This window comes from Saccoglossus kowalevskii, chromosome 5 (genome assembly GCF_978046115.1).
Source record: "Saccoglossus kowalevskii chromosome 5, keSacKowa6.1, whole genome shotgun sequence".
NCBI lineage: Eukaryota > Metazoa > Hemichordata > Enteropneusta > Harrimaniidae > Saccoglossus > Saccoglossus kowalevskii.
In genome coordinates, this window is record NC_140645.1 from 12,863,022 (window position 1) to 12,935,110 (window position 72,089).

The following is a 72,089-nucleotide window of genomic DNA, read 5'->3' on the forward strand; positions in this document are numbered from 1 at the left end:
ATGCAAACTTTGGGGGACACAGCAGGTTTGGATAACCGAACATTTCGGATAATCGACGTTCGGATAATCGACGTTCTACTGTACTTGAAATATCAGCAGGAAAGCCAAAAATTTACTAATTATGCAAATAAGGTAATTAATATGCAGGGATAACCCAAAACTTGACAACCATGTACCAAGTTTTATTTTAATGAGCTGATTAGTAGCGATATCAGTGGAAAAGCAGACAATTGACTAATTATTATGCAAATTAGGTAATTAATATGCATAATATGCACATTAGCCCAGAGCATCTATGCATCAAGTTTTATCAAAAACCAAAATATGCTTCTTGACATATCAACGGAACAGTCATGCAGACACACTAACTGCAAAGACCATTGTGTGCTCTGCATACGGTCAAAATGGAAAAAATTTTAATAGTAGGCCATACCACATGCATTATCTACCTAAACATGCCAGCATGTTTCTAAGCATGTACACATAACATATGCCAATTACCACCTAATATAATGTAATAACATATAATATCTCTTACCCTGATTAAGTATTCTATACCCATGCGATATTTCCCAGTCTATAATTTTACTTTTCAATCGAAACTGCATCATCGTTGAAAATAAATGACAAAGTAAATTCAGTTTGTTTTCTTTAATGTAGTTACGTTCATGTAAGTAGTTGAATACACTTTCAGCTGTTGTCAATCTGGCCATATGTCTCTTAGCGATGTAATCACCCACTAATAGGTTTTTCATCTCTTCAACTTCATCTGGACTGAGTGCATGGGCTAGAGTAGAAAATAATTGCTTTATAGGTGAGATGCATAGTTCTATATCGGTTCTGGTTACTTCTGGTTGTATGTTAGTATATCCTAAGATAGATCTTGGACATAAACGTTCCAGGCAGTCCAAACAGGCTCCCATCACTGGTCATCTGTGTCATAGAAATAGAAGGAAACATAGTTGAACTCTGGTGACTTTGCCCTTTGTTATATATTATATTATAGCATTATCAATACCAGTGGATTTTATGACATCATTGCAGCAGATTATTCGCGATAATGTATTACATTATTGAGCATCAAGGCCCTGTCCCATGGATATTAATACAATGTTGTTTTCGAAAACGAATAAACAAGAAACTATTAAAAAAGAAGAGAAATTCTTAGATAACAAGTATTTAATACCAAAATCGTCATCAAATAAAATGGTCCATAACCAATAACAGCGGATTTCAATATCAAAATCAGACAATATTTTGAGGGCATCATCGTCTGCTCTGTACGCTAACGCGCGTTCGGTCGGTCGAAGCGTTCCATCTAGTACGCGCGCTTCTAGATTCCACGACTTATGCCGCTGTCCCGGTGGCCTCCTGATTAGTTCACCCTATCGTGTTGATGAAGTGAGGTTAACTGAGGATAATTTATCCAAGCAAATGCGATATTAAAACGAAATGGGGTACAATGTATGTCTACGAGTAGAGAGATGAATTTGTTCAGTTTTTGTAGTGAGTAGTACAGTTTTGTGAAACGAGATCGACGATGACCGACATGACTTGCATTTCCTCGGCGTTGACTCCTGGTAAATGTAACAGTCTGGGCACAGTTTGCATAAATAAATGAAAATATCTGTGTTCTCAGGTGTGTATCTGTTTGTTTATACAGTGAGATTAAAATCACTGTTGGTTCTCCTTCTAGGATGGCTAACACCCACTAGCTTTCCGGTCATGTTCGTTTGCCCGCTACGCCTGTAAGTTTCGTTTGGCTTCTTAGTATTCGTCAAATCCCCGCCCTCCCGTGGAATTTAAAATAACTATTACACAGACAAAACAGTTGCCAATAATATCTACTTACACACAGTCAATCCAGCTGGACCACGGCGGCGATCTAGCGTAGTGTAGTGCAAGCTAGGCCGCGGTGGACACCAATACGGCGTACCAGTCACGGTGTGCCGTTCGCTCAGGCGATCACTATTATGCTACTCCACACCACACAACAGTCACTCATTGACCCGCAATGTAAATTAGTCCAATACAATAATATCTGATGGATTAAAACTAGTTTCTTTCTTAGTTTGCCATATGAGATTGTGGAAACAATTTCCAGAAAAAACATTTTAAATTATTCAGATTCACGGGCCAGACTCTGTGAAACTATTTCGTCCACTGTGGATTTTTCTCCAATTTTTTTCGCTTTTTAGAGGCACCATATCCCCTGGTATTGACAACGCTTCAAAATAATAACAATTCACGCCTCGTACATACATGTCGCACAAAGTGAGCTTTCGCCCATTATGGGTTGTCGGGTCGTTCATTATTGTTTAAATAATAATCCCCATTATCATAGTTTGTTTCAATATGAATATGCATTGTCATAATTAATTTTAAATACTAACAGGTTTTAAGGTTTAGACAACAGTGGGAAAGCAGTTTATCGAATGTCTTTGATAGATGTAAATATCTTACAAAAACATTGGTGCCTAATTTGTTTAATTATTTTAAGGGACATAATTTCAAGCTGTATTCAAAGTAATTCAGATTTTTTATTATAAAAAGAAATGCTGCAGCTCAGAAAAAAAGAGCTGCATTTAAACGTGAATAGATTTATATATCATGCAAGATACCAGAAAATCTTAGCTGGATTTTGCCCAAGTATCTTGTACAGGTGTCTGTCAAAAATTAATCACTGAGAAAAATATGAACTGCTTTATTATATTCATTGTGTGACTACTGTATTATTTGAAAAGTAAAAAAACACCCTCTATGAATAGCTATCATGTTGCAAGCTCTGCTTTGTATTAATGCAAATCTACTTTTATAGTTAGTTGGTGTCCAGTGGAGAGAAGTCAACAGTACTGTTGCCTCCTGAAAATCTGAGAATCTTCAAACACTGCAATCTTTGAAGTGCGTTTTTAAACCAGTATTATAAAAACTCTATCATTCTGTTCTAATAGTTGAAACAAATTTCTGTGAATTTTCATTTGTCGAATGAACTGTTTGTCAAATACAGAATACCGTAAAATCTGTATTAGAAGTCGCATCTCTAATAAAAGTCGCATTCATTCTTTTTGAATAATTGAGAATCAAAAATTCATCATTTCTCATATGTGTAGATGCTCTAATAGAAGCTACATCCCCACTGTTGCATTGTACCATTTTAATAGAAGCCGCGGCTACTAATACAGATTTTACAGTACCTATTTTTGAGTACGATTTTCTTTTCAAAATGTGGATGAAACATTTTGATTTTTATGTACTTTTTATTTATTGTTTTCGATTTAATAACTTTGGTCTAAACAGATTTTCTATTAGCTTCAGATCTTGATCAAAGTTTGGCACACAATTCATAAGAGTGCTTATATTGATTTTCTGAAATCTTGTTTTCTGTAAAGATTTTAGGTTTGCAAATCAGCCTGTGCAAAAACTCTCTCCATGAGTTGGTTTTGAAACCCAGTCTAGTATTCCCATGGGATTTGGAAGATACATTACCAAGGATATTATTACAAGATAAATGATTTGCTTCATTGAACACGGTCATCAATGCACATTTCCACTGAGATCAGTGACCTTTGAATGTGTATCACCAGTGATGAGTCAAGTAGAAACAGTCAAAATATTTTTTTTTAGATTATCTCAATTTGTGCATGATATTTTCAAACAGGAAATCTGTCATTCATACTCAGGAAAAACTTTATACTGATGAATAAGATGACCAAGTTATTATGCACACAATAATAACAATTATTAACGACGACAACGACGGACAACAATTTTTCCCTTAATATACCTTTCCCTTCCATCTTTGATGTTACAGGCAAGGTAAAACACAATATGACATTATTTCCAGATATACATGACTGTTCTTGGCTACCAAATTATATTTAATATTATAAACATTTTGGCAAAAACGACTGTGACCAAGATTGTTTTGATAAAAGTGTATTATACCTTGTTCAGGGGGTATTCAACACATTTTGGCAAATGATATGTTTAATTAAGTAAGGTATCTGAAATTTTAATATTATAACAGCCTACCAACTATATTGGGTACATGCATTCTTATTTTTTTTAGGCTGAAATAGCTGTGCAAAATTATAAACGTGGTTAGAGCCACAATATAAACTTACAAACATGAAACGCATAACACACCGCCCCCCCAAATACAGCTTGAAATAGGCTGTCGTGAATGCATGTCAATAGTGACTAGATGGACATAAGCAAGTTAAATCTTTATAAACCATATACATTTCATAAACAAGCAGACTCTCGGCTGAAATAGCTCCGCATTTCCATCAAAGAACTGAAGATATCATTAGAAAATGAACAAATCTGAGAAGGATTTACCCATGTATATGATATCAAAGCAACCAGACTTGCAGTTTTCAACAATAAGTCGAAAATATCACTTTTACCAACAATATTCATCAAAATTATAGAATTAAAAATACCATCACAAAAAGAACAAATCTAAGAGAGGACAAAAAAAATTGTAGTCTACAAGAAGATGTTGAAAATGTAAAGAGTTGACACGGACGACGCCGACGGACAATCACTAATATGACAAGTTCCGCTCAACAAAGTCGACAGCGAAGCTAAAAATAAAATAAACTAATATTTGTCTGCTTATTTGAGATGTACAACATGAAAACAATGTGATCCACATTATTGAAATTTATAATCCCCAAACTAATTAAATTGTTGCGTTGTATTGCATTAGATTATTTATGCATCAAGATTCATTGAAATAATATATCAAGAGCAAATGTCTGTAAGGATCAAACAATGGTGGCAGGTGTCAAAAAATAGATTTGGCTTATATTTTGCACAGTGATAGTACTTGGTCCACAACCCCTCAAAATAGCTTTCTTTTAGATCAAAATTCCTTGTTGGCATGGTAACGGACAAACAAAGTTTTCTGGACATTTTCCCCAATTTCCGCATCTCAAAAACACAGAATTTAGCTTATTTTAGGGCACTGTCTCGGCGACACCTTTAACCTATCATAAAAACAAAACAAGATCTGAATAGACCAACATTTTGACTTTTTCAAAAATTTTGTGAAATTTCTAAAGACGTACATTTCAGTTCTTGGGCGGCCTGAAAACAATTAGATGTTTCAAGCTTCAAAAAAATTAACTTTTGTCCCAAATTTGTAATATCTATATTTGAATATCTATCAAATGAATTGTTGTATTGTTTGGTTGTCACGTGACTGTCCCTTAAAGTAGGTCACATTTTGTGTTTGGCGAAAATTGTGAACTTTAGCCATGTTCAAAGTACGCTACATGACAAAGTAAAATATATTTTTAATTCAACTTATTATCAGAGGTGAACATATGTATTGTCTATCAAATAGATACTTCTAGAGTTTCGGGTCATGACGTTCGGTCACGTAGTTGTCCTTGAAATTAAGCCATTTTTTGCATTTGTTGAACATACGCTACGTGATGAAGTGAACAATAATTCTTATTCAACTTCCGGTCAAATGTAAATCTATGTATTGTCTATCAAATAAATGCTTGCAGAGTTTCGGGTCATGACGTTCAGTCACTTGGTTGTCCCTGAAAGTAGGCCATTTTTTGCATTTGACGAAAATTGTGAATTTTAGCTTTGTTGAACTTACGCTACGTGACGAAGTGAACAATAATTCTTATTAAACTTCCGGTCAAATGTACATCTATGTATTGTCTATCAAATAAATGCTTGTAGAGTTTCGGGTCATGACGTTCAGTCACTTGGTTTTCCCTGAAAACAGGTCACTTTTTGTGCTTGACGAAAATTGTGAATTTTAGCCATGTTCAAAGTATGCTACTGTACCTGACAAATCAGGATTCTAACTCAACTTCTTGAGGCAGTCATCTATGTGTTGCCTATCAAGTAAATGCTCGTAGAGTTTTAGGGAGTGACGTTTAGTCCCTAGAAGTCTCTGAAAATATACCATATTTAGACATTGTGTATCAACTGAATGTTAGGAACTTTTGTCCCCGTGTTAGTGTTCCTTTTGATATGCATTATAGAACATAGCTGAATTTTAAACAATATCTTAGTTTCTTTATTACAAATTGATATTTACACTTAACTAAACTTTAAGTTAAGTTTAAGTTAACACTGTAAGTGCATTATCAGTCATTGTAATACCAATATAATATACATTGGACATTTACAATGTTAAAAGAAACAAACTGTTCAAGAGGCATCTTCTCCAAAGTAACGGAACATCCTAACAGCATTTATCTAACAAAGCCTACATAAGAACACCTAAAGTACAGTCTATATAGATCTTTAAAAACTAAATGAATAATGTTATCTACTTAAGGACTAAAGCATGTAAACATTTGAAAACGTGCTTATTAAAAGATACACACACAACGCCGCTACGGGACACCGATTATTTGTGGCAAACATTTTTGCCTGTGACTAAGTTTTTTGCATTTTTTTTTTCCTTCAATCCCTCTATCTCATCACAACACAGAGAACACAGCGTTCTGGCGATCGTTTAGGCACCGTCCCTCACAGTGGTTTAGGTTTAGGTGGCGAATAACGATCACCCGAAGACCGATGCTCACAACTTGAATCCCGCCATTAACAAAGAACAATATTATGGTTATATAATTTTTCAGATGTTTTAATTTGGTATTATTTCCAAGGTTTTTTCCAAAATTCAACCACTATATTTCTCTAAAAATCAAATAAAACCAGTTTTATGTATTTCCGCATTAAGGTAGCGAGAAGGGTTTTGTAACGTTTTCGAATAAAACATTCCCTGTCTGTTGTCTCATTCAGAACAGTAATTTAGCTTATATATTTCAAAAGACTAAGTATAGAGGTACAAGTTCGCACAAACTGGACAGTCATTGTTTACATAGTGATCACGTGACATCAAAAATGGCGAACCTTGTAAAAATGACTAAGTCCGCCATTGCGAGAGCACACTGCGGAATTTCCTGGTGAAATTTACATCATGCATTGTCCGTAATCAAGTCCATTGAAATGTGTCCTCGGTAATAAAAAGACCTATTATTCCGATTTCTATGCAGGTTTGTTTTTTTGTCCCCAAATTATTTCATACTTGACACCTTTAACAGACTATTATTCTGTGACAACGCATTTTCTTTAAAAACCCAGACATATTTCGCACCATCATTATCTTTTGAACGATAACTGCGAGTTTGAATGTCCTAGTCCGAACGCACTTGATTTGGCGGCGGTCCTAATGAGTCGTACTCAAAACTTCAACTCGTAAAAAACGCGAAAACAGTTTTGGTTAATAAAACATTGTACATTTGCTGTATTGATATACACTAAAAATAGCCAAACATATTAACCACTGATATCATAGTACTCATACAGAGTGTCAGATAATGAATAATTTCAAGCTCGAGCGTGAAAAAGAAAACTGCTGGCATTTGAGTCCGTACTCCAGGACGTTCGGGTTTCCATTGTTATGCGAACGAACAACGATGAATAATCCTCTGACAAACATTACTGTCCCACTGTACACGCTGACAGTTTACAAACAAGCTAATCCTTCAAGTGTATCTGATAAGAGATCTAATAAAACGGTTTTCATGGTGAAACAAAATGGCCGATGTTTGAGTGCGACACTGAGTGGCAGATTTTTCTTTCCCTCGTCTGTCAACGCCTTCTTTTCTTTGCCATTGTGTTAGAAAAAGTGATACTAGTAAAATAGAATATTGACTTGGGAAATAAAACGAGTTAAAAGAAAGTTGTGCAAAGTTACAGTACTTATTTCGCACAACATCCCGTCCGCTTCCGCTTTCCAATCACCTTTTCTCCCGCTTTTGCGACCGCTTGTAGAATTCGACTGGACAATTTCCGCTTTAATTTCGAACACGCAAACCCCGAAATATCAACGCCCGCCCGCCCGCCCGCCCGCCCGCCCACTTGCTCGCGCGCATTTAAAATTCAGACTAATAGAAAAATTTCCGAGGTTCACATTGTCTTATAATTGTTAACTGGTTTTTTATGAATGTTGAACAGCTGACAAAAGGTCAAATACTTTTTGTTTTAACTATCTATAATTATATGCACGCAATCTGACCCTTTGACCTCGATTTGACTTGGACTGAATATTTTATTTTAAACAATATTCTGACATGAAATACAAAATGTATTTCAACACAAGTACGACATGGTTGTCTCGGTTTTCTTTTCTGATTGTCGAGTCTTCGCGATGTGTTTTGTATAATTATTGTTGTTTTTCCCCGAGGCAAAGACAAGCTGAAGGACCATGAAGCTGAATGACAGTTCATGGGCTGAGTGAAAGGAAATATTTCTCAGCCTAAAATAAAACCTAATATTACACTTCTTTGTTTATTTGTTATTTTTACATATGTTTTTCATGACAGTATGTCTGTAAATATCTAGAAAAATCTCGTCTTTCGTTTATAATTTTGATTGTTTGGAATGTCTGTTAACCGTGTCCCAATAATTTGTTTGGAATGTCGATCCCAGTTGGTTTCTCCTTACTGAGTTTAGGAAGGGCGACGATCAACACAATCAGTCGAGACATGACAAACATTGACCCTAATTATTCATGGGGACCATGTCCGTAATTTGTGGGCTGAAACCCCAAATAATTAAACAAGTATTATTATTATAATATATATTTTATTTAACATCGCAAAACTACAACAGAGCTAGAGTTGTTCGCGGTCAAACAGCCGCATTGAAGACGGTGCAACTTCAACTAGCCATTTCTTACCTTGAAATAAAAATTCGACGAAGAGCATCAGGGAAAATATTAATAATCATTCTTATCAATGCTTTATTTTATTTAAATCTATGAAATTCACGAGTTTTTAGACATTTGTTGGCAACTTCCGCGCTAAAAAAGATTGAAAATGTGGGTGTGGTTCTTTGCGAGGTCCTGTTGATAATACGGACAAATATGGTTCTGTGACCCAGGTCGTGCTCCGATCATGTGACTTTCAGCCAATAAATGATGTTGTAACAAAGCATATTTGACGCTAATTGAAGGGTCTTCGTACCATCATCCAATTTCCGGCGTCGATTCACATAGTGTTTTTGTGCTGTGGGAGGCTTCAAAATTATTCGCTGAAAAACATCAATATATTTTGACAAACGGGGGGAATTTGACCATACCAGGTTTAGATACATTAAAGTCCACGGCGAATCAGTTTTCTCTACAAGTTGGGAAATAAAGTAAACCAGAGTAGGGTCGATGATTGTCAGCCCTGAAGGACTTCCGTGTGAATCCTGAGTTTCGAATTTTTCATCGACTGGCCACCAAATAGTTATGGCTATAACTAAATCTGACACGTTTTTTAAAGCCCAATAAATTATTCATACATGTCAAGCTCGATTTTTTCAGGGCATGTGGCCGTTTTTAGTCGAAAATATTTTTTTGTGGGAACACTTTCACGGTACTATACGGTATAGACTGAACTCATTCAATGATTATGACTTATTTTTAAAAATTGAATGTCAAATTTTACCAGATTATTTTGGGAAATCATTAATCATTAACATTTCCTCGTTTCTCTGCTCTGTCAAAATGAGTTACCCATGCTTTTTTCACGTAACTGTCTCATTAAAATAATAAAAAATATTACATCTAGAACAAGCACCCAAAACACGTAAGAGGTTCCAGTTCAGTTGCTTTCACGATACAAGTGTCATACAACTATTAGATTTGTGTCGTTCAGAATTTAATAACAGTTAATACTAGTTGTATGTTCACACTTTACTATCAAAACCACTATTTCCACCACTCATGTGCCAGTGATCATGAATGTTTGGGCGAGGGTCGGTGTTTCCAATGAGCGAGCGAGCGAGCGAAAAAAACGCGATTAAAAGGCGGTCGGTTTCAGGTCGGACAAGACCGCATGGTTGGAAATTAAGAAGGGGAGGCAAGGGGGGTAGCTGGTACGGTTTTACGGGAAATAAAAAGGGTTTTTTACAATTTACAAGGAAAAAAGATGTTTTTACAGTTTACAGTGTTAAAAAATGGAACATTGAATGGTCCGAAGAGCTTTCCGACTCAAATTCTCCGCCATTGCTGCGCCGTGTGTAGAACCGCATGCGCATATTACCCTCGTAATGCTCTTCATTCGGTTAGAGTGCCTTTTACGTCTTGACATTCAATTTTGTAGTGAATTGTGCCATCTAGTCATTTTACAGTTTCTAAAATGTAATTTCCCTGGAATATTTTTTACGATTTTTTTATTTGGATGTAAATTCTTTTACGTACCGAGAAAAATGACACATTTTTACAGTGTACGAAAAAAATATTTGATTGGTTACGTTGTACGTCTAGCCTGTGATTACAGAATTACGGAATTTTTTTTTTATTTACGTTGTACGAACAAACAAATATTGCAATTACGTTGAACGAAAATAACCCTTGCCCCCCCCCCCCCTCATTAAGCGATAAGCGGTCAATGTAAAAGCGAAAGGTTGGGCGAAATGAGTACTGTATGCCCGGACTGTATGACCATGTTTCTCAGACGAAGTCTTAACTGACATTAATGCTGATAATGGACGTTAGATAAACATGCACTGTTTGCGACGGGAAGCTTATCATCCGTTATATCAGAATCGTCAACAACAGAGTATACAGATAAGATGTTATCATTTAATCCCTTCCAAAGATAAACATTATGTAAATACCCATGAAACGGCAGTTGTAGTCTTTTCTGCTAGTGTTTTAAAACACTAATTTAAGCAACGTTAATTCGCAATTTCGATCTTTTGTAAATCTGGGATGATGTATCAAGGTCTAAAGTAACAGTTTCATTAATTTTTGAAAAATCAAGAAAAAAGTGAAAATTTCTCATTCTCGCTACCCTAAACCTGTAGTCCATTCATGTTCCAGGGCCACTTTGTTTAGCTGTGCATTATCAGCCAATATACCATTAATTGCATATGCAATAAACATTTTGTGTTTGGACCAATCAAATTGACGAATTAACACCATCAATATACTGGTATAATATAATAAATAAACAAGTAACATTTGAATATAATCAGTCAAAACATGTCAGAGATAAGGCCTTAGAACAGCATTCATTAAAACAAAATGGCCGCCAGTCAGCCATTATGAAAAACAAAACAACATGCATTAGGGACCAATAATGACTTATGTATGTACCAAGTTTGAACACAATCCATCCATAAATGGTTGAGATCTGCTTTCAGAATGGCACAAAATGTTTGATTTTTGACTATTTTTTTATCACAAAAATGGCCACCAATCAACCATTTTGAATCAGATAGTCAAACCAATAAATCTGTATATCTACGACATGATGTATAATGAATATATAAAATTTGAACATACTCAGTCAAAGCATGTCACATATGACACGAGTACCGCATTCATTATAACAATGGCTGCCAGTCGGCCAATTTTGTATTCAATCTGAAAAAAATAAAATGATGTGCATCAATGTCCCATAATGTCTAATGTATGCAGCAAGTTTGAACAAAATCCATCCATAAACGACCAAGATGAGGTTCCGGAATGCAAGAATTGCTTGATTTTTTATCATTTTTTAGCACAAAAATGGCTGCCATTTAGTCATCTTGAATCAGATCATGAAAAAAATTGATGTGCATATGTATAATATTACATCGAATGTATGTGTATAAGTTTAAATGTACTTAGAACAGGCATGTCCAAGATATAAGTTCGGTTGCATGAAATGACGAATGTATGGATGCACATACACACACAGGTCACAGAAATTAAATTACGAAAGCACAATGAGCATGTAAATGCCCAGACTACTACAGAACTAGCAACACAACTTTTTTTGGTAAGATGCGTGCCTTGTTTGTTTTGCGTCTTAGCTATTCAATCCAATAAACAAATGATTAAACTAACGCGACCATGACATAATACGATATCTGTATTACTTGATCAAACAACGCGAGATAGTGTGAGATGTACACTACACAGAGAGTAGTACATGTACAAATGTACATTTTTTTCTTGGTTAAATGCTCTCCACAAATACGACAAAACATACTAGTATGTAAGTTATTTCTGTGTTTATTCTCCATGTTCCTGTAATTATACAAAATAACGAGTATTGGTATAATTACAATTTATTCTCCATTAAAACATCAGCTTCCTACTGAATATTAAAGGATTTCAATCTGTCAGTTCTCAAACGCACTGACAACAAAAACTACAAAGCTACCACACAATGAAACATTTGACACCAACACCGCTATTTCACCTTTATAGAAAAAGTTTTAGGAATTCTGGGAAAAATCAAAATCACACTTTTAACAATAAGCATTGCTAGTCAGTTCTATAGTAGTCTGAGGTCAATGCTACATGTATATGTTTGTTACCAATATTCACACCAGTCTAGTTCCAAAATACATTTATCCCAGAGCAGGGCATGTGTAAATACCAAAGACTTTCAGTTTTAAACAAGCATGCACACTGTAAGAACCAATCTGATTAAAATCTGATGTAGTGTACGGGCTTTAATTATTTTGGCGATAAACTTATTTTAATTTTATTTTTTATTACTTTTGTTATTAATGCACTTTTATTTTATTTTATTATTTTACTTTGATTTTGATTTTGTGATTTTTTTTTAATTCCGCCCTACCTACATCTGACCCGATGCCTATGTAACGAGATTTCAACGAGACCCACTATCGACGATTTTAGTCAACGAATCACAGACCTCCTTCTATAGCGCACATGATGACGTCACCGAGCGGAGTCGGGTAGCAAACACACGTTAGCGACCGAGAATAACACGGCTTTTCGGTAAGTTTATCATTGTCAAATGCAACGAAAGTCATTTTTATGTTAATATTGTGGCTCGAATGGTTTGACTTTAGATCATTATTTTGCATAGTTATTCTGGGAGTGAGATTTTGTTTCCACCGTGTCTTTTTTCATTCGCCTGCCCTGGAGACGGGTGATCGGACCAACATCGTCTACGGTATTGAAGCCGTAGCTGTAAATATTCATCAAATTGTATCAACATTTTGTACATTATACAATAATTCTTTATTAAAGTAATTGAGCTGATTTGGACTGGAATAAAATATTTTTTATTGGAACACATCGCAATTGATCAGGAAATATTTTTTTGCTCCAATTTTCTGCGTCGATGCCGTGGGCCGGTGACCGTTATACAATTTAAAATCAGTTTGCATTGTTTACTATAGCTGTTTAGAGTGTTCTACTAATAATTACGATTTACTTATTTTTTTGCTTCCATTCTAGATAATTATGCTCAGTGATGTAAAATTGAAGCGATGACTGAATGAACGAACCTTGGCTGGCGAAGATGTATCTGGAAGTGTACACATTTGTTGGAAGTGAAAAAAATATTCAATGTAATGACAAAAATTCTAAAATGCTGTGGAATTTCTTTTGCAAATAAAAATATAGTAGCAATTTTCTATTAATGGTTTATTCAAGTGGGCAAATTATAATGTACAGAAAGATTGCCCGTAGAGTATCGCTACACTGAAAAGTAAGCAACAGACAGCCTGTATAAAAGGGGGGGCTGTTATTGGCTGTTACTTACGCGAGATTTGAACGGGACTTACATAGGCGGCGGATCAGATGTAGGTAGGGCGGAATTAAAAAAAAATCACAAAATCAAAGTCAAAGTAGAATAATAAAATAAAAGGGCATTAATAACAAAAGTAATAAAAATTAAAATAAGTTTATAGCCAAAATAATTAAAGCCCCTACACTACATCAGATTTTAACCAGATTGTGTGGTACTTAATGGTTGAACACAAAACAAGACAAGTTCAGATATGTTTAAATCTATGTATATTCATGGTAACAAAATAACATTAACAATGTTGTCTGTAACATCTCAGACAAATCTACCATCAAAATTTAATTGGTGTATTAGTTTTTATTAAGTACTAATACACCAATTATACTATATATAAGTTGCATTCACGAACAGCTCCTTAGCACGGGCTAAGAGGTCAAATTCCTTAGCCCGTGCTAAGAAAACGTGCGTGAACGCTTAGCACGAGCTAAGGAATACTAAGTATGGGTTAAATCTGATCCGAATTTAAGACAGTCCAGACCCTTAGCACGGGCTAACGAAGTACATATGCGCGAACGCTTAGCCCAGGGTTAAGCGCCCTCTGCGGCGACCTTTGGGTGTGAAAATTATGCACGTAATCAAATACGTCAAACTTTCTCATTCCCAAAGTTAACAGACCTGAAGTTTTCGAGGAATGTTGCATTGTCCCATGTTCGTATAACGACTCTATTCCACAAGTCATTACTCCGCGCTCGCTTCAACACTGATCGGTTCGCCGTTGTATACTGTTTCTGTGCATCCAAATAAGTTGGGTCCGTCTTCTCGTGTTCCTGTGCACGTCGCTTCAAAATTAGAACGAAACATGCCAGCAGCAGAAATAGAACCTTGCGCGTGTCATCCATTTTTCGTTCGTAAATAGCGGCTTATCAAAGGTCACCGACTAATGGCACCCCTTAGCCTGTGCTAACGACTGGCCCTCCCTGTGCGTGGACGCAATTGGATCTAGCCGAAATGCAAATATGCTAGATAAGCCGAAATCAGCTTAAATCTTAGCCCGTACTTCGTGTAGCGTGAACACAACTATAGAAATATATATAATGTGCTTCAGGTATTAGTCCCTTGCTGAGTGAACCAAATACATATAGATACAATATGTTTTGCAAATCTTTGATAATTAACTATATTATAACAATATTTTTTTAATTTATAACTATACGATACAATGCAAGCAAATAGCTATTTAATAAAGAAGATATCAAATAAACAATAATAAACTTATAGTAATGCATGCAAGTTATTTCAACTTTAACACATGAAATGTTCACAACTATTAATAAGGTTGGAAGTCGTTACCAGTTCTCTGTTGAATGTCAACAAGATGTCTTGTGTCACTTCAGCAGCAAACAGCAGTGTATTTCTTATGAATACACGTTATAGTGTAACACAACATTACTACTGGGAAAGATAAGAGATATCAGTGGAACGAATCTTGTATTCCCAAAAAACCAAGACATGCTGATTATCTCGAGTAAAAAAGAGCACTCCTATTGGGAATTAAATACTTCTCAAAATCAATGCAAGGTTTGTACTTCTGAAACTAGTTTAGGTAGCTCAACTTACTTCCAATCAAGTAGCATTTGTGCTAAAAAGTATTCAAAAAGTAAAGTATTCACAAAACAATCATTAGTATTTCTATTCAGTCAAAATTTATTTGGGTTGGCAAAAAATTAATATTTTTGAAATCTGGAAATGGGTGAGCCATATTCATGAAATATTTGACATGCATGTATGTATGTATGTATTTACTTGTAACTTGGGTGGACTTGTAGATTTGATTATCACGAGTAGACTCATTTGTTTACTGTTCATTGGGATTATGTTTAATCAGGTCTTTCTGGTTTCATGTATGTCCATCTTTATATTTTAGATGGGGGGGAGGGGGCATAAAATCAGTTATTAGTCCCTATTTGCTATGTTTTGAAACTGTCTTGATACATGTGAGACGTGAAAATGGTAATAGGTTATCTACAACCAGGAATACAATATATTTGGGGATTTGTTGCATAAATATTAAATATGAATGTTGAATGACTGTATAAAAATTGATTCTGCAAACATCTCACTAATTCCTTTTTTTTCAGGGCCACCACATCCTTCAAAAAGTAAACTACCATACCACTATATCTTGAATAAAGAAAATTTATTTTTTAAAAAATGAACGTATTTTGCTGAATATACACTTATTCTTATTTTGGGGTATATACAGGTTGTGTGGAAAAGCCACTTCAGCTACGAGTAACAAATCAACTTGTATGTGCTCAATTGAAGTAATACTAATACTATCTGATGTCCCAAATTCAGTTTGAATTACATGATTGGTCCAAATTAGCATTTGACCTTTAAACATCCAGGTGGTCAGGTGACTTGTATAAAACAGTTTTCAAGTGACAAAAAACTTGTAAACATTGATTGGGTAGGGGTGAAAAACTAGGAGGTAGAGGGTAATCCTGGGAAAACAAAGATTGCCAGTTGTAACAGATTGATTTACAGATCTAATTGGCTTATGTGAGAAGAAAGATTAAATAATTCATTTGCATAACAAAAGTCCAGCATACCCAGCTCAACTTCCTTTTATTACTCTATTGCTGTAGACCCATAGAAAGATTTCTAAGGATGCTATAAAGATTATTATTATTCGTAGTAGTATTATTACATTAACATATCTATATTTGAGGGGTTCCTGCATTAGATTGGGACATCAACTCAACTCGATTTAATTGCTCAGTCAGAGTCTTAGCAACTTTAACATCACCCTCCAACTGTTCACACAATACATTGTACCTGAAGCATCTTTCTTTCACTCAGAAGTTGCTCTCGTAACTGTGGTGGGGTTTCCAAAGGTAACACCTCACTAGGATCCCCCTTTCTCACATTATCCGGCTTTAGTTTGAGTGGTAACTCAGACCCTCCCCAACTTCAATCTTAGAACCCAAGGACAGACTAGAAACTTTGTCAGGAAATGAACAAAACAACTCGGTGTCATCATCAAGTTCAGAAATTATAGTCTCTATCTTCACCCCAGAAAATAAATTCTGAATCTTATCATGTATTAACCCCAGGGAAGAACTATTCACCCTACCTCTTAGTATGACCACATAATAATAACTTTATTGCCTCCGTGTAAAACGATTTACATAGGATAAGTACAGCAACAAAATAAGTTTTAAAATAATAACAAGATATATGTAAAAATATTGTACAAAAGAACGTAGCTAGTATTTAAATGTCAAATAAATCTTTTTGTTGTGTAAATATAATTGGCAAGTTCTATAAGGGACGATACCAAAAGATCGATGTCGGATAAAAAACTTAATTCCTTTAGTTTTTTTCCAAACCCCCTACCCCCCACTGAAACTTAATTGATAAATATTGATCATGGTGTCAGACTACATTCACCATTAAATACAAATTGATAATCGAACAGTAGTATTGCATAGCAGTTGGCTGTCGAGTGGGTGTAAAAAGATTTTACAAATGCACCTCATTTGACGCACAGATTTACACTCGAACCAAACCATTTTTCTGTTTTTTTCCCTTTTTGGTTATTTCTGTCCATGATTGGATAGAAAAACAAGCAGCCTGTCGGCTGAGATAGCTCTGCTGTTAGCAATGCACATGGCAATTAAAGAACAGAAGATATCATTAGAAAATGAACAAATCTGAGAGAGGACCACATGTAGTACCTATATGTATAATATATCAAAGCAATTGGACTTGCGGTTTTCAACAAGAAGTCGAAAATATCACTTTTTACCAAAAATTACAAAAATATTCACCAAAATTAGAGAATTGAAGATATCATCACGAAATGAACAAATCTGAGAGAGGTCCACATGTAGTACCTATATATGTAATATCAAAGCAATTGAACTATTGGTTTTTAACAAGAAGTCGAAAATATCACTTTTTACCAAAAATTACAATAATATTCACCAAAATTAGAGAATTGAAGACATCATCACAAAATGAACAAATCTGAGAGAGGTCCACATGTAGTACCTATATATGTAATATCAAAGCAATCGGACTTGCGGTTTTCAACAAGAAGTCGAAAATATCACTTTTTACCAAAAATTACAAAAATATTCACCAAAATTAGAGAATTAAAGATATCACTACAAAATGAACAAATCTGAGAGAGGTCCACATGTAGTACCAATATATGTAATATCAAAGCAATTGGACTTGCGGTTTTTAACAAGAAGTTGAAAATATCAGTTTTTACCAAAAATGACAAAAATATTCACCAAAATTAGAGAATTGAAGACATCATCACAAAATGAACAAATCTGAGAGAGGTCCACATGTAGTACCTATATATGTAATATCAAAGCAATTGCACTTGCGGTTTTTAACAAGAAGTCGAAAATATCACTTTTTACCAAAAATTACAAAAATATTCACCAAAATTAGAGAATTGAAGATATCATCACGAAACGAACAAATCTGAGAGAGGTCCACATGTAGTACCTATATATGTAGTATCAAAGCAATTGGACTTGCGGTTTTTAACAAGAAGTCGAAAATATCAGTTTTTACCAAAAATGACAAAAATATTCACCAAAATTAAAGAATTAAAGATATCATTACAAAATTAACAAATCTGAGAGAGGTCCACATGTAGTACCTATAGATGTAATATCAAAGCAATTGCACTTGCGGTTTTTAACAAGAAGTCGAAAATATCAGTTTTTACCAAAAATGACAAAAAAATTCACCAAAATTAGAGAATTGAAGATATCAACATGAAATGAACAAACCTAAGAGAGGTCTACCCAAGGTACATATACACCAAGTATCAAAGCATTCAGGCTTGTAGTTTTCAAGAAGAAGTCGAAAAAGTAAAACATTGACACGAACGACGACGACGGACAATCACTCATATGATAAGCTCCGCTCGACAAAGTCGACAGCGGAGCTAAAAAAAAACTACAAATACTCCAAGATTTTTTTGACTTCATTAAAAAATAAAATCGTTTTTGTCGAATGGAAACTTTTTGAGGTCAAAACCCCCCCACCCCCAAACTAAAGGAAATAAGTTTTTTATCCGACATCGATCTTTTGACGTCGTCCCTAATTATAGCCCTACTCTCCAAAAAAAACATAGAGTTTTTGTTTAATGTGTTTCTGAATTAGAGTTTATAATACAAAAATTTGATCAGTTGTTCTGTGGTTTTTTCTGAAGCCGGCCTGGTTGTTTTTAAGTATTTTATTTTCTTCAATGAAACAGTTTATGCGTTTATTTATGAGTGAACAGAAAAATTTACCAATACAACTTGAAATTGATATTTCCCTGTAATTTTGAGGGTCTAATTTGAGTGATGCAACTTAAATTCCAAATATCTGAGAAAAATGGGCTACTCAAAACTAAGTTAAACAATTTTGTAAGTGAATTAATTAGATAGTTTGAACTGTATTTTAATTGTTTCGAACAGAAATCATCCAAGCCTGGTGCTTTTTTTGATTTTAGCATTTTCATTGCTCTAATAACTTCTTTATCACTAATAACCTTATCTAAGTGATCATTTAATATCATTTTCTCTTCATGCTCTGATAATTCTTTCATTATATTTTCCTGGAAACTATTACCATCTTTTTCATTGTTTAGTGTTGCATACTATTCCACCATTTAGTTGCTGAAATTGGATTATTACAGTTTTGATCTGTAATTTTCATATGGTTAATAATTTTCCAAAATTCTTTTGAATTTCCTTGTTGAAGAGTTCTGAGTTTACTAAGATAATTTTCTTGGATTTGTTTTTTCTGTTGTTTTATAAGTTTCTTAAATCTTTTCTTTTTAGAATAAAGTTTGTCTTAGTTGCATATCAAATGGAAATTTATTTATCAACTCTGCACAAGCCATTAGATCACATTTACTCTGGTTGCATTGTCTAACAAACCATCAGGGATTCGTTTTTTTTGTTTGTTTTTGTGAATATTTTTATTTGGATTAATTTTATTAACAAGCAGCCTATCGGCTGAGATAGCTCCGCTGTTAGCAATGCACATTTCAATTAAAGAACTGAAGACATCATTAGAAAATGAACAATATGAATAGTATCAAAGCAATCGGACTTACAGTTTTTAACAAGAAGTCGAAAATATCACTTTTTACCAAAAATTACAAAAATATTCACCAAAATAAATTAATTAGAGAATTGAAGATATCATCACAAAACGAACAAATCTGAGAGACGTCCACATGTAGTACCTATATATGTAATATCAAAGCAATCGGACTTACAGTTTTCAACAAGAAGTCGAAAATATCACTTTTTACCAAAAATGACAAAAATATTCACCAAAATTAGAGAATTGAAGATATCATCACGAGATAAACAAATCTGAGAGAGGTCCACATGTACCGGTAGTACCTATATATGTAATATCAAAGCAATTGCACTTGCGGTTTTTAACAAGAAGTCGAAAATATCAGTTTTTACCAAAAATGACAAAAATATTCACCAAAATTAGAGAATTAAAGATATCATTACAAAATGAACAAATCTGAGAGAGGTCCACATGTAGTACCTATATATGTAATATCAAAGCAATTGCACTTGCGGTTTTTAACAAAAAGTCGAAAATATCAGTTTTTACCAAAAATGATAAAAATATTCACCAAAATTAGAGAATTGAAGATATCATCACGAAATGAACAAATCTGAGAGAGGTCCACATGTAGTACCTATATATGTAGTATCAAAGCAATTGGACTTGCGGTTTTTAACAAGAAGTCGAAAATATCAGTTTTTACCAAAAATGACAAAAATATTCACCAAAATTAAAGAATTAAAGATATCATTACAAAATTAACAAATCTGAGAGAGGTCCACATGTAGTACCTATAGATGTAATATCAAAGCAATTGCACTTGCGGTTTTTAACAAGAAGTCGAAAATATCAGTTTTTACCAAAAATGACAAAAATATTCACCAAAATTAGAGAATTAAAGATATCAACATGAAATGAACAAACCTAAGAGAGGTCTACCCGAGGTACATATACACCAAGTATCAAAGCATTTAGGCTTGTAGTTTTCAAGAAGAAGTCTAAAAAGTAAAACATTGACACGGACGACGGACGACGGACGACGACGACGGACGACGACGACGGACAATCACTCGTATGATAAGCTCCGCTCGGCAAAGTCGACAGCGGAGCTAAAAATACCTGAAGCTGAAAGTTTTAGCTGATTAAATTTCTGGGATGCTATATTTACATTGTTATACTTAAAATTGTGTTATTAAACTTCAATTTTACTCTGTATAACTTTTGATGCTAATCATGGTATTTCAAAGCAGATAATTTATCCCATTTCCACTTCCTAGGCATTGGCTCTAATTTAGTGTGTTCATGTTGTGTAGTGTGCACATTAAGTAATGTTGAAATTTGGCAATGATCTGAATAACATGTAAAACTGTGGAATTTGAAATATTCAAATTTGTTGAGAAGATCAGTTGTTGCTAGCCATAGTCTACCACAGTTACCATTCTAGTGATAATTTACGTACAGTTTCCACAAATATCATCTGCTATGCGACCATTTAGAATTCTCAAGTTACAATATTTACAAAGATCACATAATAATTTTCCATAGCTGTTTTTGTTTTTATCCATGTTACAGCAGTTCAAATTAGTATCTATCATACAATTTTGAGGTAGTGGTACACGTCTTGAACTGTCACTTTGAATTAAATATTATACACCAAACTGTAATCACTAACACTTAAATCTAAACTCTGTTGGTCCCTAGTTGCTAAATAATAAATTGATAGAGTTATCTGACCCTCTAGGTCGATTGTATATATACTTCTACCTCAAATTTAGTATAGTATTATCATACAGATGAAGTTGTCAAAAAAAAGTGTACAAAAAAGGCTTCTATGACATGTAATAGCTAATTTGCATATTCTGTGGAAAGAGTTGTCAAATTGGGTATTTGGATAGGCTGCCATATTGCAAAGATTTAAATTTTTCCAGGAATTTTACAATATTATTGGTTCAGGGGGTTACCTCTATTGTATGCTATGTCAGATTGTGCATAAATTTGCATAATTAAAAATGGCTGATGAACTCTACTTATGGTGTTACGGTGACAGATGTATAATAATAATGACAATTCATTTATTTCCTTGAATATATTCTTAAATACACACTCACAGAAAAAAATAATACTATGTATAAATATGCAAGGAAAATGGAAATTCTTGCAGCAAAGCTTGTAAAATATATTTCCCCTTAATTTGTAAATTACTTCTTTGCTAGCATATTTGACAGATTGTTACTTATCCAAAATAAAAAAAAAAAATTAATACAACAAAAGATATACATATCTCTAAGTTTAATTTCGCAAAATATTTAAATCAGCGAAAACTGTGGCATGTAAATTATACTACACTGCCAATTTAGTTATTCAATAATTTACGTTTATATACCTTTTTAAATAGAGAACAATTAGAACAATTTTGAATGTTACTAGGAATACCATTCCACAATTTCACACAACTATGAGTCAAACACATAGATTTTAAAGTTGTTCTTTTATAATTGATTAATCATAAATCATCAACGAAAGTCGATGTGAAAGCTTGTAAACTCAGAAAAACTTTCTATGTACAAATAGCCATGATGCAATACACACGATTGTCTTCACCGCTAAATGTAAAATTCATAGTACAGTAAAATGTTTGTAAATCTCTTAAACGTACAAGATCGGTACATACCTGAAATGATTACAACACACTAAGGACCAACAAAGTTCACATACAGCACCAAAAAGGATGGTTGTTGCAGGTTCACTTTCAGGCGTGTGTCGGGTCAGGGGTCAAATGATATTTATGAGCATACCCACCAAGAACAAATAGAGGGCGCAGTACATATTACAATATCAGTCGGGTTAAAATAAGAGTTCACGACGATAATTCAAAGTCAAGATTTTCAGGAGCACTGAATCAGTCCATCAGGAATAGTGTTCCAAAATTATTGACAATGTACTAGAACACTCGGCGACGTAATCCACTACGACGTCTCGCGATTCAGTCCCACTCACGATACTGTAAACACCTGTAAAATCAGCACTTGGCATCGGATTCACACAATATCAGCACCAACAGAATCCCTATCGTTTATGGATCAGAAGTGTACCACTTTGAATGAAATACAAACGTGATTTATCAGTATAAATGTCTGCGTGTACGATAACGAAACTCCCATCACCAGATTCAAAACTACATGTAACTTTTTCAGGCTCCCCAAGTCCTTGCAAATTATTCTTACAGTAACAGAGATATTCATTAAAACACAGCAGTTGACTACGAAACTATTAAACTCTTAAAACTGTTAAAAGTTGTTTCAAAACATCAATAATAGCAAGTAAACGCATATTTCTATATATAATCTCCTAGGATAAAAAACCCCAGACGAACAAAACAATCCTACTCTAGGTGGTCAATAAGAATTTCCCAAACGTGATGCGATGGTATTTCCCATTCTCCTTCCCAGAGATCCTTGCGACCAAAACACCGAAAGTATATATACGTAAAATAGAACTTTGCCTGGGAGATTGGGTATTTCCCACCAGGTCGAATTGCCTCCACGCGCTAATGAGATTGCATTCACAGTCAACTGGCACACAAGTGATAATAAAATAGTTGCGATATTTACTATATGTGGGCCGCCATCTTGAAAACGGCACAAAACTAAATAAAGAGACGTTTCTGTTTATTTAGTTCCATGTCGTATTCAAGTTTGCGGCCCCATATAGTAAATTAGTAAATATCGCATTTATTTTATTATCACCTGTGTGCCAGCTGACTGTGGTTGCATCACACCAGCGGAGTGTATTTTGTCTCATTACCGATTACGTCGTGATGGGAGTAACATCCGGTCCACGGCTAGTGAATTGCCCGGGGGGGCACTCTATATGCCGTTATTACCCCATGTGCGTTCCAAATTTAGCGGGGAAAGGAGGTGTTTTTCACCTTCTAAAGCGGGCCCGCGAGGGAGGCAAATAGACCCCTTTAAAATTATAATGTCTGCCATAGACCCCCAGGAATAAACTCACAGGGTTGCTGCGCCCGCTGTAGACCCCTCTTGCAACAACCAATGCCATACACCGTCATAGACCATAGCTTGTTTGAGTTGATCACACCCACTTGAATGAAACAAAAAAAAACGGTAGAGAATGCTCGCAATAGGAATAGGATTTTCTCAATATATGTCTGCAATAGGGTGTGTTTTTTTCTTCAATATGTCTGCTCTAGGGGGTACTAAATTTACAGTGCGTTGCAACAGGGGGTATGGTTTGGAAATGTGCTGCCAGCCCTAGGAGCCTATTATTTTTTTAGCAAGAATGCACATGGTGTAAGGTTTTAATATTGAGTGACCCCCCCCCCCCCGGGTGAATTGCTTGAACACCTACATCTGTACCATATCAGGTATGCGTAGATTTATGTGTTCTCTGCAGAGATATTACTCTAATCATGTACACTTTCCTCCTCTTTTTTTTTTCCTTGATTACATTTTGGATCGTTTTCAGGCATTGTTATTAACGAGTACGACATCGCAACCCTATAATAATAACGTTATTACTCAACAATTACCATCTGTGGATAATAAAAGGTAAGAAAAATATTACAATAAAGAAAAAATTACAATAATAATACAATAAAGAAAAGATTACAAAAGAAAAAAAAAATACTGGTGAAAAATCAAATCATGTTCCTTTTTATTGTTTGTTTTAGGTATTTAACTAGAGGGAAACTGTTGTTGCATATGTTTATAAAATTGTTTATTCTATCCTGTTTATTTATTATGTTACATTCTATAAACAGCAATTTTCTTTCGTTTTCATAGCGCTCATAGTCTAAAATAACGTGGATTTCATTTTCCACTTTTAAATCATTACATTTTGTACATATTCGTTTTTTCTTCCACTTTTGGCTTCCTTCTTCGTCCTAATTCAATTTCTAGATTATGGTCACTTATTCTGAATTTTATTAATATTCTTCTCATGCTGAAGTCCTTTATTTCCTCTAGGTATTTTTTTCAGTTTTAAATATTGTTTTGAATAAACTGTATGTTCGTAATTTATTTCCCTCATTTTGATTGTTACTACAACTAACTATTTGATTTTTCCAGGTCTGTTTATATTCATTTGATAGTTTACTTTCGATATTTTTTGAGAACCGATTGATGTTTTTTTTTATCTCGTATTCACCTTTAGTTTTAATAAAGATATGATCAATCTTCTTTTTCCAGTTTTGTATTGTTTGTAATGTTTTTTTAATGTATCTTGTTGTATTGTTGCAAATGATTCACTGGCAATGTGTTTAGTCTATACCAGTATTTGATTTGAGCTTTTTTCTGCTTTGATCCTTATTGGGAGTCTACCAACCCTGAATACCCCTGATTGGGGCTACTTTACTTACACTTAAAATAAAACAATAAAAGTAATTACAAATTTTTTCTAAGCTGTTATTGTCCTTTATTTCATGGGTTCAAATTTCCGATCCATACATTAAGATTGGAGATATTAACTAATCAAATATTTGTAGACTCGGTGATACTGACATATTTTTCTGACTTAGGATTGTCTGTCGTATAGTAAATAATGCTTTCATTGCTTTTTTTGAGCATCACACGGTTTAGTTTAAATTTGCCATTTGGAGTAAATATTTTTCTTACGTAGCAACATTCTCTAACTGCTGTAACTTCTTGATTGTTATTAAATTTTGGGTTTACATTTTTTTATCAACCTGTTACTTGTGTTAAAATCCACTGTATTTTTTTTTTATATTTACAGACATGCACCATTTTTCACAGTATTGATTTAGTTTATTCATGCAGTTTTGAAGACCTTCCAAACTCTCCGTTAGAGGCACTAGGTCATCTGCATATTGGATACAGTTTATTTTATTATCACCAAGCATGAATGGTTTATCAATATCACCACCAAATATTTCTGGGAGATCATGTGAAAAGAATATTAAATAAGGTTGGCGAAATATTACATCCTTGTTTCACTCCCCTTGTTGTATTGGATCATTTTGTTAGCCCATTTTGCAATTTGACTTTGTATACATTGATTTAATAACTTTGTAAAAATTACCATTTATATTATATTTTATTTATTTAAAGAATAATGCATCTCTCCATACGCAATCAAATGCTTTTTTAAAGTCTATAAAGCAACTGTATAAATGTTTTTCTGTATTATTAATTTTCCTCTCTCTATATAATTGTTTTTGCAATAGCCGTTTTTAGTACAAAAATTGCATCACGTGTGCGTCATACTGAAACTCAATTTTTATGTGGCAGTCAGGTGTTTTTAAAAGACAAGATATTAACTGTTGTTCATGCACACTTGAATGATATGTTAACTTCTCAAAATACCGGTTAATGTGGCACTACTCTAATTAAGACCACATGTCACATGACCTAAACATGTTTAAGTCACTCTGCGTTTCCTGCTGTATTTCACGAAAGGAATTGCACATTCAAAACCGAACATTTATTCACAGTTTTACAGTAGCATTTACAAATTTGAATAATGTATTGTTGATAAACTATTCTGTCAATATAAACAATCGATTCTTAAGACATTTATTTCAAAATTGGACCGACACAATGCAAACGTAATCGATCGGTGTTCAATTGGAATCATAACAATGTACATAACAAGGTTTCTCTGTCAGACAGAAATTGATACGAATATTGACATCAAATGTCCAACCGTGACTTGTCGATCCAGAGAACAGTGATTTGCTATCATATGGAGCCGTTGTGTTGGAAATAATGATGAAATTTGAATGAGTGAAAATAAAGACTTTCACCGTACCCGAGGGCGATAATTCTAACGATACTACTGGTGACATGCGTTAGATACTGGAAGTCACAGGGGTACATTGCTGCCCGAGTTTAGGACGTTTTCCGTTGGCTAAAACGCTGCTGTTTTGGTTTTTAGCGTGAAAATTATAGACAATGTTGGGTTTACTTTTTATTTAATTCCTAAATGGCACTTTGAACAAACGCCATAAACAATGATTGTGTGAGTTAGTTCGCCTTGTATATGTGACTTTATTCAGAGATCAACATTAAACCAAAGTACGTTGAAGCTATAAAAAACATGTTGTCTCGAGCAATGCCATGTGCTTAATAAATCGCTCTTAACACATTATTAATAAGGTGTTCGAAAATATTCTACTTCACATCCCCTTGGAAAAGAGCATCAAGCCAGTAATGTACACTATTTTTAGATTATTTCTTATCAATGCAGAAAAGAACGACCCCCCCCCCATTCCTGTTGACGACAACGTTGAAGAAGCAAAGTGAACAACTTGGGGTATTCTTTGATGTGGGTATCCCGAAACAATTAATGCACTTTTTTTTGCTGAAATTTTCCGAATTTGATAACGAATGTGTGAAGGAAATGATAAAGGACACGAACGAAACAATCGAATATACGGGGAGATGGGGTAGCTGGTAAAGTTTATTAGTCTTTCCGACTTTTTTTATTTGGATGTAAATTCTTGACCGTACCGAGAAAAATGACACATTTTACGGAGTTTATTGTACGAACTAACAAATATTGCAATTACGTTGAACGAAAATAACCCTTGCCCCCCCCCCCGTGATATACGAAAAATGAAATATATGAATGAAATAAAAAAAATGTAGTATTGTAAAATTATATGGAAACAGAATAACGTATAAATACAAGAAATCACAGGTAATATAATTTGAGATATAATTACTGTCGTGTTGTTTTATACATATGACACATTTTTGCCATTGTGAACGTAATACCATTACGCTGTGATCAAGGCTAACATTATACAATGTATGTGATGTCATCATATTATGAGTACATCAATGTTTATGATGTCATCATATTATGAGTACAACAATGTATGTGATGTCATCATATGAGTAAAATAATGTATGTGATGTCATATTATGAGTACAATAATGTATGTGATGTCATCATATGAGTACAATAATGTATGTGATGTCATCATATTATGAGTACAATAATGTTGGCGATGTCATCATATTATGAGTACAATGATGTATGTGATGTCATCATATTATGAGTACAATAATGTATGTGATGTCATCATATTATGAGTACAACAATGTATATGATGCCATCATATTATGAGTACAATAATGTATGTGATGTCATCATATTATGAGTACAATGATGTATGTGATGTCATCATATTATGAGTACAACAATGAATGTGATATCATCATATTATGAGTACAATAATGTATGTGATGTCATCATATTATGAGTATAATAATGTATGTGATGTCATCATATTATGGGTATAATAATGTATATGAAATTATCATATTATGAGTACAATAAAAAAAACGTGTTCACCATCTTATAATTACTGGTTAATATTTACTTTATTTGTCGAAACACGCTAAAACTAAATAAGGCAGGTGCCGAAATACAAATCGAATCAATGGTATGCATCATGGCTACTGAATGTGGTTATATTTTCTCTCAGTTTGATTTAACTGAAAAATTAAATAAAATTTTTACTAAAGGCAATATGATTATGGGGTCCGCACAGCACGGATAAAGTAAAGCATAAAATACCTACTGCGTCAATTTGTGCTTACAAAGCGAATAAGCCAACAGTAGTTACATACAGGAGGCCGTGTTATTACAATACCATTGGAAAACTTAAAACATTTAGCCTAGCCATCGGAACATATGCGTACACAATTGAGCGTCTTGCTCGTGTCACGCCGGTGAGATATTTGACTGATTTGTATTTAGTTTTGCCTGTACTATGACAAAGTAACTACTGTGTGCCACATTGAGAATATACTGTTCAAAAGTGGTTTAGCAAACATGTATTTACAGGCCCGTAGTTTGGGGGGGGGTTCGGGGGGTTCGGTCGAACACCCTAAATTTTGGAAGTGAATAGATTTATGATCGTAGATTAGAACATAATAAAACAAACAGTATTAATTAAAATAATTATCGTTGTTTAAATCACTTGACTCCGTGATCAGAGTAATGTAATGAGTAGTGCATAGTAATGAGAATTTAGGTGGCAACGAGCTTTAAATGTCAATCTTGAAGTTATGCTGTCTCAGCTCAACAGCAGCCAATCAAAACAGTGTGTTATAAATAGGCATCTTTTATTCGGTTTTTCCGCGATGGTGCAATGAAGATCGCGTTCAAGCACCTGATGTTAAATATTAAAACAACATTGAAACAATAATGTAATGGTAGTCACTATCTGAATGATGTGGTGGTCCTGAATAGGGCAGTTTGTCTTGTGCTAATGTTCGCTCAGTTAGTAAAGTGTGGGAATCGAACGGGATTGACACGACACTGTACTTTCCTAGTTTGGTTCATTAGTTTTGTATTCTTCAAGTTAATGATGGCATATATACTGTTTTGTTCCAAGTGTATCAGCCAAATGTAGTCAACTTATTGTATTAGTACGTGTAGCCTGTGTTATTGGACAATAGTGTACAGCTACGGGTTGGACATATTAAAAAAAATGCCGAAGATTTATCATCACGAGTTGTATAGGTCGAAGAGTTTCTTGTAGCCAACAATTTACCCTACAGTTTTGCTTCAGCACAGAAACTATGCGATGAATCATAAATTGCAAACATATTTTTTACACGTTTTTTTTTTTGATGTCTCAGAAAATTTACTATATTTTTAATGGGTTCATAAAAGGAGTTGTAGTCATTGAAGTATATTGACACCGCTGCTAAACTGCCACTGTATGCATATTATTTTACCATCCTCTAAAAACAGATTTACAGTGAACCAAATATATTTACATACTATAAGAAACTTGGTAGTATGCCATTGGTTAGTGCATTTAATTTGTTTGATGCAAGCATTGTGCCAACTATTTCTTATGGTAGCGATATGGGGGGTAAGTAAATTCGGAAATCGAGATGGTACAGATAACATTTTGCAGATATCTACCCGGTATTTAGCATTAATAGTTGTACAAACAATGTAGCGATGTTAGACGAATGTGGAAGGCTGCCATTGTGCTGTGGTTATTTCAAGTGTTGTATCTCATATTGGTTAAAATTACTAAAACCCCAAAACATGTTATATCATGCTTAAACGATTAGACAAGACCGGCAAACTTGCTTGGGAAACCGACATAAAAATCTCCTGTTCAAATATGGTATCGGCATTGTCTGGTTTGAAAAACAAGTTGGAGATACTGCAAATTTCTTAGGTATTTTTACTCAAAGAATAAAAAAATAGTGGCATGCCTCAATTTCACAATCATCCAAGCTGTGTACTTTTCGAAAATCAAAGTAGTATTATAAGCTGGGAGATTTATTGGCAAGCAATTATAGACTAAAATATATACTGACGAGTTTACACTGTTTTGGCCGTAAACATAATGTAGAATTAGGCAGACACAAAAAGATGTAAATGAACAGTAAATGAATTTGAAATGTTTAACAATTGATCATGTTGTTTGTCCGTCATCTTGAATTATATCTGTAATAAGAACGAGCTATTTTATCACCATTTTTCTTTGCTAAGAAACTTGAAACTTATGTTACAGCATCTATTCTGTAAGCAGACCAATATAAGTATATAAGACCAATAGTAACAGTTTACATTAGGTTACATGATTTATCGGATATTTTGGATTTGCTTAAAATTTATTTCTCAGGAAGTACACATTAGTGTATATTATGTACCTGCCATATTAAGGCAAATCAGAAATTTTATTTTACTGGGGGTGCAACCACAAAAGTTATATAAAAAATTAACGGTCACATGACTTTTGCCACCATCTCCAAAAAGCGGACACAAAATCTTGACCATGGTTTTGTTCAGAAAAAAACAAATCATAGTGACCTAAGATTTGGTTGACGTCCACAGACTTATATATAGCAATGATCGTTCTATGCCAGGCTACAATTTATCATATTTCACTATGGCGATACTTGGGAAGAAAACTGAACATTTATCCAATCAACACTGCAGTCATCCTCGCCAGTCATCGTCTAACTCTACACAGCACGCCCTGTTTAGCAATTCCAGGGTTATTGTTCAATGTATTTCCCAATCAAATTGCTCGGTATAAATGTGTCGCGGACAAAATAGCAATTTTGCCGTACAATATTTTCTAACTAACATTACAATCATTTGTACACGCTCTTATGCTCACAGTAATATAGATTTTCAACTGCATGCCACGCGTTGAAAACAAAGGAACTGTATTTACAAAAGTTCTCTGGCATGTGAACAAAGAACTGATCAGACTTTATTATTAGGCATTAGATGGATTTCAATAATTTGCATAGACCGAATCATACCAGAGTATAATGCTACACGTCAAAGATCGAACACATAGAACTACCAGCTATCGCTTTCAGTACCAAATATGAACTATGACAGGATCAAATACTAGTCTTCATATATAGTGCGATGATTTGTTCAGTAAATAGCCACATACCATGGCCAGTTATGACCAGTTGTCACATGCTACGCCAACTGCGATTGGTTGCATGCAATCACACCTATGAATTTCACCGAGGGCAATTACGCAGCATCTTGGTAGAATCCCTCATGGGTCTGTTTGGTGTATGTTTACATCAAGCGAGCGAAACCGTTCCAATCGAGCGATGCACTACAGCACAATATGTTTATACATGCGGGGAAAACTTCTTGTAAAACATTTCACCTCTAATATAGTATTGTATATTTTCTACTTAGGAACATAATGGATAAGAAATCAGCATTTAAGAAGTTGTCAGCGATTTCTGTAGGTTGTATCTGTATCTGTGTTCTACTCATTATCTTCACTGACGTTGCTTATAATGTTCCAAAAGCCAACAATATAGCCACAATGCCACAGCCTGTGATTCAACAAACCCCGGTGAGCAACCATTCTATTAATGTCAAAGAACTACCCCTTCGATTGTGTGAACTCAACAGGTATATTGCATCTTGGAAAAGAAATATTGCCATTCAAGTTCAAGATGAGATGATTTATAGAGCATTGAAACATTTGACTTCCACTGACAATCTGAAACGGATTTTTACAGATGTTCTGAAGACAAATAGAACAGTGCACATTGGCATAGTTGGGGGGTCAATTTCTGCTAGAAAATTCAGCTATGGTAATGTACTATCTGAAGGTCTACAGAAATTGTTGGGTGCTCCAGTAAAACTTCACAATGCTGCAATCGGTGCCACAGATAGTAGATATTACGCATATTGCATAAATACCCATTTGAATACAAGCATGATGGATATCATACTTTGGGAATTTGCGGTGAATGATTTTATAAAACATGTGAAACCTTATGCGCAAGAAGAATTGACTCGTGTTGTGTTGGATTTTCCGAACTCTCCCCAGTTATTATACGTGAATTTTGTCCACGGGAAACAGATGCGTTCTAAGTCACCATGCATAAATAATGAAAATGTATCCAGTACGCCACTGAGTCTGTATTATAACATACCATCAATAAGTATGCCAGATGCATTGTGCCCAACGATCATGCAGGGAAATATTTCTCAACTCGTCGAAAGCAAGAGTGATGCACACCCAAGTAAAGATGTTCATATACTGATGGGTATTTTTCTACTCCATTTCTGTGAAGAGGTATTTGTAAACTTGACCAAGTCACATTTATCTTTTTCCGATTTACCGTTGAATGGTCACTCTGATTTACATAATTTGCCAAAAGCACTCTTCAATGAAACTATTATCTATCGCCCCAAGTGTTGGTCATCTCTTCGCAGTAATGAGAACACGTCTGCTACTTTAGAACCAACCAATGTCCACGGTTGGAAACGTGTTGACCTAGAAGGGAAAACACCTGGACGAACAGATAATAAAGTCGCCTGGGAGTCGAATTCCATATACAGTAATATTACATTCAGTATCACAGTCAATCCTTATCAAAACCTAAAGTGTTCTACTGCCATAGGAATTATGGGATGTCCAAATTGTGGGAAAGTGGCTGCTTATATAGATTTCAAAAACGAATCTGAGATTATAGTCGATGGTAAATGGAATTGGAAAGTAACTTTGACATTTAAAATTGCAGAAAATATAAGATCTGGTCCACATAATTTGACATTGATAATGAAGGAGGCGAAGAAGTATTTTCGTATAATTGCTATTATGACGTCATACCACGTTTGAGTGAGTATGAATATTGTTAGGTTCATCATTTTCGAAAAGAAAACCACTTTTAATGGCTCGAAATTTATAATGATTATGTTAAATAAAAAAGAGTCGCATGCAAAATTGTATTTTTTTATCTTTTGCATTAAATTTGTTCAGAAAGATAGAATTTGCTCCCCATCATTTCGGACCAAACGGTAAGATTGTTTACCCGCCAAAAACTAATCTACGGTTGAATCTTCACTCAGCTGTATGCTTTGGAGTAGGGGCTACCATGCTAACAAACATACTATTTTAGCCATAACTTGCTTTTTTCTTTCAGGTTTGTAACTTTCGGATCCATAATTGTATTCCGCCTGAAATTCTTAGAAAAGGGGAATGTATTGTACAATTATATTAATATTAATATTAATTAAACCATACCTTCTCTTTTACTACGCAAACTTGACTTAATATCGAATAAATATTAATATGAATAATGAAAATGATGAGGGTCGTCACAATGTAGGTCCTGTCGTCACAAGTCAGTGTAAAGTGAAATTGAAATCGTCATAATTCTGGTACTAGAAAACATATATGAATTAGTGTCCATGGCAACCACATTTCAGACTCAATCCATATTTTTAAAAATGAGTTTAGAACAAAATAAATATAAATGAATATTTACAATTCAGACTTCAGTAAATAATTACGGTATGCATTATAACTCATTGAATTTAAAAACTAGTAATTTTGAACAAATGTCAAAATGATGAAATGAAATAAAACAAATAATTCTGTAACAGTGTTCTTATAAATGAATCTATATACAGTATTTAATTATTGCCAAACTATGTTACCACGAAATAATTAAAAGTAACATTTTGTCTGTTTAGTTTTATTTTATAATATTTCCTTCACTGAGAGAAGCCAAACAAATTATTGAGTAGTTTTGTTTGAACTATACAGTATTATTAATATACAGGATTCATTTATCCAAAAGCAAAAAATTTGAAAAACACTGAAAAGTTGTGCTATGTTAACTGTCACATGAGATTGCCTCTGTTATTATTGCTGTTAAATACAATTGATCTTATATTCATAAAGAATACACAAAGTGACGAACTAAATGTTTAACAACTATGACAGTGATTGATTATCTCAACAGGCTTATAATTGTTACTTTAAATGTATTTTTGAGTTGATGATCAACACGCGATATATGTACTGATTTATCTTGTGAAAATTGATTTTACATTCAATAAATTTTATTTGGCAGAGCGATTATGTTTTTATTGTTTGTTCATTATGTGTGTCTCTGTACCTGAGATGAATAATTATGGCACGAATTTAAATCTGATTTTCTAATAGATGACTGCACAGGCTGCCTCAATTCGTAAAACGAATTTATTCGGTTTCAATGCAAGTTGATTCACATGTAAATAATAGTTAATCATTTAATTAATCAAATAATTAATTAATTATGATAAAAATCCAGTTATCTTAAAAACGCCCACATATTTAAACAGCAACACATAGATATATTACAGTAAAAGTTGTAGTTAACAAGTTATTGTTAATGACACAGTCCCCGTCCAAAATGTTGTGATCCGACATATCAATTTGATGCTGATGAAGTCATTGAGATTAGATTGAAACCATTAATAGGAGATGGATTTGTAAAAAAATTACGATTTAGTGCTTTTACATGAGAATTGGATTCATATTGAATCAAATTACAAAAATAATGTTCATGTTGATGTATCTATTGGTATACTGTTAAACAGTAATGTTCATTGCATTCATGGGAAAGTAGGCATGGGTATCATGAAAATCAAAATGGCCATGAGTCAGCCTTATTAGTTAGAATCACAGAAAAAATATGACGTGCACCTATAATCCAATATGTACGATCATCATACCAACTTTGATCCAAATCGGCCTAGTTATCTCAACAGCTCCGGACATGTAAACATTACAATTTAGCACTTTTAAATGAACATAATGTACAAAAATAATGATGGTGTAGTTGTATCACTTGGTAAACTATCTTTGTACAAAATTTAAACAGAAACGTTTGACGACTGAGGGCGCCCGACAATAAGGTGAAACAAGAACAACAGTTCAGTAACCAAGATGACCTTTCACATTGGTGATGACAACGGAGTGTGCACAGTTCCGTGCGATTCTTGGAACAACCGTCTAATATGTACACGTAGTCTTAGGTAAGTAAGTACCTGGCGTTAGGATTTGTGAAACCACACCACACACCATAGAGTGAGGATCCATGCGAACGAGTGAGTAGAGCTTCGCCATGAGTTGACAAGCCTGTTAACTCGCAGTCGGCAGTGTTCGAGAATTTTATATAAACAATGGTGGACAAAACTATGCCATGTGAGACATATATATACGAAGGGGCAAATACTGTCACAATTGAAATTACAATTAAGGTTGTCTTTCCCCTTTCAACTTGGCTGCTTTATCTTTGTGTTTAATAATAGTCAATAAAATAGTCAAACCAAAAATAAACTGGCAGCAAAGCACACACCAGTTACTAGTCTCAGTGATCATGATTTCGTTACCATCACGGATATATTTTGTATTTGGTCACATATATTATATATAAGTGACCAATCAAAACTGTTCTCTATAGGGCAAATCATTTAATATAAGTAGGATCACTTGTTTAAGTTCACCGATGTATGGCTTCACAAAGAAATAGGTTTGCCAAATGAAGCTACAATAAATATAACAAATTATGTCACATGATTTAATGACAAAACCATCGCCGAAGTTTGGATACATCATGAGATGTTATACAATTAACTACATATGTGCACGAATCGCAGATAAGTGTATATATGGAGTTATTGTGCAATATACCAGACTGGTGGTGTCGATATAATGAATATATTGGTAAGACCAGCATGCGTGCGTGTGTGCGCACGTCCGGATATTCATCTTAGACATGCCTGGACTGATTAAATTCAAACTTCACACTTACATCATACATTATATCATTTATATGATCATCAATTTATTTCACGATCTGTATCAAAATGGCCGAATGCCGGCCATTGTTTTTTTTTTGGCAAATCATCAAAATCAAGAATTTTTAGCATTCCAAAACCAGATCCCGGTCGTTTTGGGCCGGACTTTGTTCAAACTTGGTACATAAATTGTCAATTATTGGATCTTGATGCATGTAATTTTGTCTTTCAGATCAGATTTGTTTTAATGAACGCGGCTCCTGTGTCATATCTCTGCCATGCTTTGGCTGATCATGTTCAAATTTTATATATTCATTATACATCATGTTATGAATATACAGATGTATTAAAAGTTATCAATGTATTAATTATTGCTGTTCCAAGGCAATATCTTCAATATGGAAAAATACTCGTTTAGCGATCAGATACAAGATGACTGAATGTCAATCATTTTAATTTAAAAAGTCATTATAATTAAGCATTAACTTCCCGATCCATATCTCTGACATACTTTTGTTTTAACTATATTACTATAAACAAAACTATATATCTTATGTTTGATAACTAACTGAACCATGCATGGCTTGTTATTATTATTAACGGAGACTCAATAGACTATCCTGGTCCAATGCTGTACTAAGCTAGACCTCCATTTCATATCACGATTGAACCATTCCTGGCGAACTCCATTGGATACATCAAATAAGATGTACAATAATACACTGAAACTTCACGTTCAATAAAGAAAACACAAAGACCATTATACTGGCGAATGATTTATTAAAGAGTAGAACGCAGAGATGTGTAATTGTTTCAAAAACATTTTGAACAATATATGTTCAAACACTTTTGATAACATGTTATTGCAATCAAGTGATAGTTATCTGTGCTGGTAATATACCTAGTTTTATTTTTCATTGACAAACTATACAAGAAAATTCATCACAAAATGAACAAATTAAGTAGTGGTATTAGAGAAGTAGTCAAACATATTCATTTCGACCTAAAATTATACAAAATATTAATCAAAATTATAAAATTGAAGAAATGAACAAACATAGAGAAAAGTCACCTAAACTTCAAAGCACTCAACAAGATGGAAATATAAAAGTCTCACAAGATAACTTGTACTGTGTATTGCTATTTTGAATCACGCATGATTAGTTTGTTGACCAAAGTTGACCTTCAGGGCGACCACTGTGTACGACATGTTCACGGTTATTGTCAAACTAGTTGTATGATTGTGTATGTTGTATGAATAGAAATCGATGAAAAGTCACCACATCTGGTTCTAGAAGTGTCCACCTCACTCCATGAGTTGTATTACCATAGCGCTTCTGAAGATGACTATGTGACTAGAGACGTGTGTTCGTTGTACATGACAAATTTACTTATTGTTTGCTTTCCATATCACAGTATTAAAGAAAATGACTTGTTTCACAAACCCACCACTTACGTACGCCAAACCCCCAGATGGTGGATGGGGATGGTTTGTGATTTGCAGTAGTCTGACAGTTCGTATGCTGACATTGAGAGTCTTTGCACATGCCGGTGTACTCATTGTTGCACTGCAATCAACTATGGTCAACAATACTGTCGTGGAGATTGTTTTAGTCACCTCTTTGTATTTCGGATTTATGTTTTTCATAGGTACGTATAAAGTATATTTTTCAATTCTCGTGAATGATTTAGGGTTAATTTTACACACCATAACATGCAATTAAGTATAATAAAGATCAATCATATGGTATATTTTGACAGGTCCAATTGGTATTTACTTAAATGACAGATATGGTACAAGGCCTACTATGCTTATAGGCGCTACATTATCAACTATTGGGTTGTTCCTGAGTTCCTTTGCTTTCAATATGTATTGTCTGTACATATCATATGGTGCCATAACAGGTAGGCATTGTCTGTATTATTATTATCATCGATTATTTCAATTGTTATAATATTTTAGAGAAAATCGCTCTTTCGTTACTTAAATATATTGCAGTGAATGCATGTATATAACACTGTCAAGTCTACAATTAATGTGTGTAGAAAGACGCGTAGGCAAAACTGTTGTACCACATTTACTGCACAATAATTGTATTTTAATCCATGATTTCTCTCAATTAGAACGTGCGTTTCAGTCATGTTAATTTTTAGCACCTAGGATACCAATTTTCCAATGGGATTACTTGCTGTTTGTAAATGTTCTTATGGAGGTTTGATTTAAATCATAACTTTTATTTGTTTTTCTAATACTTACAGGTACTGGTCATGGTTTTTTGCTAGCCACGAGTTTACCGATTCTGTCAAAATACTTTGACAAACATTTTGCTTCTGCAACTGGGATTGCCTGTGTTGGGACTGGCCTGGGTTTTTTTTATTTTTCCACCGATGACTCAGTTTTTTGTTAGTAAATACGGTTGGCGGGGATCGTTTATAATTTTATCCGCAATCAACGCAAATACTTTTGCATGTGCTGCTGTTATGCGTCCAATCATTGTGACTAGTCAAGAACAAGAAAAGAAAAACACGGACAGAATACATTATGGTCGTTTTAAAAGAATACTTCATGGCCTTGGGTTTCAACTGTTGTGTACAAACCATAATTTTGCTTTGATGATACTGGGCATCTTTGCGGGAGGCATAAGTTTTATAATTTTACTCTCACTCACCGTGCCATACGCAGTTGATATTGGAATTCCCGAACTGAAAGCATCATTTCTAGTTACAGCAGTAGGCATTGTCAGCCTCTAAATCAGACTTGTCCAAGGATGGGTTGTTGATAGGGGTTATATACGACCAATCTGCATTCTGCCGATCATTATGCTTATTACGGGAATTGCGCAACTAACGATTGCTTTAACAACCATCTTCCCCGTCTTGATTGTTGCATGTGTATTTATTGGAGCTTGTGATGGGATATACATTCCTGTACATTATGTCTGTTTGAAATTAATGGTAGGAGTAACAAATTATTCACTTGCAAATTCAACAACGTTATTAGTAAGCGGAGTTGCGGGAGTTCTAGGCTCACAGTTTGGAGGTAAGATACGTTTTATTTCTCTATCGAATTTAAACACACAAGTACACGAATTCTCTTTGCTGTTCCTATTCCTAACTGGCAATGTGAATCTCAATATGAATCTATTCTTTCCTGAAATTAAACATTTTAATAACATTGAATATGCAATATTACTCGACAACGATGAGGTCTCAACCCACAAACTGTTTTAATCTATTTTTGCATGAGTAGCCAGTATGTGACATAACGGTATGGGTCGTGCATTCCTGTCGTGAAAATATGTCTAGTTATCATCCAATTTATAGTTACTGTAATAAATGAAATAATGGTGTCTGCCAAAGGGCAAAGTCACCAGATTTATGACTAATTTGCTTTATAGTTTGTATAGTATATTTCGCTTGATGTCATTGGATTTTTCGCCACAATGGCATACACACACTATACACAAAAATACTGAAACACTCAATTACAGATGTAATTATCTCATAAAAATCACTAATGAGCATAGTTGCATCAGTAGCAATAGTGGAGAGAGGATATGGCAGAATTGACAGTCACTTAAGCCGTTGTTACAATACACTTGCATAAATTCTGCTTCTAAAAATTGTAAATTAACAAATGAACGCAAAATACATTAAAATACACCATATCAAGAGCCCTGGCTATTACTTTAAAAAGGAATACCTCAAACTAAGATAGTTAAATTATATTGTTGGACGCTTTTGTTCATAGTTTACAATCTATATTCTTATATTTAAGCTTTAATACATTTCAAGAATTTACCTTACAAGCATAACAACGAATAGATTTGATGGCACAACTTGCTTTCAAAAGAAATTGAACTATTGCCAGGATTAATTAATACATTTTGTTCAACATAGCTTTTTTCCTCTGACATACTATTCAATGGCTATAGTTCTCGTGATCTAAAAACGTATCATTTTAAGCTACAGGTTTCTAAACTAATAGACCAACAACCAATCAACACATCTTCCACACACCACACAAATTGTATCCATAATTGACCAATCAAGAAAGCAACAAACATCAGTTTTTTTTGATGAAATTTGTAGCCCTTCTCCCACTGCTACTGCCATAAAAAATTTGGAGCACTCAGACCCTCAGAAAGGTGTGCAATTCGGCATTGAAAATTTCGTGTTTAATCCAAAATGGCGGCCTGGTCATGTGACCTATGTGTCTGAACTTAGGATATGCACCAGATCTCATCCAGCTTTACAATTGGGGCAAGTATGGAGCTGATCGGTCCAACAGCGTTGACATAAAGCGTAACCAAAAATTTAGGCGGAATAATAATAATAATAATTAAAGCCGCAAGCGGCGTCACCGGGGCCCAAGCTGACAAGATTCTGTTTCATAATTAATGTGGTCACATGTTAGACAATCAGGTAGCTTGAATTATCAGTAACATGAGGTCAAAATGAAGTTGGTACCATGTATTTACCTGGTTTGGTTATCGAAATATGGTTTTCAGGATATATAATGAGCCATGTTCTTAATGAGATTACATAATCATATATAGCCATTTCTAATGTCAGTTACATCTTTCATTCAATGTCTTCATAATGACACTTGTTACACGTTCTGCTCTGCGACAGTGTTTTAGATATGACTGCTTTGCATATTAATGAGTTCACATGACCATATATGGTCATCTGTTATTTTTAATCAAATCTCTTGTTCACTGTTGTCATAATAACACAGGATTCATCTTCCTAACTGCAACAGTGTTTAAGATATAATGGTTATGCATATTAATGAGTTCACATGACCATATATGGTTATCTGTTATTTTAATCAAATCTCTTGTTCACTGTTGTCATAACACAGGATTCATCTTCCTAACTGCAACAGTGTTTAAGATATAATGGTTATGCATATTAATGAGTTCACATGACCATATATGGTCATCTGTTATTTTAATCAAATCTCTTGTTCACTGTTGTCATAATAACACAGGATTCATCTTCCTAACTGCGACAGTGTTTTAGATATGACTGCTATGCATATTAATGAGTTCACATGACCATATATGGTTATCTGTTATTTTAATCAAATCTCTTGTTCACTGTTGTTATAATGACACAGGATTTATCTTCCTAACTGCGACAGTGTTTAAGATATAATGGTTATGCATATTAATGAGGTTAGAAGCCCCCACCCCATGGGTGCCCAGCCACGTGGCCTAACAGTGTGCTATTGGGGCAAAATGATGCATCTGATGACACAAATGCACATACAAAATTTGAAAGAAATCAGACTAATACAAAACATGTAGTTGCATAATTTCTATTTTCACAAAATCCAAGATGGCGGCCAAACCACGTGACTGATCAAAATAATATTATTTTTCTCGTATGCAGCTAAGGCCAGGCATGGTAAATATAAAAACATCTAGTAGATTGGTTGAATCGTCTCTGAGAAACAAATAGCCAAACTTTTGGTCAATTTTGCTTAAAATCCAAAATGGCGGCCAAACCATGTGACTGATCTGAAATTTTTTTTAGGTTTCTGAAAGGGCTTGATACACAGATGCCATGAAGCAAAATTGAAAATATTCCCTCAAGTGTTGCCAGAGTAAAAAACTACTTCCTGTTTAGAAGAAATCCAAAATGGTGGCCAAACCACGTGACCAATCGTAAACATTTTTTCAAACATAAATGGGATTCATATATAGAAGCTAAATACTACATATTAGAGCATTCTGCTTGGTGGTTCTGAAGAAGAAGATTTTCAAGTGTTTTTTGCCGTTTTTAGGAAAAACAAAATGGCGGGAAAAGTCACATGACCGCTAAAGTTTTTATTGCTGATATTTATTACACATGAGTTGTACTATATACCATAATAAAATCTAGACGCCTAGACCCTCAGAAAGTGGTCAAACAGCCACTTCCGGTTTTATTTCAATCCAATATGACTGCCAAACTAATTGTCCAATCGAAATTCTGAAAGCATGTTGCACCAGTTCACATTATGGACTATCAGTATAGAGCATTATCAGACCATTCTGTTCAGCGGTTTTCTCAAACGGCTTGACGAAAAAAGTTACGGAAGAAAGAAGAAGATGATGAAGAAGAAAAAACCGGACAATAAGAATAGGGGCCTCGCCCTTCGGGCTTGGGCCCCTAAATATAGCTGCATAGCAGCAATCACCGGTTTTCAAGACCATGGCACAATAATTATACTAATACTGACAGGACTTCTCATCTTTATGCAAATCATTCACAAAAGATGCCAAAGGAAAGAACCGGTAGACAAGGATGTAAAAGAAGAACCGCTTATGGGAATATCTAGAAGCACTGATACAGCGAGTGAAACTGAAATACAGAAAGTTACTATTCTGTACCAATAGAACAAAATATAAACATAAGTTATCACATAACATCTATATAGCAATTTTGAAAATATGTTTTTGGCTATTGTCTTTTTTTAATTATTCATTGAATATTTATATAATTTTTCAGGGTTATTCATGATGTATAATATACAATGTATAAAATACTATGATGTCACCTATAATACTATGATACCATTATCTATAACACTGTCATCACCTATAATACTATGTCATCACCTATAATACTACGATGTCATCACTTATAATACTATGATGTCACTTATAATACTATGATATCATTATCTATAACACTGTCATCACCTATAATACTATGTCATCACCTATAATACTACGATGTCATCACCTGTAATACTATGATGTCATCATCTATAATACTATGTCATCACCTGTAATACTATGATGTCATCACCTATAATACTCTCACCTATAATACTATGATATCATTATCTATAACACTGTCATCACCTATAATACTATGATGTCATCACCTGTAATACTATGATGTCACCTATAATAATATGATGTCACCTATAATACTATGATATCATTATCTATAACACTGTCATCACTTAAACTAGTATGATGTCATCACCTGTAATACTATGATGTCACCTATAATACTATGATATCATTATCTATAACACTGTCATCACTTATAATACTATGATGTCATCACCTGTAATACTATGATGTCATCTATAATACTATGATATCATTATCTATAACACTGTCATCACCTGTAATACTATGGTGTCATCACCTGTAATACTATGATGTCACCTGTAATACTATGATGTCACCTATAATACTATGATGTCATCACTTATAATACTATGGTGTCACCTATAATACTATGATATCATTATCTATAACACTGTCATCACCTGTAATACTATGGTGTCATCACCTGTAATACTATGATGTCACTTATAATACTATGATGTCATCACTTATAATACTATGGTGTCACCTATAATACTATGATAACACTGTCATCCCCTATAATACTATGGTGTCATCACCTGTAACACTATGATGTCACCTATAATACTATGATGTCATCACTTATAATACTATGGTGTCACCTATAATACTATGATATCATTATCTATAACACTGTCATCACCTATAATACTATGATGTCATCACCTGTAACACTATGATGTCATCTGTAATACTATGATGTCACCTATAATACTATGATGTCATCACTTATAATACTATGGTGTCACCTATAATACTATGATGTCATCACTTATAATACTATGATGTCATCACCTGTAATACTATGATGTCACCTATAATATTATGATATCATTATCTATAACACTGTCATCACCGATAATACTATGATGTCATCACCTATAATACAATCACATCATATTTACGTCACATTCGAACACTTTTCCTTGTTCACGCAGTCTCCTTCCCATAGATCTTTGTAATTTACAGCCTTCAATTTTGTGACAATCACCTTACGTCGCACGGTAATTTTGTCAGTTGTTTCACTTGAAACCGAACTGCAACAATCGGAAAAAAAATGAAGACATACAACGTCAATGTGTGTTATACATATTTACGATTAATTTTGATGAAGTAAAGACATCTTAACGCTGAATAGTAAAATACGATTTTTGTGGCACACGTTCAAACTATGTCTCTCAGGCGTTATGTGAGATCTCGCACAACGTCTCTTTGGATCTAGTTTTCAACCGAAGGAGTACACACACATACTCAAACACGCCACAAGACAATCCTTACAATTGGCTAAATTGATTGATACGACTGTTTAATAAAAACATTTTTGTTTCAGAAATCGTATAAATGTTATCCATCGAACCAAGCAAGCAAGAACAGGACAGTTATAAGTGTTTGAAGATCTCTATGATGCTAATTCACGGAACAATCTCATTAGTCTTGATAAATCGTGTTCTCATTCATCTTGTTCCTGTAGTTGATAGTAATGTAGAATAAACGCATAATTAAAGCAAATGATGCCATGTGTCAGTGTGTACATGCTTTTTGTGCGTATCAGCAAAGCATGTTATGCAAACCAACTGATCACTGAGAAATGTAGTTTGTCCAAAATATTGAATATAATTTGTATCAAAGATTTTTATATCAACCTCATGGACAGATTATTGTGTTAATACAGGAAAGGCGTGGTATATATATATGTGAGTGTGTGTCTGTGTCTCCAGTATCTTCACATATTAATTCTTCTGTGTTTTTTTTGGCTTGGCCAATTTCGCTCGAACTTGGCTGACAGGTCAGTAGGTAGAAGGTAAAATCAGTAAAAATTCTGTCCCACCATTGCCCACAACAGCCAAATACTTTTGAATAGCTTCGCGCCAAAAGTATCCTATCCTACATATTTAGGATTAAATTTTTGATATCTTTTTTATTACCAAGAAATTTGAAGTTGTGGTAACTTTTCACCAGTTAACTTACTTTTAACTTCTGTGATTTTTTTTGTTCATACTTGGCAGGCACGTCATACCGTTACTAATTGTAAAAAAAAATCTATTACCTTCTACCAATCTTGTAATAGCAGTGTTCAAATGATCATGCGTTTTTACTTTGGCTAAGTTGCGCACCGACAGGAGATCACAGGCGAAAACATTGTTACACTGTACGAGCGTAATCCCAACGCAACTTTGAACATTGAATGAAATGTAATTACTGCATTAAATCAAAGAATCTAGAAAATAGATTGGGTCATATAAATGTAATCGAAACAATCAGTAAATTTGGAAAGGAAATCTCCACTCCTTAGGAAACGGCTACGTATATCGGTACATATTTCAGCCACACTGAGAAAACAGCTACGTAGATCTGTGCATTCCTACTTTTCTATCACACTGAGGAAACGGCTACATAGATCGGTGCATTCCCACTTTTCTACCACACTGGAAACAGCTACATAGATCGGTGCATTCCCACTTTTCTACAGCACTGAGGAAACAGCAGTATTACTGTTTAGACTCGTCTTTGTATACAGCACTGCACAGTTATCCAGCTACCAAACAAATGAGATTGCTAGAGCCAGTGCTCATCTTGTGTCGGTCTTTACTTGATAAGACTATCTATTCTTACACCATCAATATACCAATGTTCATCTGATTTAAGTCTACTGTACACTATAATTTTAGGCTTGTTTGCATTGACTTTGAGCTTTCATTTTTACAGTAAACACATAATTTATCCAACTATTGTTTACTGTAATTATCAACTGTTTCGCGGCACCCCTTTTTAAAAATTGGAGCGATCAAAACTTTAGCCCATAGACTAGAAAAGTGAATGATTATTCTGTTGAAAATATTGCACACAAGGTGAATACAATTAGAACCCAGATATTTGAGATGTTTACTGGGATACGATCAATACCGCAAGAGTTATCCGATTTCTGACTATTTATTGTGGACTATATTATCTTATAGCGTGATTGGTTGGTCTAAATATTAAATGCGCTTTTGTCATAATTAACATTGGTATTAGATCGATTTACGGAGAATGTTGAATTAACGTATTCTTTTATTTCATTGTAAAAGTTCTCGAATTCGATGTCATAATTCCACTGGGTGTTAAATAAACCTGAAAAATATTCTAACCAAATTTGAAGAGATTGATAGCTTGACCAGCGACCAGAAACGCTTAGAATTAGGTGGACCAATTGACTGATAGAAATAAACGTTTTTGTGAGGTAATAGCAAATATGTTTTGGTTTATATTTTAAAAGTTTACTTTTCTATACGCACTTCATAGAATTTTGCAAGAGTGATATTTAAGATAGTCACAGCCGATTCAATTTCACCGTTTCAACATAAGTAATAAATTCGTTTATAAGTATGTCACAATCATCTGAGTAGTTGAGGATGCACTATAGATACAACCTTGAGGGCGCTATTCATATTCGGATGCGATGACGTCAACTTGACTTTTATCATCAGGAGAGTAGCGTCGGTGATGAATGTGTGATTTTCGGTTGAGCTGATCAAGCAGAACTGATTTTTACTAACCTCCACCCCATTGAGTAAATACTTTGGTTGAAAAAAATATGTCTCCGTGTATTCATCCGATCATGTCGACCGTCTTACTGAGTGGTGTATACGCGTATCGACGTTCGAGTCCCTTGTTAGCGTCTCCATCGTTGGCCCTCGGGTTTGCGACATTCATTTTTCCAATGGTGTCCTCAAATATTGGCACACCAATCTGCGTTGATTTGGCGTCCCCTCCATAATTCAGTAGCGTTTCGATTATGGCTCTATGAGAATAGGTGGAAGATGGAATCATCCGATATAATTTAGCCTCCCCTCAAGTTGAGACATGTTTCACGGTCAAAAGATGTTAAGAGTAAAATTCAGTGTCATTCTTACCATTCAGGGCTTCGTCACATCTTACTACATCATTTCTACCTAACAAACATTAGCAACAAAAACTTGTCTGGTGATTGCATGACACGTTTTCGTTTCATAACCAGTTCATCAACAACACCGACATTGTGTTACGCTGGACATGTTTGTAGAAGGTACATATCGTGTACATATTCATTTCAGGTAGTCTGTCTAAGCCTCCTCACTTGTTAAGCTCTAAAGCTTTAAGCTTCTCTAAATTCATTATTTCTTCCAGAATACTTTCCTGCAATTTGCACGTCCACTGCATTTCCAATAATTAGGTATATGGCTTGCACGGAAGTTTCACTTAACAACTCGTTTCACGAGCAAACCAGTGAGGAGGGTGTTACCGGGGATTTAGGCATATTGAAATTATACAAGATCTACGCACATATAACAAGTTAGTTTTACAGAACTTTATTATTTGTTGATATTGTTCATGTAAAAAATATTCCATCGCTGTCACTATTTGTCAATACTTCCAGAACAAGCTTATTAATGCTACAGACGGATACCTACAGAACACAAATAAACGAACAAGCCCTTCACAGTACCACGAGGCGAGTCTAGTTTAAAAGAAGCATTACTAACAGTCTAAAAAATAAAAGCAATGTAACATAGAAATGTAAACTACAGCCCTCCAGTGAGCAATTTATCTCAATGTCACTATATATGCACAAACTGTTGTCGCTTTGCTTTGAGAAAAATGTTGAACAAGCTCATATGAATTAAAAATATTGGATGAGATGAGGTACATAAGGATATTAATAACAATCATGTACAATATGCTTGTATTGATATTGTTCATTATTATAAATAGTGATTGAAATTAGATAAGCCGAGAGTGCTTGTGAACGTTAAAATGAAATGTGTGTAGTCAAAGCGTTATTCGTTCAATTACAGGCAGTTATTCCTGAAAAGTTTGTTGGTTTCTTTCTAGAGCTAAATAGCAACACAGTAAGTTCTGCATAACAATATTGTGTCTCCCACGGAATATGCATTCTTCTATGATAGAATATTTCACAATATCAACTACCAGTAACTCTTATAAAAAAATCTTACAAAGTTCAACCGTTTTTAGAAAAGTGACACATTTCTAGAAATGAGTTGTCTTAGTGTCAAATCATATACTCTGTCCTTGAGCTGTGTAATCAAATGTGACTGTACACATGCTTTTTTGCCTTGCTTTTTTGTGTGTTGTGTTAAAAGACCTGCAGTGCCAATATTCACAGCTATCGAAAGTGGTCCATTAGATCACATTAACTGATAGTTGTATGAACCGAACGCTTCCATTACAGATCGAGTATAAGTAAAAAATTATAAATAACCATGCTGCGTATTTGCTACCACAAAGAGCAGATTTAAGATGAATATTTTACGGAAAGTAATACAGACTACTGCTTTTGTTTAAACTATAGTACATGTCTTATAGAATCATATAATTATGTAATAGTTATAGACAAATACACATTTGAATGGGCAACGGAGGATTGTTTGATCAAATTAACCTATTTACATGCATAGCAACGATGTTGACTGTTCTATATAATAAGTTCGTATTATATTATATTATAGAAATGTACAAGCGACGGATGATTTTCTGGACACACAAGCCTTTACATGATGTCGTTCTGAGAAATAAACATGGCTTTATGAATAATAATACGGGCTTGTAAAATCAAAATTACAATTTCTATATAAAAGTTAATTATTATTCAAGTTGTTCTATCAGTTAACACAAGTATGTAATGACCAGTAGAGAACTACAATGATTCACGACAGCTTGACTATTGTAACTGTATAACAAGATCTAATGACACACCTGTGAATAAGAAAACAGAATAGTATTAGTATCTACTTAAATTTGTAGATATGTAAATTATTTGCCTGTACATTTCGTTGGTAATACTGTCCCATATCTACTATTACACCCAGAGTTTCTGAAATTTATGAGTTGTCAGAGAAAACAGATGGTTGAAACTGTCAGAAACACTGTTTTATCGAGTATACTTTATCGAGTTTTATTTCAAAGAACAATCCATCGCATCAAATGACATTTATTCAAGAGTTGACACATCGTTATCTTTTCTTATATTCAACACTTAAACGAAACATGTTTTGCTGGAATTAACAGTGACAATCAAGTAATAAAAATAAATATATATTTGTTGATACTACCAATAATATAAGGTCTCGCCGCCCAACGTTTTTAGATGTAGAGTGTAGATTGTTTTGTTTCGTACATTCTTTAATATCATAGAAACAGGCTTCAACTGAAGTAGAATTTTTAAACGCTTGATATAGCTGATTATCGTCTGCATACTGGTGAAACTATATGTGGTGTTGATGAGTTTGCCTATAGAAATGTAAACGGCGAAAAGTATGGAGCCAAGTACAGGGAACTGAGAGATACCAAATATACATGCGATTGCTTACTAGTAGTACATGTATAATCTCACAGACAGACAGATTGAGTGGATTGAAGGTAATGTGAATGAACACTGTATTTCCAGATTAGAGAAATTAGTAGTGGTCTCAATGATATCAAGGAGGCATACTTTATCTTCCATTTGTGTTGACAAATATTAATTAAACCATTTTTTTTAAATAAAATTTTATTTGCTAATGATAATTGCAATGTTCACATAACGTCACAGACACGACACACAAAACATTACAAAAACGTTTAATACTGGGATGATTATTTCAACAACGATGCCATATATGTATATAAAAAATATTTACCTATTAAAATAAGATGGTTTAATAGTATACATTTTTGAGGTAATCAAAAGAGAATACGTTCAAAGCTTAGAACTATATTATCACCTCCTGGTATAGCCCCCAAATAGATTTAAATAATTTCCAAAACGAAATTGTGGTTGTAAATTTCCAGAAGAGATGTTCAATTGTCCAATCGGGTTTTATTTTGGAAAAGATAATTGTTGGTTGCCAAAATCAGTCAATGCATTATCAGGTTTTTGCAATAAAGTTACAGCAGCTTGTTTTTTGTGGTAGACATGACAGCATGATTGAAACTGTAATTTAGAGAGGCCACCAATACATTCCCATTTTTCCGCAGAAAAATAAATAAAATTCAGGGGCAAGCCCGTCACTGCCAGGTGATTTATTTTTTTAAGGCAGAAAATACTTTCTCTTTAGTCAGAATGCCTTCACATTTGTTTATTTGTTGGGGATCGACATGTGGGATATTATTATTATTAAAAAAAATATTTATCATTTGAATTCAAATTTGGAGATAATATAGTATAATAATTTCTAATTTGCATAAGAATGTCCCGTTCACCAGTAATTTTGTTTTGATCGACCATTAATTTTGTTACAGTTTTCTTTTAAAAATTCCATTTTTTCTAAGTTCAACAAGTATTTGGTACTTTTTTTACCCTCTTGATACCATTGTATACGTGAACGGATAGCAGAGCTCCGAATCATGTGATCAATAATGCTATCAAGTTCTTTTTTAAAGCTTTATACTGCATCAAAACATCCTTATCCAAATTGTCATCAATTTCTTTTTCTAAATTATACAACTCTTTTTCAAATTCAATTTCTCTATTCTCAAACTGAACCAATTTGCTAATTTAAGTTGGAAGATAGGTTGGTTTGGTGAACAAGCTAGAAACGGTCCGAAATAACCTGGTCTGATTGTTGGCATTTTGTTTGACAACGTTGGTATAATAACTTGAATTATCCTCACGACTTAACGTATTAAAATTGCTGCAGTTTAGTATACGGTCGAACTGTTATAATGCGTATCTTAATTGGTACATGCATATTGAAGAGACCTGAGAGAACCTAGGATGTTTTAAGAGTGCAAGTATTGATTAGAGAAGATTAACTTCAACAAAGTGAAGGCTTCTGAAGTTGTACATGAACGAAAACTGGCCTGTGATTAGAGAGATTCCGACTGCCAATGACTGTCAAATGATTTAACATACTGTATAGACTTGCAGTGAGGATATACATATGAGTGCAATACCACCACCAGATGATGTGGTACGTGGAGGATGCTGAAAGGATTGGTAGACCAATAAATGACATGATCAACTGCTTACAAATAGGTGGCGTGATCGTGACAGGATTAGCCGTCGATAAATAAAGTATAATTAAATCCTTAACCTTGTTATTTATCTAACTTTTGAACACAACATCAATAATTGAGAAGTGTCCAAATGATATTATCAAATTATAAATTAACTGTTGTAAACCACAGATTAGCCACGGTATTTCTGTGGGCATCTTCAGGTCACGAAATAAACGAGATGCATGCCTTTGACAGTGACTGTCAACACATTTTACACTTTATCATCCTAAATACCATCTTGAATTTTCAAGGTGAATGTTCCGGCGAAGCACTCCACTATCACCTTGAAGTATTTCATTAGGACTACGTGTATGTGACAATGCCCTCACAGTTTAGAATCAGTTTACCAACAGCCAATCATATTGCTTCTTTCTTCAACGCGCTTGGCCAAGCTATCATAATCTTCGGGGCGGAACTAATTCACGAGACGCTCAACGCTGCTATTTAAGACGCGCACCACGCTACCTTGTATTTATATGGGCTCTGCGCGAGCTGCCGGGTGAGCTGCTGTGAAACACCGGTCGAAAAGCCGATGAAAATAGCTAAAATCGAGAAAACAGCACAAACTTTGAAGACATCCTAAACAACCAAATTTAAATATGTTGCATATGTAGGCGTAATCTTGTTACACTGTTCAGGGGGGTGTCAACAACCATCCCAAAATACCGTTTTCTGAAAATTTGTTGTCGGGTGTGTTTAAACCGAAGAACGAAAAACAAAGAACGAAGACAGAATATTCATACTGTTTAATCATAACAGTTTAATACATTTACATGCACTCATCATAACATATATTTTCTTCGTTCTTCGGTTTAAGCACACCCTTTGTTTTCACCATGATTGTTGCCAGGCGGTGAAAATGCCTGACCCGAGAATAAATGTCGCTGCACACAGTGGTAGCTGTGTTGGCTCAGATGTCGAGGCGCTTTCTAGCAGTCATTGTAACAAAGCTTTCTATTGGTCGGTAAACTTTCTATCGCGCAACCACGTGACATACACGGTTATGAATAGAATTACCGCACGGTGTTGTGGAGGGATGAATGTCCGAACGGAACAACACCGTGCAGGCGGACGATGCCTAAATACAAAAATAAAAATAACGCAATTCTACACATAGTTCACTTATCCTAACGAAAAATAATTTAATATAATCACATAACTTGCAAATCCGTGAATTACATTTGATGGTTGAAAGTTGTATATTCTTTAAACTATTCTCAGGTTGAGAAACAACAATATGGGAAAATGAAAAAAATAAATGACTTGACAAATATTCAAGACTTCCTTTTATGTGAACAACTCTCGTTTAATTAATCTACACCATTACATGAGGCTAAAATGAAAAAAAAAATTCGCAGAAGCAATTTGTTTAATAGTGAGAATGAATGTTGACTATTGAGTTACTTGTTGCTTTATACTGTTCTATGTTTACAGATGGCGATTTTATATGCCAATATAATTTCTTTATTTTGCAAGACGTTAACGTAAAATTAACAGAGTTCCAAACGACTTAGAATTAAACGGCACGGTAAGAGACGAGAGCTGATTGATTATTTTCGAAAATCTAGTTGAAAAAATATTAAAACATCAGCGCATTTAAACAAGTTAATCACTCTTGTCAAATGACACGCCCTATAGTTAGAATACTATGCATAGTTTTCATAAATTGTAGTGTACACCTGTGCGTGTTACATACATTGCCACGGGATTGTTACCAGCACTGAATACATTCAAATGATACCAAGCCAAATATCTAGCCACCATAAATTTCTTAGTAATTCTCGTTTATTTTGTGAAAAAAGGTTACAAAGCGTTACCTAAAATTCAATTGTCTTGATGTATTATTACTTTGGTATTGATTGTCAGCTCTTCATTAACAGACGCTCAATACTATATTTACAGTATGCCAATTACAATTTTATTTGCAGATCGACGGGTCTGCTTTGCCAAATACGCACATTACGAATACCACGTCACCGATGACCTTTCCCCTTAAAATAAGAGGAATGACTTCATATAATTATCGGTCATATTATTTAGTCGATGTTGTACAACAACATGTACCTCCACATGTAGTCGTGAGGCTGTTCATAGCAACCAACTTGTGTCAAAATATTGTACTGTATCTACCGATTACAATTTTCAGAATAAATGGCGTATGATAAAACCACAACTATGCCATAGAAATAACTCTTTTTATATAACATCACCTGTAGCATGTAGCATAGCGATCTATTTTCGTTCTAGAGTGTATTATCGACATATTTACAACAAACCAAGTGAATATTGTGTGTGTTTTGTTGCGTATATTGTTGTATTACTTGAACGTTGAACTTTGTTTAACCACATTCAGCAAGAGATACGCATTAGAAACACTACTATTTGGGTGTCGCACACATAACAGGTACATGAAAAATATCGTTGAGGGCGACATAGGTGGACGAAAAAATGGGATGATAAAAGTTTGTACATAGCCAGTGATGTTGTATTCATGCTGTAGTGAATTAACAATTAATTTTGGTTTCCACCATCAAACAATTTAAGCTTCTCTGATTAGTTACGCTTCCATCGTGAAGAACACAATATTCTTTCTACTATTTTGGGGAAAACTCTCTTCTAATTCTTGAAACTTATCAGCTTAATTGCTAGAATACTTTATTCTTGGCGATTAATTTTGGCATTTTTGGTCAAGATTGTTATTGTTGACTTCTTGAACAACGGCTACTGCAATTGCTTTGATATAAGTTATATAATATAACATAAGTTTACTTGGATGGACTTCAAATAGATTCTCTCTTAGATCTGCAGAAACAGTGAGGTTATTTCAACCATCGTGTCACCTATTCATAATTGTGTGCGCCAATATCGTAGAAATAGTAGAACAAGTAGAGTAGCAATATAAAGTAATACAAATGAATGATTGTAGCAAATACAAAGTTAGTGTAGTAAACTGCAATGTACGTGAGAAAGAACTACATAATTAGTGGTAGTATCACTGGTATCCAGGTATCGGATATCTTCTATCTTTTTTGGTAAATATTGACTGAATGAATTTGCTAATTAGCAATTTGAATAATGATTTGGAAAAGAGGCTTGTTTGGCATACAAGCTAGAAATAGTCAATAACAATAAAATGGTGTTGCTGCTGACATTTTCTTTCAAAAGATTGTTATAGTAACTTGGATTGGCCACAAATTACCTTTGCAACAGGCATGTAATTTTGACGGCGAATTTAACGTCTGGTTACACGCCATTTTCGCTCAACAGCCCTACGATGTTGTTTGGCCGCAAAGATATGGACAGTATGTCACTTAGTTTCCGACCGAACTATGTTAATGCTTTTCTTGATTGGTGCATACTTATTCAGAAGATGTAAGATGTATGTTGTGATTGCACTGAAGTGAAGTGTAGGCTTATGTACATGAACAAGAACTGACTGGTGATTGGAAAGTTTCTAACTGTAATATGATGTTGAATCTATAAAATCAGAGTTAGTGATAACGAAATGCAACATATGACCATGACCATGAATATGGACTGGCTCATGAGCCCACTGTTTAGGTTGCATAAGCTAATAATATTGTTGAATCGCTGGGCAGCGGAATCAAGTTTATTGTCGGTGTGCAAGGTAAAATCACCTACAATAAACAGATGTCCTGTGTATGAAATATATTTGTCAAGCAAGGTAAGAAGCTCGATTAGAAACTGAGATACAGTGAGTTCATCTTTCTTACTTTGTGGTGGTCGATACAGAATGATAAAAGAGAAATGTGAATATTAAATAGTGGGCTATGATACAGAATTGACTGGTAACATTGTAGGTGTGTGTCGTTGAGCTCGCCGTCGGTTGATAGTATCCACATAAAAGGCACCCTAGCAATTCAATGACATGACATGTCCCAAATTAAACTTGGATTTTGATTTTCGTCATTCATTTCGATATCCCTTTGTTGAAAACACCGCAGGAATAACTTTGAAAATCACCGTTAAACAATAAATTGTGATTACTGGCCGCCAATTCATCAAAAAACAAAATGTTGGCAAAAATCAAAACGTTTTCATCCAGAAAATATTCAATTGCTTTCATTGATCTCGATTGTAATTGACAGAATATAATTTCCAGACAGGGTGATCCGATCATAAAAACGTGAAATGTGGAGGGTGACAAAAACAAAGAGAAAGTCCACCCCTGCCAACCTAATAGACTTTACCTGTATCTAAGCTGAGTGCACTGGTCAAACCGGTGTTTAAAGGGGAACCGATACTATAAATAAGGGTCAAGATGGCCACCGTATTAGTATGCTAATCCGAACCAAGCAGCTAACATCGTGGCGGGAGCTCCGTGAAATATGCCATTTACGATGTTTGGAGATCAAGCTGTGGTTCCAAATACATATCCAAGGGGGCATGAATATGTACGCTGGCGATTACACTCTCCTGGTTGGGGTTTTGATGTATAAATGTTGTTGTTTTCGGTCGAAATGTGCCGCGACCAGTGAAAATCACGAGTTTAAAATGGTGGCTAATGTATGCAAAATTCCTGTCAATCACAGTTTGAGTAAACGAAAATGTAAATCTCCTAGGTGTTTATTCAATCTACAAAGCTTGTTGGTTTACAAACAGCATTATCGTTACGTAGTTTGTCTATGTCTAACCACCTCCATGGTCTAACCATCGGTAACACTGGGACATGACGATGTAAGACAGTAAACAATTTCAATAACATTAGGTTACGGGCTTTCGGATATCCATTGCAATACAAAACAACACTCACTCCTGACCCACAATCTTACGAATTTTACCGTAGTCATTGACGCCTATTCAAGAGTACGATGTTTATTGTGGTTAGCGTGAATGGGTAAAGCTTCGCTTCGACAATGAGCTGTTATCACCGTAAAAATTTCAAATTAGTCTTCAAATGGTCAGTTTATCATCGAAAACAACTAATGTTTTGATTTCAAAAAAAGTGCCGTCTTCCCATCAAAACCAGAGGTAAAAGATCGAGCTGGAACATCGGCAAATTTCCTCCGTTTTGGTAATTTGAACACATTGGCATCACCGAGTATTTTGCCTGGCTGATTAGCGATTTGACCTATAAGGTGTCGAGCATTTGCATGCGACCGGAATCATTTGCTTACGATGAAACTAAATTGAAATTTACTTGCATTTCAGAACAATTCAACGAATTTTTTTACCTTATTAATAATCACTACCAAGTAATAATAATAATTAATTGTGAAACGTAGCATGGTCGGATTGCGCTACCGCGATTATTTGCTACTACGCAATGCATTGTTCGTTTTTTAAAAACTTTTTTTAGGAACGCCAGAACGATGTTGGTTACTACTATGTGGACATTTTTCTTTTGATCGTACGGCAAAGACTTGTGTTTTCTAAGGGATGAAACTTTTTGTATAACTTTCTAGACAGTCTGGAAAAAAGGAAGGGGTACAGTGAATAAGTGTCAGACTGCAATGAGCTGCAAATGGTAGTTGTGTAATACTGGTAGGCGTGCAGGAAAAAAACCGTTCTGTTAGAGGTTCCAAGTTTCGGATATCAACAAGACATTGGCCTGACTGCTTCGTATGGTGTTACCCTTTGTTTTATTTTTCACAGAGTACAAGAAGTAAATACGCTATGCTTGAAATGCATGAACAACCAGGCCTTGGCATAGGAAAATAAACCAGTTTTTGTTTCTGTATTTGACTGCAGGACGAAACGGCGCCCAGACAACACGTCACAGGCAGTTCCAATTCATATCTTTTACAATAGATCGTTTTCGTTTATGCGTCGCATATATGTCCAGAAAAATTAACCGAGTGTATGTGTGTATTTATATTCTATTTTTGGATTCTTATTTATAATAAATACAACGCTGCAGATTGGTCGTTAAAATTGAGTCTACTGTAAAATTGTTTTGACAGAACGCTCTTCTCCCCCTCACCGCTTATTTGATTTTGACTGTAAAGTCAACCCGACTTTCACCCACCAGATCACAAGAACTCAAATCTCACACGAGATACAAGCCGGTACCACCCGTGTACATTTTGATTTTCCACACTAGTGTCGTGAACAGGTTACAAGATAAGCCCGTGATGTCGCGGCGATTTTTCTTTACTTAATGATTATACAGTAAATTTTTTCATTGTCGTCTCTACCAATTAGTTAATATTATATGGAAATACACGTTCTGTTTACCGATTTGTGACGAAAATATGTAAACCAAAGTCCTTGACTTCGTGTTTTCACGCTTGTTATATTAGCAGTCTGGAAGAGTAGTATGTATACAGAATGTGCATAGGAAGTTTCGTTCTTAGGTTTACTGTATACGAGATCGGTACCGTCAATAGACCGACGCAACGGAAGCAGACAAATAAACTTTAGCAACAATCTGGTCGTGTGTATCCGGTGGACTGCTGCCTTTTCTTGTTGGCCATCATCAACTTGAATTAGTTCCGCGTCATATTTTTCCGACGATGTATAAATTACCGAGCGCACGATGTTTCAAATAATGGCACATGAAGACTGCTCTGTATTTGTTTGAAATTCAATTGGTATGTTATATCATGGAAGGTACTTGTTTCGAGCGAAACTTAACTTCTGAACATTGAGGGCGCCCTTGAGCGCCAAAGGAATCAAAACATAGATTCAAAATGGCAGCTCGCACTGATGTAGCGAACGGTGTCGCTTTGAAAGTCATAGAAATCACCAGTTTATAGAAACCTTTGCCATCTATACGATGCTGTATTGGGTGAGTTTTTTGGCATATACATTGTAGATGATTGTTGTTGTTTTTCTGATGTGGACATGCCATTTCCAATATTAGCGTGAAAATTTGAACGTTGAAAGACATGTGTTTATGATTTGCTGGACGGTTACTGAGACTGTATAATGAGTAATGATGATGTTATATTTGTTGATCAGTTGCGTTGTACATGTAATTTTCAGAGTTTTAAAGGATGATGTTTACTACAGAATACGCTTAGAAACGTTCGGTGTGATTTATTGTTGAAGCAACAAACTTTTGCATAGTTAATCCAGCAAGTTTACTAGTTTGTGATGCATAATTAGAAATGTTTATGTTGAGGTGTTGTAGTTGAGTTTCTGGTATTTAGAAAATAGTATTATATTATAGGATCAATAACCTGTCTATGCTGCTAACCTGTGACGATAGTCAACACTGCTAACCTGTGACAATAGTCAACACTGCTAACCTTTGATGACAGTCAACGCTGCTAACCTGTGACGATAGTCAACGCTGCTAACCTGTGATACTACTTAAATGCTAACCAGAGACGTCTAACCTGTAATTATATCCGGCCACAGTAGTGAGTTAAAATTTATTAGTAATTTTAATGTCATTAGTCATTTTGCTGAGACAAATTTAGACATGTGAATTGAGTTAATACAAATAATACTGAGTAAGGTAATGAGTTTGTTGTGATGTATTTTTTACTGAAAATGGTTTTTTGTTTATTGTTATTTACAGAATTGAATGGTTGATCAATAAAAGATCTCTCATACATTAAAACCGGGTGTAATTATATGCGTTCTTGTCCAGTCGGTCTCACCAGTACTAACGTTAGTACCTTCCATGGTTATATCACAGTCCGTCTATCTATCCCTATAGAGGGACTGTGGTTATATTTAAACAAGCAAATTGTAATCCGTTCTTAGGATGTTTATATCAGTTGTTGTTTTGTGGGATTAGCGGTACAGGGTGAGAGATAAGCATTCATTTACTCAGTGGACAGACGCGGAGTTAATTACCCATGAGCACTTGGTGCAATCCAAGGGATTGAGCGGTTCCCCTTTAACACATATCACCTACTAATGAACGAGGTTACATAGAGTACAAAGCTCGAACTACTTCAACGATATACGTAAATAAAAGAACATATTAAATACGCTTATCGCATTTACGCTGATAACGCACACTAGTCACTACACTGCATTGATCCACCATATAACAAGACGTACGCACGAATACTCCATTATATGTTGTCTGTCATACTAATCACAACAAAAGTACTATACCTGATAGTAAACTGTTTAGTTTTTATCATCACTCCATAATCACAAAATGTATCAACTGTATGCCTATTAACGGTTCCCGTAACTCGAACCATCCTATATAATTTATCCTTCCGTCCAGTTGCACAATGTCTGGGTCAGAGGATTTTGAGACTAAATTTCTCGGTAATGATAAAAGATATCAAAAATCAAATAAAAACTGTGAGCCCACATTCATGGTGAGTAGAATGAGCTATGTCCGTTGTGCCTAATTCTAAATTTGGAGAGGCAGATACATTTGGCTCGAAGTTATTCAAAAGTCATTCTTTGTTGGCTGTTGCTGTGACGACGGTGTGCCGATTTTTATTTCAGATATAAACTACTAACTAGAGTGAAGATGTACATGCCAAATTTTAACAAAATCGACCAAACAAAAGAAAATCACAGAAGAATAATACGTCAAAAACGGGTAATTACACATATGAACACACACACACATAAACGTGATTTTAACGGCAATGCTTGCGGAGCGGATCGCCAATAAAAGGTTGTTGGCGCCTGACTAAATGTGTCGACATGGGCTGTAGCGACTTTACGTAGTTCCCGGCCGTCATCTTTCGATTTAGCTTTATAAAACTAAGCTATAATAAGTTGAATTCATCTAATATATAGTACTCAACTGAGCAGCATGTCTAAATGAGAGCTATTGCGTTATCCGAACGTAGAAAAAAGGATCACGATCTGTGAGACCACTATACACAGGTGTGTAAAATAATGAATACAAATCTGAGAAAATTTGTTTTTAAAATTGACAACTGAACATGAAAGGGGCAAACTGAATAGAAAATGTGCGAAATTATCTGGTAGTCATAACGAAGATAAAGCTGGGAAGTTTTCAATAAAAAACTTACTTTAATGTATGTGTTTTTTCTACATTTTAGAGGATGTTATTTTTTTTAAAATGAGTTTTGTTTAAAACAGCGGGGGGGGGGGGAGATCGTCAAAAATGAAAGTTGAAAATCAAGGCAGCATCAGCCCCGTCAATGCCACGTTAGACCATAGATCGCAGACTTGTTTACAATTAAATCAATTTATATTTTTCCTGTTATTTGCCCATAAATAAGGACTTCAAAACCATGTTCATCGCGAGGAGTTATCAAAACATGCTTCGAGAGTATTTTATTCTGTGCCACATCGTTATCAATGTGTGTAAATTTTAATTTTCAAGTAGGCTAATTTCTGACGACGCACAAATCTCTCGAATGACCACTGTGGTCTCAGATTTCCTTTGCCTGAAAACGTAAATAACAAAACATTCGTCATTTTGCGCTAATTTTGGACATTTAAAGCATCGGATGGACTGACTTTTACAACAAAACATGGAATCACTTAGTAGCCTTGCAGCATTAAAATTCTAAACTATAATATATTTGACCCGTATTCGCCCTCGAAAAAGAGGCGAAGTTGTTACAGTGTACAGTGGCCCTGCATAACGTTAAATAGTTAGGAAGACAAATTACGTCATCTCATTATATATTCAAATCATGTTTACTTGCGAAGCGTAGTCTGTAAATAATACACTTGCCGTGTTGTTTTCATCATCCATTTCCCCTAAATCAGTTTAATTTTTCTGAGTTCTGCCGCCGCTTGACTGAACTTCTTTTCTAACTGACACTCGGCTTCCGCTGCAACTTCGGAAACGGCGTTCTTGTAGGGACCCTGGCGACGGTACCACGTAAGACAACAGTTTTTCCAATACCTCGCCGACCTTCAAGTTTTCCAACTGCACGTTCGGCCAATACAGATTTTCGATTGATTTCAAACTTGTCTGCCAGACTTTTTAGAAGATGGAAATTGCCCATTTCTTTGCCTTTGGTTTGAACACTCAAACGTGTGTGAACCCCAGCAATGCCGTGTATCTTCGGAAGCTCGCAGTTTCCTCTGACATGCGTTTCGATTTGGGTTCTATGGGGCACCTAATTTTAGCATCATGATAAATCTTCGAATTATATAACAACGAAGAGTTGCAGGAGTCGTAGTAATTACAAGAGATTTCGTTTCTGTTTGATTGCAGTAATATAATAATTGCAGTGATCAATGATAAGGAGCCGGCGTTGATATGATCGCGTCTTCAGCGTTCACTGTTTCCGTCGTTAAAAAAATTATATACTAATTACGTAATAAACAAATGTTATTGTTTGCGGTCAGACTGTTTATCCCAAAAACAAAGTGTACATTTTCCAGTTACACAAGGGGATTGTATGTATGTTTCAGTTTTCATTTTGGCAAAATTATGAGGCCAATAACTTTACAAAAGTAATAACCCTTCATTAACAACAACAAACAATCACGAAAATAACCACATCTTTAAGAGGTTACTACATCAATTTGAATAAACTGGTCAGAGAATTGAAATGGAACCAGGACGAACTAATTAGTGCCAGATAATGCAGTTATTCTAACTTGTATGGGTTTTTGGAACTAAGCCAGTCATAGCGGTGACTATCTGATACAGAAAGAGAGAGAGAGGACGGATGTCTACAAAACACAAATAAACGTACAAGCCCGTCACAGTACCACGAGGCGCGTCTAGATTACAAGATGCAATACTGACACCATGAATAAATAGAAGAAAGGTAACATAGAACTGTACACCGTGGCCATCCAGTGTGCAATTTATTTCATTATCTGATAGTTATACTACCCCTACGAGTAGATTAACGGGAAATAGCGGCTCCTTTTGGAGCCTCGGTCTGGTAAAGTCCGAGACGCGCAGCGCCGAGGATTTTTACCTGACCGAGGCTCAAAAAGGAGCCGCTATTTCCCGTTAATCTACGAGGAGGGGTAGTATAACGAAATTATACTGCGAATTTGACGAGTTTTGCACGGCTTATTTTAAATGCTGTGGTCATGGCGGATGTTTACAGCGCTATTGTGTGAATCGCAATTCTCAACCAGGTGTAGTGGACTTTATTGTATTACCATAACCAACACTGATTGGACCACGTAGAATTGCATATAAAACATTCGATCACGTGAATTTGGTGCTTATTTGTGAGAACAGTGTAGCACGTTGTTGGGTGAACTCCGGAGATCCGCCAGAATCATAGCGATAATCAGAAAGAATTCCGTTTCTTGCCTCCAGTTGACAGCAAACAAGTCACCGAATACCAGCAGTCACGCAGACAACCAGACAACTCGCAGCGCTACAAAATGGGGCGTCAAAACATGGAATGAGTGGAAAGAGCAAAGCAGATGACTGATATCGCTGGGATAAAAGGTTATCATACTGGGCATTCTGAAAAGGTACGTATTTGAATTTGCACTTTAGTAATGCAATATTCGATTTCCCCGCTGACGAGAAATAGTCATAACTTTATGTCGAAAATAATCACTACTTGTTAACTCCATTTTGTCATGCAAACTGTTTAGTGGAATACCATTTAAATATTATATTCACTGGCACGATATGTCGGATTTATTTCACGCGATTTAATTTAAGATTTAATGCAAACGGCTTTGGCGTGTTTTAAAAAAGCTGAACGATTGCACGTACTATAACAATATAATGATATTTTACATTGCTATGAGGTGGACTGTTACAAGCTACTGTACTTTCATATTGATACATTGTATTTTATTTTAATTAAACAGGTTACACAGGCAACCACGCTGTTCCGGCAAAATTTCGACGAGCAGCTAATAGCAGAAAGAACGGGTCACTCCAGTCAAGCAATTGGAAGCTACAAGCGGACGAGCGACGATCAGACGAAAGCGGTGTCAGACGCATTGCAGCCACCCAAACCGAAAACTGCGAAAGAAGCGAAAACGCATGACATATCCACCACTCCAACAGATGAGGACAAATCTAATACCACTGTCATAACCGATTCTTCCCAAGTGTCCGTGAATTTTGTAAAAGGAAATATGAAACTTGAAATACGTTTTTAAAATGTATCGTATAGTCGTCATTGCGTATTTAAGGTAGCGGGACTATTATTTGCATACTTGTTTTCATCTTCTAATTGTGACTAAATGACTACAAATAGACCCAGGAAAGTATATATTTTTAGAATCGCCAGACTTCAAGCTTTTCACAAGTGTATTTTGCATGCCCGTATCTGCATTCTACGACGCGTTACTCAACCAAAGGTGAAAAATTACTTTTTCTGTAAAAAAAATAATTACGCATTTGTGCTGGCGATAAGAAGTATTTTTTTCACTTTTCCTAGTTGTTCAATAGTCTGGTAAATTGAATGTGTCTGGTCAGTTTTATTCAAGCAACGAGTTTTAAAAAATAGTGTGCTGAATTTCAATTACTGTTTTAGTCGCATTGCCCCCAACTCAAACCACAACTCGTTGGTAAATAATCGATGAAATAGTTTGTCTGGACACATTCAAGTTCCTCTCACTGTCACCTTAAAGCTGTGAAAATTTGGTGTTAATCCGACGATAATAAGTATACGTTATTTTTTGTTAAAGACCTTGTATTTTGAATAACATAAACTCCTAGAAAACGTCCATGAAGTAACAGCAAAGATTTTCAAGCTTGTTTATCGGCACAATCAATTAGTTTTCCCATCAAGGTCTGTTTTAACATGTGTAGGGACTTCCAAATGTGTAAGGCTATTGGAAACCAAAAAAAATAAAGGAATGGGATAGCTATAATTGGATAAAATCGGCAGATGAAAACACCAAAATCAATGATTTTTTCAGTGGCTGTGTGACCTTGTGTCTGACGCATTCATATGCAAATAACTAATCTGTGAAACAAATAGGGGCGGAGACAAACCACTCAAATGTTTGGAAACACTAATTGTGTGTCAGATAGCTACTGATAACACATCCTAACATTGCTTTGTCTTGAGTTTATCTTTGAAACTTATAGGCACACAGATTAAACCTGTGTTGTTGATTTTGGAAAACACTACTGAAGCTGCCTTGCTTCCCTTCAGAAAATCTACATTTTAACCAACTTACATGACATTCTATCTTATGTTGACTTTATCACATGAAAGTTTATAGTGCATTTCATCAATTAATAAATAAATGTGAAAATCGTAATTTTCAACACAAATAATAGTCTCGCTACCTTAAATAATTTAATGAAAATTCCACCTTGTTCTTTGTTTTTATTCAGTGGCCACCTGTTATGTTAATCAGCTTTTCACTCCTGTTGTGCTCGTGAATATGTAAATTAACCCATTCATTATTAACAGTCCCGGCTTGTTAATCTATTGACTAAACAGCACCGTGAACAATAATGCATAATTAATTAGGTTGAAACTGTCCGCTAACGAAAGTAAGAAACATAGTTAGAACAATGGGGACGAAACAAAAAGTAGTATAACACTATATATGGAAGAAATTGTTGTAGCTTTGCTAGAGAAAACATTTGAAAAAGCTAACTGAAATTATAAATGTGAGGTGGGAAAGGTTACAAAAAGATAATAAGACGTGAAATAATGCTTGGTCGAATCTTGTTAATTCATGCAAATAGTGATTGAAATTAGTGAGGCCGTGAGTGGTTATGACATCAGATTATTATGATGTAAATGATTTTTCATTGATTTGTCAAATTGTCAAATAGAAATGTATCTTGTCCATGTCTTATTCGTTTAAATACAAGCAGTTACAAATGCAAACTGAAAATTCTTCTTCGAGCTAAACAAAAATCCAGTAAGTTCTGCATGACAATAATCTGTATAGCATAGAATATGCATTCTACTATAATAGTATATTATTACACACTATCAGCTATCAGTAATTCGTCAAAAAAATCCTAGAAAGTCCAACCGTTTTAGAAAAATTACTCATTTCTAGAAATGAGTTGTCTTAGTGTCAAATCATATATTCTGTCGTTGAGCTATGTTCACGCAATTACAACGTAATCTAATATGAATGTACATATGCTTTTTTTTGTTTTGGCCGACGCCATGTTTGATTGTTGCTATAGTTCCCGTGTATTGCTTCAAAATAGCTGCAGTGTCAAAGGCCACTGCTATCGACCTGTTTGATCACATTTACTGACACTCAGTTGTTATAGTTGTACGAACCGAACCGAAAGTATTTTTTTTTGAATTTATAAAGAGAGCAGATTTAAGATGAATATTTTATGGAAAGTAATAGAACTGTTTATATCCTAATTATAGAACATGTCTTATCTATTCACATAATTATGTAATGGTTATTTCGACGAATACAAAGTCGTAACTTGTAGTAACTTGAATTGGCCTCGTAAACTATCCTATTAACATTGCGGCCGGCATCTTTGTAAATTTAACGGCGAATTTTAAGACTATGTACGCGCCATTTTCTTTCTCCAGCCCTACGATAATTTTGGCCGCAATTATATGGGCAGTATATGCCACTTGGTATCCGACCGAACTGTGATAATGCGTTTCTCCAGGTTTACATACTTATTGTACAGATCTGAGAGAACCAAATTGTATGTTCTAATTACGGAGTGTAAATTTGAAACTGGTTTATGATTAGAGTCAATGTCCTTTGAGAAGTCAATGGTAGAACAGAAGATTAACATCAATGTATAACTTGGCTTCTGCAGAGTGAAGGCTTCTGAAGATTTACATGGACAAGAACTGGACGGAGATCGGAGAGACTCTGACTGTCAATAGATATTGAATCTATGAAATCAGAGTTAGTGATAAGTAAATCCAAAATATGTCCGCGATTATGGGTTGGTTCATGAACCCACTGTGTTAGGTTTTGTTGTTGAATAATTTTGTTGAATCGCTTGGTAACGAAATTGAGTGTATTGTCAACGTGCAAGTTAAAATCACCTCCAATAAACAGATGTCCTGTGTATGAATTATAGTTAAGAAGCATCTTACGGAATTCGTCTAGAAACCGAGACATAGTGTGTTTATTTTTCTTACTACATGATGGTCGATACAGAATGATAAATTTTAGAGGGAATATTTTTAGCAATAGTGTCGCTTCAGTGGCTTTGAATGATTTAACATACGTCACAGGCTTCCAGGTAGATAGTTGCAGTGAAGATTTAAATATGAGAGCGATGCCACCACCAGGTGATGTGGTACGTGGAATATGCTGAAATGAGTATGCACTTGGAGTACACTCTTGAATGACATGACTAACTGTATTTTCTTTCAACCAGGTTTCGGTGACAGCAAGTATGTCAATGTCCTTTTCTGTGATATAATCACGTATTTGCTGAGCTTTGTTACAAATAGACCTTGCATTCCAGATTGCAAGTAGCAGCTTACACTCACTAGTGATGGGCTTGCATAGCTCAGGTGTGGTGGTCATGGTTGTTGTGAAGTCAATGTCCGGTACCAATGTATTAACAAACTTTTTCTTGATTTCAACTCTTTTTCCTCTGTGTGGTGGTTGTCTTGATTGTATCCTAAAAGTTCTGATGGTATTCCAAACTGGTATTCGAAGTGGTCCATGGTTGATTTTCAGTAGTTTACAAACTTTATGCAGGAGACATCTGCTATATTGCATAGTACTTCATTAACATACGAATACAGCAGAAACTATCCTGAAAATTAGCGTATAAACAGACTCATAAGAACAATAGCATTTACCTTGTGATATGCAGTATGAAGAAACACGAATCTTGCGTGTTACATGGCATAGTTTTATATTCAGTTATTGTGTCTGATTAAATAGTCTAGATGATGTGATCGTGTCAGGACTGGCCTTCTATAAATAATAAATAATTAAAGTACCTAACCCTTGTTATTTATAGAAATGTCTAAATGATACAATTGTTGTTGGCAACATCAACAAATGGTCACGACAAAAAAATGTCAAAGAGGAACTTCATGACTTTGAGATATAATATATATCAGTGTCGGTCAAAACATTTGGCATTTTATAAACCTGAATAAAAAAATAACGTAATTCTATCTTATCCCAAGAATAATATATGAACGTCATTGAATAAATTTTCACTGGTGCTATGTTTCAAAGTGAAACAGGAAGTGCCCTTGTTTCAGTATTTGCGTGACATATACTGTTTTTTGTTAAGTACATAAGTACTGATTTCGATCAGATTAGAAGTTGAAGGGTCGGACAACAGTATTGTTTATTTTGGTAATATATGCATTGTGTTGGCAAATACAAAATAATCTCGAACTGTGTTTGGTGACAAGGTTCGATGGAGTTCTGACTGACTCGTGTAGATTATAAAACAATGGACAACACACAATGTATGGTTGATTTTCAGTAATTTACAAACGTTATGCAGGAGACATCTGCTATATTGCATAGTACTTCATTAACATTCACCTTATGATATGTAGTATGAAGAAATATGAGTCTTGTGCGTTACATGGCATAGATTTATATTCAGTTATTGTGTCTGATTGGATAGCCTAGATGATGTGATCGTGTCAGGACTGGTATACTATAAATAATAAATAATTAAAGTGCCCAACCTTGTTATTTATCGAACGCATGATTTCAAAAGTAGGACGATCTAATGCCATAATTATTTTAAACGAAAATGCGCTGCTCCCACGGAGTATATCTATGCTCAAAGAAATTTCACTTGAATGTTGACTTAACACATGCGTGGAATATCGAAGACAAATTTCAAAGACAATTCATTTTGTTAAATTGAATAACGAATCCATACTTTCATCATGACGTACAGAATGGCACGCCACGTGTATAAATGTGGCAGAACAAAATTTCGAGTTCAATTTCAGTATTCAAATTACGTCAATTAGTTGCGTGAATCCAGGATCGGAATCCCAGGCCAGGAATATTATTCTAGTTATCCGCCACCGACTTGCCGTTCGTAACAGCCTTGATACGCCTAATTCAAGAGTTGTGCCACATTAACCTACGAGTAGACATAATATTTATAAACCCAAATCATGCAATTTTATCTCTAAATTACATGGTATTCAAATATTGCAATACATTATATAATATTATAGTATTTTGTTTACACTGTAATGTGAATGATATTTAGATCATCTATCATGAAACAAGATCTAAGAGTATTTTCGGCTATCGCAATATTATGTTTTATTTTGAGGTGTTGCTATGCTAATGTATAGTATATACTGCGTTCTAATGGCAGCATTCTGTCGGAGCTGAACTATTGTTCCACCCACCGATTAACAGGAGATTATCTCCAATGCGTTTACATGGTTGGGGCTAAACGACAGCCGAGAGCTGTCAGAATTCAATTCATTATGATCGAAACAATGCCTTCAAATACTTAGTATAAAACATGGCTAAACACTTTTTTGATGTGTGCTTGTGCTTTTGACATGGGACAATGCTGTTGAGCTTGGGGAAAGAAAGAAACAGTCACGAGTCTGAGCATAGAGGTTGAAAATACAATGAACTGGTGTTACGATTTAGGTACAAGTCTCTCGAATAAACAGAGAACATGTGTTACAGCCTAAAATGTATTACAACCTGTTCGCTTAAGTGTTGTCATGCCAAATTACCATATTGTAATTGTTCAACTGTTGTGATACTAGCAACACGTCAGCGTACCGTGACCGCTTTTAAGATTTTTATCTTCGGTGTCTTTGATAAGTTTCTTCAATTTCCATTGGATTTGCTCAATCGTTCTTTCAAGTTTTTGTCACACAATTTCGTACGCCATTTTTTTCTGTTTCCCGTTGAGTTATCAATCTATCGCAGTATTTCTTTATCTTTTCGTCAAGCCGGAAATTGCGTGAAGTTACGAACGTTGTTGTATCTGCGATAATTGAAATTAAAGATTACTTGAAGGAGACGATTGAGGGCGTGATTTGGGCTCCACTGCGTATACACGGTCGGAACCATGTCGAAACTCAAACCTATCGGAGTTAAACCCGAGGGTTTATTGGAGCCAAACTTGTGTATGAAACATATTCGTCAAGCATTGTGTGGAACTCGTGTATAAACTGAGACACAGTGAGTTTATCCAACTTACTCTGTGATGGTCGATGCAGAATGATAAATTTTAGAGGGAATCTTTTGAGCAATAGTGTCGCTTCAGTGGCTTCGAATGATTTAACATACATAACAGGTTTCCAGGAAGATAGTTGCAACGATGATTTAAATATGAGAGCGATGCCATAACCAGGTGATGTGGTACGTTGAGTATGCTGAAATGAGTATGCATTTGGGATACTCTCATGAATGACATGATTAACTATATTTTCTTTCAACCAGGTCTTGGTGACAGCAAGTATGTCAATGGCCTTTTCTGTGATATAATCCCATATTTATTGTGCTTTGTTACAAATAGACTTTGCATCCCAGATTGTAGGTAACAGCTTACACTGATGGGCTTGCATTGTTCAGTGCCAGGTGTGGTGGTCATGGTAGTTGTGGCAGAGTCAATGTCCGGTACCAATGTATTGACAGTATTTTTCTTGATTTCAGCTCTTTTACCTCTGTGTAGTAGTTGTCTGAATTGTAACCTACAACCGAGATAGGAAGTGGTTCATTGTGGATTTCCAGTAGTTTACAGTATGTGAGGTCAATTTTACAGAAAGGAATACAGACTACTGCTCATTTTTAATTATAGTATGTGTAATATAGAATCTTATACATAATGGTTATTTCGACGGATTTTAAATTCGTGGGGGGTAATGGAGGATTGTTTTAATTGACCCTTTGACCTGCATAGCAACGATGTTGACTGTTTTGTGTAAATGAATGACCAATATATATACTTTCATGTTTCTTAAGTTTTTATAACATGACCATGTTGGATATCATTCACAGGTGCAGTGTATATTGTAAATGGCACATCTAGTATTATCTGGTAAACGTCATGATATTATAATAATGTAGAATTGATTATTGTCGAACGCTGGACGACTTCCCGGCCTTTTTATGACGTCATCCTGAAAAAAACATGGCTTGTAAGAATAATCATACAATTTTGTTAAAACAAAATGACATATTCAGCTAATGAAAATATTGTAACTGTATTGCTAGATCAAATGACACACTTATGAATAGAATAGAATAGAATAGAATAGAATAGAATAGAATAGTTTCTACTGTAATTATTTTTCACAACTCATCGAAGAACGTTGCTAGTTTACAATTGTTTTACTCACAATCATTGCATATTACCAGTTATATGTGCGTCTGGATAATTATATTACCAAGTGAGTGAATATTCAATGATTCATTCAAAGAGTTGGTGTTGAAAGGTACAGCTAATAAAGCAGATTTGCCCAGTTGTCGCCAGTGTCAACCCACCTCCAAAAAAGGCTACGGTCGCTAAAATAAAGAATTGGGACAATACATGACACATACAACACATTGCAGGTTAACTGATTTATTGTAGTTTTGCGTTGATATATACTTAAAATTGTATTAAGTTGATTTGATCGAAATAATGTCGACAGTTAACCAATAAAGGTTATTATTACGTGAACGGAATATTGATACAGCCAAAAATATAAGGTCACACTGACCTATTTGATTAGTTTTAGATCTAGAGTGTGTTATCAGTGTAAATGTGATAAGCGTATTTAATATGTTGTTTTATTTACATATATCTTTGTATCGGTTCGAGCTTTGTTACCAAACGCTTCAGCGTGGTATTAAGATTTTGTTTTCAGGCTTGGGTGGTACCAAGGTGGAAAATGGTTGCACATATGGGGGGGGGGGTAATTCCTGGAATTGCAATAGAGAGGGTTCAGGCCGAAATACATATATACAGTGTTTCCATGTTTCGTCTGATATTTCTGTGGTATTCTGCTGCTGTAAATAATGCAAGATTTGTTCCGAAATTCAGTGTGTTGTGTGCACTCCAGGGTTATTCGTTTTTTGCTCAAAACACCCCTATTTTTTAATGGCAGAGTCGAATAGTTTCACTCCCACTGGGAAATCTGCATTGTTACTTGAATGAGAGCTAACTAAACACATTTTCCAGACCGGCGAAAGTGTATGCAACAGCCAATTTTAACAGCCTGTCACGTGATTTTAGTCTGAATGTCAACATCAAAAGAGGCTAATCCATTTACGCAGGTGTAACTGGGAATAGAATATGTGAGGGATTGTATCAACAGAGATGTGTATAATGAAAAGTAACATCTATCCTTCTTTTGCATCGCTGAGCATTTCTGTTTTAGTATACTGGTTTGAAAATGTTGAATTTGCATGATTTGCAATGTGTTTTTTTTACTGAAACTCCCCTATTGATCGAATCCCGGGTTTGAAAGAGAATGGCACACCACGTGGTTCGTTTGAATACAATGGTGAAGGCACGCAAGCATGACTTACGTTGTCAGCAGTAGTCGCTGAGCTTCACGCTACAACTTCACTTGTGATGTTGCTTGTTAGCCGTGGATTGAATTAATCTTGATTACCGGTTAAAATGTTGCTTATTTGGCGTTGGTGATCTTTATTTGGAACTGGGTAACGTCGCCAGCAGAAACCTCCTGGGATTTTGATGTTGATGGTTGCGCCTCCATGGCACTCGCTAATTGTACTGCGAGTGGATCTTTCAAGAGCCCTTCGGGGTTTATAAAATTCATTCAACATACATAAAGTTCTCTCAATCGTAGTAGTCCATGTGATGTACACCTAATATGCCAAACATGTTGCTGAACGATTTTGCCAATGAAAACAAGCCGGTTGGCGATCCACTCCACTAAAAAAAAACTAGCAATATGTTTTCGGCTGTTGCCATGGTAGGACATGAACGTGAAGCTAACGTCGGTTTATAACTAAAACCGGGCACCGTATACAAAGTTTGCAAAAAAACATTCAGTCCTTAGAAGTCATTTTATTTTATTGCTAGGACGTATGCTGTTGTTAGGGATTGGTCAGTTACTTCGGCCTGGGGGTGGATCAGTAGGGGGGTTACCCTGTTTTTGATTTTGCGAATGGGGGGGTCACCCTGTTTTCCACAATTCACACACGCGCTTATGCATATATTTTTTTAAATTTTATTTCAGAACAATAGATTAAAAAGTTAATCGTACAAATGTGTTCTTAATAATAACTATTACCCATATTGCCTATAAATTTGTTGATGCAAAAAATGTTATAGGCTAAATATTTTGGGGTTGAAGTTGACAAATAACTAACAGATTATGCAATGCGACAGAGCCCCATGCAATTGTACAGTTAAGTTTTGAACACATCCCAAGTCCATGTGATATCAGATTATTTTATTTAAAGTCTGAAGTCACCATTGTATAAGATATTTACTGGATTTATCCAATTGTAGCTGGAGACGGAAAAACACAGCAATTAGTACAAAGAGCAGTGACAGTTTTTGTTCAGCAAATCAAAAAAGTTAAATGGATTCATGTATATAAATAAATATTTTTTTGTTTTTTTAACTTTTAAATATGCATATTTGGCTCTGTAAAATACCAAAATCCAACACAAATTTATACAAAAATCAAAGTGTCTTTTGTTTTCATAAGCACAGACTGTGCTTCAGGTGTAAAGCTTTCCTGGTCTATAAGATATGAAAGATATATTAAATCCA

General features: G+C 34.9%; 2 protein-coding genes and 2 long non-coding RNA genes across 4 annotated transcripts; 3 read left to right on the forward strand and 1 right to left on the reverse strand.

Moving 5' to 3' along the window:
- Window positions 1-636: 636 nt before the first annotated feature.
- LOC146745520 (uncharacterized) lies at window positions 637-22,407 on the reverse strand. The gene is made up of 2 exons (XR_014929506.1): window positions 22,312-22,407; window positions 637-933 (listed from the first exon to the last, which is right to left on the reverse strand). It is a non-coding gene; the product is annotated as an uncharacterized LOC146745520 (long non-coding RNA).
- Window positions 22,408-31,335: 8,928 nt separating this feature from the next.
- Window positions 31,336-32,769, forward strand: LOC146745521 (uncharacterized). The gene has a single exon (XM_085498728.1). It carries the CDS (start codon window positions 31,336-31,338, stop codon window positions 32,767-32,769), a length of 1,434 nt encoding a protein of 477 aa, XP_085354854.1.
- Window positions 32,770-37,147: 4,378 nt separating this feature from the next.
- Window positions 37,148-38,471, forward strand: LOC102800665 (monocarboxylate transporter 4-like). The gene is given in 4 exon segments (XM_006820617.3): window positions 37,148-37,370; window positions 37,482-37,625; window positions 37,980-38,063; window positions 38,065-38,471. Coding segments are annotated over 4 exon segments (858 nt in total).
- Window positions 38,472-57,900: 19,429 nt separating this feature from the next.
- On the forward strand, window positions 57,901-58,145 carry LOC146745522 (uncharacterized). The gene is made up of 2 exons (XR_014929507.1): window positions 57,901-57,942; window positions 58,104-58,145. It is a non-coding gene; the product is annotated as an uncharacterized LOC146745522 (long non-coding RNA).
- The last annotated feature ends 13,944 nt before the right edge of the window (window positions 58,146-72,089 follow it).

Coding starts and splice junctions, on each gene's coding strand:
- LOC146745521 (XM_085498728.1), top strand. CDS start 31,336: ATGGATAAGAAATCAGCATTTAAGAAGTTGTCAGCGATTTCTGTAGGT.